This window comes from Coptis chinensis, chromosome 7 (assembly GCF_015680905.1).
Source record: "Coptis chinensis isolate HL-2020 chromosome 7, ASM1568090v1, whole genome shotgun sequence".
NCBI lineage: Eukaryota > Viridiplantae > Streptophyta > Magnoliopsida > Ranunculales > Ranunculaceae > Coptis > Coptis chinensis.
This window is the reverse complement of record NC_141462.1, coordinates 72,129,093-72,180,811: the sequence shown is the minus strand read 5'-3', so window position 1 is coordinate 72,180,811 and position 51,719 is coordinate 72,129,093. Positions and strand designations below refer to the sequence as shown.

At 35.5% G+C, this 51,719-nt stretch overlaps 3 protein-coding genes and 1 pseudogene across 11 annotated transcripts; 1 reads left to right on the top strand and 3 right to left on the bottom strand.

The window, feature by feature from the left end:
* Positions 1-12,873: 12,873 nt before the first annotated feature.
* On the top strand, positions 12,874-14,776 carry LOC147488718 (ubiquitin-conjugating enzyme E2 22-like). Of its 2 annotated transcripts, none has more exons than XM_086571611.1 (3): positions 12,874-13,246; positions 13,574-13,623; positions 14,236-14,776. In XM_086571611.1, exons 1-3 carry the CDS (start codon positions 12,968-12,970, stop codon positions 14,579-14,581), a joined length of 675 nt encoding a protein of 224 aa, XP_086427737.1. In that variant the 5' UTR covers positions 12,874-12,967; the 3' UTR covers positions 14,582-14,776. The 2 variants fall into 2 exon arrangements, with proteins under 2 accessions (XP_086427737.1, XP_086427738.1); XM_086571612.1 differs by having other exon boundaries at positions 12,883-13,246; positions 13,384-13,623.
* Positions 14,777-16,465: 1,689 nt separating this feature from the next.
* On the bottom strand, positions 16,466-25,550 carry LOC147488717 (glycine-rich RNA-binding protein 4, mitochondrial-like). 7 transcript variants are annotated; one of them, XM_086571109.1, is made up of 6 exons: positions 25,424-25,550; positions 23,276-23,404; positions 20,519-20,587; positions 20,317-20,441; positions 20,156-20,227; positions 16,466-16,996 (listed from the first exon to the last, which is right to left on the bottom strand). In XM_086571109.1, exons 2-6 carry the CDS (start codon positions 23,367-23,369, stop codon positions 16,988-16,990), a joined length of 369 nt encoding a protein of 122 aa, XP_086427235.1. In that variant the 5' UTR covers positions 23,370-23,404; positions 25,424-25,550; the 3' UTR covers positions 16,466-16,987. The 7 variants fall into 7 exon arrangements, with proteins under 7 accessions (XP_086427235.1, XP_086427240.1, XP_086427237.1 ...); XM_086571114.1 differs by having other exon boundaries at positions 20,317-20,423; XM_086571111.1 differs by having other exon boundaries at positions 20,317-20,450; positions 20,534-20,587.
* Positions 25,551-25,825: 275 nt separating this feature from the next.
* On the bottom strand, positions 25,826-26,691 carry LOC147488716 (putative histone H2A.1). Its single transcript, XM_086570404.1, has 2 exons — positions 26,314-26,691; positions 25,826-26,229 (listed from the first exon to the last, which is right to left on the bottom strand). The coding sequence occupies exons 1-2, from the start codon at positions 26,539-26,541 to the stop codon at positions 25,981-25,983; spliced, it is 477 nt and encodes a 158-aa protein (XP_086426530.1). The 5' UTR covers positions 26,542-26,691; the 3' UTR covers positions 25,826-25,980.
* A 10,966-nt stretch (positions 26,692-37,657) lies between these two features.
* On the bottom strand, positions 37,658-40,500 carry LOC147488715 (glucan endo-1,3-beta-glucosidase 4-like; annotated as a pseudogene). Its single transcript, XR_015200956.1, has 3 exons — positions 39,983-40,500; positions 39,211-39,627; positions 37,658-38,895 (listed from the first exon to the last, which is right to left on the bottom strand). The product of XR_015200956.1 is annotated as a glucan endo-1,3-beta-glucosidase 4-like (transcript).
* Between the last annotated feature and the right edge of the window lie 11,219 nt (positions 40,501-51,719).

Below are 51,719 nucleotides of genomic sequence, written 5' to 3'. Positions count from 1 at the left end.
GGACGTGTGATATCTCTATCCGGATTTTACTTCTCCCTTGTGTCATTTCTCAAATGTTTCGCTCATATAAGGCTTTAGGCTATATTCTCACAGGATTTATAGAATAAGTACTATAGCCTAGATTTCATAAACTTACTTCTAACAATCATCGATACTCATGTAATATATTTATAGATAGATGCAAAGATTATTACCTACATATTAACCTAAGTTTCTAAAAATTATTCTGATGCAAAAGCTACGTGAGACTTCTAGATTGTTAAGAGCATAGAGAAAGAAAACAATACCACTATTCCTAAGTGTATAGCATAACTTATTTATTTATATTTTTGAATTTTTGAAATTTTAACTAGAAAACAAATGCATATTATACATATCTATATCCTAACAGATGCCTTAATTACACGTGTTTCTATGCCCCCAAACAAGAAGCATGCTTTGTCCTCAAAGCATATAAATAAAGAGGGTAGGAAAATTATCATTGAAGCGCGTGAAATTCAGGAACATCTGCAAAACAAAGTTAGAACGTACTAATATAGGAAATAAAAACTGACTCAACTCTATAAGAGTTCTACCCATTATGGGGTTAACAAGAATGAAATTGCTTGGGACATAAGCAAACACTAAATAGAATGAAAACTTACCTTATCTCCCGCATTACTCATCATCTTCCTCATCCTCTTCTTCCATAAAGAAGTGAGGTTCCTTCGCGTCCTGCCATACCATGATAATTTGTCAGGCTTCCCGCCATTTATCATCTATTATTGCTAACCTATTAAGAGCCACTTGGTCTGACGGGGTGTAGGGTGCAACCTGATGAGGTTGTATCCTCCACCCTTGCCAAGTCATTGCACGGAAAGATCGAATAATACTATTGGTGGGTCGCATGCGATTAATCGCATCGTAATCCAATCCATGAAACGTGTACAAAAAACAGGAAAGAAACATAGCATAATACGGGAAATTAGAACAGGCATAAGAAGGTACTTATGCCTCATGCTATGGGATCGAGCTCAACTAGACATCAAGGTTCGAGGAAGGTCATGACACATACATCCCGTGGCTAAAGCAAGGAAGACGCTGCAAGTGGCATCATTCACAGAAGAAAAATGTCATTCCCCTAAAATGTTTAGCATGATCCAAAACATAACAGTTCCTATGTTCATGGACAGGCTACCAAAGGCGACGTTATATTCCCCTTAGTCCTCGATACGGAAAATGCCGGTGCCATACGACTCATGGAAAAACTCGTAAGTGTAGATATACATATTATCTACCCAATAGCACCATGGGTCTTGTATTTCAGCGGGCATAGCAAGTCCAAGCACAAATGCTAGCAAGAACCTGGTAATTTCTATTAGTTCATTATCGATGTTGATAGAGAACACTTGTTCTCCATCTGGTCTCTCAAAGAAAATGCAGTTATCGTAAAAATAAGATGCTAGTGTTGGAGAATAAAGTGCATCAGGTCTTACCATAAGTGGTTCCCAGCCTACATATGTGATCGCTTCGCGAAACCAAGCACCGTAAGTAGTGCTTTGGAACAAATTTTCGAAAGACTGTTCCGGTATCAATGTTGGAGATGTCATCTCAAAATTACGCTCTAGAATAGCTGCGAATGATCCGGAAACTACCCGTAGAAAACTGGAATTTTTCAGGTCCACGGAAGTCGGGCCGAAAGGCTCTCTTAGAAGCCTGAAGTCGCTCTGAAGATTTGGAATTCCAGTGTTTGAGCTGGTCGCGCTCACCTTGAAGCCAAGCGCTCTCTAACAAAAAATCTGAAAAAAAAAAAAAAGCAGAGCCTTGAGCGCGCTTCGGAGTTCTTGAAACTTCGGAAAATGAGACGAAAACGTGGGAATCGTGGGAGTGAAAGGTGAGTGATGGAGGTTAGGTGTAGTGTGAGTTGTGAGTGTAGAATGTATGAAGTTTATATAGGTTTTAAGTTGCTAAACCGGATCGAAGTTGCCAAAAGGTTTTACGGCAGCTTCCTCGAAATACCAAATTTTCCAAACCCGAAAACGGAAACAACTCATTTTCTTGATTCTAAAACAAACGTAGTATCTTTTAGGTTGAATTTATGATAGAATCTACCTATTTAATCGAGATTTCATCCTACCATGATACTTATTCATAGATATGCCTAAACGGCCATATTTTTACCTTGACTCCGCAATAAATTCTAAGACGAGGGTCATATAAAAATCATGCTGGAATAGATAAAACCACCCCCAAACAATTTGGGAAGGTGAGATCAATATTAAACAACCACGCATAATGAAAATAACCGCATTATATTAAAATTTTCATTCGAAGTACATTTCACTACAAAATTCAAATTACGGAAATATAACTTACATTAAAATAAATGGCAATAATGAAACTACAAATAAAAATAGAAACATCAAACGATACTATCCCTAATCACTCCGGTACTGGTAGCGGAGGGCACACGGTCCGGGGATGGCTCCTAAGCTCCCGATGGGCCAGCACCATTCGTCTTTCGGCGACGACGCTCGTGCCTCGATGGTGTGTCCTCGGAAGGAGAATCCCGCGTGAGGTGGGAATCGTCGCAAGCATGTCGGCCCGAATCGACGCCGAGCTTCTAGCTCGCCCTCATCCGTTCCCACCTCTCATCCTCTCGGGTATGGATCTCGGTTATGATGGATAGTTGCCTGTCGAGTCCGGAGGTCTTCGCAGATAGTGTTGAGCTTAACGCGTGCCACGATGAATTACGGCCATGCGTTATCCGACCAACACCTCTCCGGGGCATCCGCGATCAAAACAAGTCAAGTCCTCCTCATCCTCCGAGGCATTCTCATTTCCACCATCCTCCTCGGCGTTCTCGTTTCCCCCATCCTCCTCGTCCTCTACCCTATCCTCAGGCAACCTCCAAACTCGTTGGACACACTCCTTATAGATGCGAGGATTTCGTGTAGGGTGATGTAAGACCTATTAGGCGCTGAAGCGCTCTCAACTTCAAAGATGATCTTGGTTATCAACACAGGGGAGAGGTGCAAATGACTTCCCTACTCCCCTAATCATGCTAAGCAAAAACTCCAAGATACAGAACTCGTACTTCTGCTCCTGGAGTATCCATAAAATGTGGAGGCATTCAGACCAATGTCGCTGACCTTCTCCTTCCCCAGGCGTTCGCCCGATCAATCCATCGAAAGGCAGCCACCGGTTGGTTCTTAGGGATGCTGGCGAACACAATGCGATCTCGCATTGTAGTTCCTTCGGTAACTGTCACGCTCATCACTGGCTCTACCCCATTATATTGGGACTCCTGCAACGCGTGACATCCAGATGGATTCTAGGCGGAATGCCTAGAATCTCCGCCAACAACCCAGTAGTTACTTCCTTTCTCCTCTTCGCCACCATTACAAAAATTCTAGTCCCCTCCACCTCCTTCGTGTTGTAAAACCGTCGGACTAAGTCTTCGTGGTAAAAGGCTTCAGTCGAAAATTACAAGCTATTCCAAATCTCTATCGATCATTTTGTCACCGTGAAAACGGTAGCGAAGTGGTCGCCAAGAAAAGCTTGCTCGCAAAATTCGACGTTGTTGAGCCATTTTAGTGTTTGGAATGTAGTGGGGGTTTAAATGGGATGTGGTGGTGGAATTTGAATCGACCGACTGAAGCAAACCGTGGTGGTGGCGCGACGGTGGCGCGACAGTTTAAAAAAAAAAATTAATTTTTGTGGGTTTTGGTGATGTAAGTTGGTGGATTTGGTGGGCGTTTGGTTTTTGAGAAGATTGGAAGTGGATTTGAACTGTGGGCATGGGTTAATTTGGTTTCTTTTTATTTTATTATTTTTTTTTTTTAGGTTTTTGGAGCTTGGTGGGCGTTAATGGCGGTTTGGAAGATGAAGTACTGTTGGGGCAAAGGTAAGGGCGCGGGTGCGCTGCCGGTGGGCGCGGGTTGGGCCCAAGCCCAATTTGAAATTTTTCGATTTTTCGCGAAACTTCAAATCAAAATTGCCACTTTGTTACCAGTCCGATTTTTGTGAATGAGATATGGAACTGATCAGGAGAGAATTTCCAATCTAATGATCCATAAAACACTCTATTCCGACTGTGGATGACATATAAGATAGTGGAAAATGCCTCGAAGTGCGTGCATGACGTACGTTATGCGAACAATTGAACTCTAAATTCATGGATTATGTCAACCCGAATCGTAATACAATTCAACGGCCTAAGTAACTCTAATGGGACATAAAACATTCTAGTATGCGAAACATCAACACCTTTACCCCAAAACAAATTTTTTACAACAAAGCTTAGAAAATTTGTTTTTTAGCAGTGGGTCTTTTAAAGTCAGATTTCCGAGACTTCCTAGAAACAAGAAAGACATAATTCACCCCATAGAGAAACATGACTCAAAAATCCGAGAAAACATGCAAGAGTGGAAAACGTGAATTATGTCAAACGTGGACTTAAGATCCGGTACTTACAGCCACACACTCCGTAGGGAGGGCCCGGTTACCTTAATGGTGCATTCACCAATATCGGGAAATGAAAGGAATGCACCAAACACAAAAAATTGAGTCATTTATAGTCAGATACTCGAGACTTTATCTAAACATATGTATGAGCATGCAGTTTATCATATATCAACAACCGAAATAGTTGTGGATCATTCCATAAATAAATATCACAGAAAACATATCCAAACACAATCAAGCACCAAGATTTCCTATGACGCAACCTAGTGAAATGAAAGCGAAGTTGGATAACCCTATTACGTAACCTAGCATGCACCTTCTTTTTCATTTTTGAACGAGTGGGTGTTCTAGTAAATAAGTGTGGAAAAGTGAATGGTTGTGGAGAATATGGTGGATATGGATAAGCTGTAAAAGGAAAGATGTAAACAATGAGGATGTGGGTTTAGCACAAAAACTCATTCATGGTGTGTGTAGGACTGTTTCAAGTCTGAAAATGAAGGTGTCAAATGCTTTTGTCTTCTGAATTATTTGTTTACTAGGTGGATTTAAAAAATTATGAAGCACAGAAGAAACAAAAGGATCAAGTGCAAACTCGAGATTCCTTTGAAAGGGTGGAAGGAGGGAAGTCGAGGTGTATGTTGTGCAAAGTAGTTCTTGATAGGGTGATTCATCACCTGCTCTAAGAAACTCATCGAATTCCTCATCCAGATTGGTCAAATCCTCGTTACTATGATAGTCCTCTACATCTTTGAGAAAGTCATCTATCTCATCCTCATCCGTAATATGTGTATCGACTAGTGTAGGAATGGAAATGTTGGAGTGTGAACTTCCAAAGGAAAGAAATTTGGGCATATGATTATCATGGAACGTGTTGTTGAAATAATCTTGAGCAAAGCTCTCGATCATGCTAACCTCTCCATCCATAGACGAATCGGGTAACTGTGTCTTTGTTTTAAAAACATTGACTTCAAATGTTAAAGATGGCCAAAAGACATGGACATTGAACCATCGCGCAATTAATGAGCACATTGGCGGTTGCCGGAAAGGACGCCTAAGATGATCGGACGAGTCGTTAACGACTTCTCGTATCGAGGATGACAAAATCAGCCGGATAGTAAAAATCCCCAACTTTTACCGTAACATTTTTGACGACACCCTTAGGATACTTAATAGACCGATCGGCTAATTGCAATGTCATTTTAGTGGGTTGCATCTCGCCTAGACCTATTTGTTTATACAAATAAAACGGAGAAGTTAACACTAGCCCCAAGTCTAATAACGCGGTCGTCGATAAGAATCTCCTAAGGTGCATTGTATGCGATGGGGCTGACCGGGTCCTTGTACTTAACAATTCCATTATGTTCGATAGAGTTGGGAATTGTTCTATTAAAAGGCGCCTTTTGGTATATTGGTCTTACGCTAGTAGTACACAACTCCTTAAGAAACTTAGCATGGTGTGGTAGCTTTTAATAGCTTCGAGGAAAGAAAGGTTTATAGTTAGATTCTTGAAAACGTCCCTAATCTCCTCATAATTAGTATCCCTAGTTAACACGGCTAATTTTTGTGGAAACGGTGGTTTCTTTCTATATTTAGCAATAGTATCACCGGATGTTTAACCGTGGCTTTTCTGTTTCTTAGGTTGTGTTATGCGGGTACCTCTACGGTGGTAGGCTCTTGGTTTCTATTTCGGTATCTAGTAAAATAGCGGTGTGTAGGGGCTCGGTGGGGTACCTATAGGCATAGTTACTTTGTTATTAACCACTCTGCGAGCGGAGAGTGGTGATGGCCTTTAGCTCACCTACATTTTCATATTCATTACTAGTATTATCGGTTACCTCAAAGGTCAGTACTTGTTGTTTTAGGATTAGGTATTTCGCGACTGAAACACACCTTTGGGTTGGGCTTTATCTTGAGCCAACTGTTGGGTTAAATTATTAACGGATTATAGAAGTTGTTGGTTAGATTGAGCCATGGTTTGGAAAACTTTTGGCTCACTTGTATGAAGGTGTCAAGACGATCCGGTTGTGTGGGTGTAGTAGTCACGGGTGGTGTGGACTGAACTATTTCACACGGAATTATTTATGGGTGGATTTTGATAGTTATTATTTACCTGAACGATACTTCTATTAGCATTATAATTATTATAACTACCTTGACTTTGTGCTTGACCTTGCCGAGGTTGCACTTGGTTGTTATAATTATTAAAATTACCCTGACCCTGTCCGTGTCGTGGTGGAGCTTGGTTAAAACTTTGTGTTGGCCTAACATATTGATTATTGTACCCTGGAGGTGTGACGTGTTGGTTATTTCTCCAACCGAAGTTGGGATTTTGTCTCGAAGGGGCATTAGGTTCACTATTAATGGAACAAGCCTGTTCATAGGCTATAGGACAGTGGAAGTCGGGATGCTCAGGGATCCAACAGAAACTACATGGATTTGAATTTACATTCATGACGGGGATAGGCTTTTGTTGAACCGAAATGGCCTCTACCTTTTTAGTGAGTGATTCAATTAGAGTTTTAAGCTCGGGATCGTGTTTAATTTCAAACATACCGGGCCTTTTAATCAGTATTAGAAGAACTAGCGGGCGGTGGATATCGTCACTACCCCGTTGTTATTTAGTTTGATCCTCTAAAAATTTATAAGCCTCCGAGGCTCCTTTGCTTAAGAAACTACCCCCATTCATTATGTCTAGGACTTCTTTATGGTGGTGTAGAAGTCCTTTGAAAAGGCACGAACTAACGTGTCTTTAAGCTAAGTTATGATGTGGACACTCTATAAGGAGATCGGTGAAACGATTCCAAGCCTCAAAATGATTCATGAGGATTTTGTCGAAAAGAATGAATCTTGGAAAACATCTCATCCGTCTTTAAGGGTAGGTAAAAATGTTCCATAAACAATTTGAACAAGTTTAGCCCACGAGTCCACAATTAGGCCAAGGCGTTAACAAGACGCCTTTATCGGCTAAGGTGAAAGGGAATACCCTTAGTTTAATTTGTTCCGCACCAACCGTAGGATGGTGGAATGTTGTTAGGACTTGTTCAATCCTACACATGTGCTGATAAGGTTTTTCATGGTCTAATCCATGAAAAACGGGTAACAAATTAAAAATATTTGGGGATTCGAAATCCCCACTAGGGTCCGCTAGAACGATGCAAGATTTGGGGCTATCGCTCAAGGCTTTGTAGAAGTCAGAGAGAGGAGTCTCTTCTTCGTCGGGCATTGTGTCAGGTGATGTGTGTGAAATAGTAGCTAGAGGTGTAGTGGGTGGTATACTAGATAGACTTGTTTGTTGACGTTGTTGTGTAATTACGTTCGGTATTTTTGTTCAGCCAGACCTTAATCTCATACAAGGCTAAAACCAAACTTAGCTAAACACATCAACACTCCAAACAATTCTGATATACTAGTATAAACCTCTAACATGAGATGCGAGGTGTGGAAGAAAGGAATACCTGATTGCATCCTTGCTTTGCTTATGAATAGCGTCTTGTTTACGCGTGTTCAGTGTATATAACAAGTTAGAACACTGAAAAACTTGAAAAATCAAAGTTCGAATCAAAACTGTAGAAATCCGGAAAAATCTAGCTTAGGGCGTGGGTGCGCTCGCATAGGGCGCGGTCGTGCTCCATGTAACTTCAAGTTACAGTGATTTAGGGCGGGTCGCGCTCAGTGTTCCAAGCTTATGGGCTGCGCTCCGTCTGAGCGCGGGTGCGCTCAGTGTAATTTCTCGCGGGACTTTTCAACGATGAAACGGAAAACCACAGTATGAATCAAACAAGGGTGGGTGGGTTTAATGGGACTTTAAGAAAAGTACTTACACTACAAAAATAATGCGAAAGTGAAACTAAGATGGCAGCGGCGCCATTTGATAAAACATAAAATTAATAGTTTACCTACGAAATGAACGATGAACTCAAAACGTAAGTAAACTAAAACTTTCTTATGAGCCTATATTTTATCAAAGAATTCTACTCTCAATCCTATGAGATATAGTGGAGTAGAGTGATTCGTTCCACTCCTAGTCCTTCCGCATGATGTGTTCTCTACGTATAAGTACTCTTAACTCTAAAGTCTAATGAGAGATTTACGAAGTGGCAACTAGACTACGATGCAACTACCCACAAGATGCAACTAGTTGATTATCAGAACAACTATGGGAATGCTACGTTGATTCTATAATAAGGAGTTAGAGGGGGATTGATTCCACCTTAACTCGACTTAATCCTACTAACGACGAATCGTCGTAATCCGAATTGAGCTGCTTCGCAGGACAATATGGTTACTCCTAATCCCTAATTACACATGGCATTTCTACCAATTCATAACTAGTATGTGAACGATTAAACCCATTCTCATGGTGAACTAATCATTTCTAGAGTGGAAAGGAAATTACGATGACTCTACGATAATCAGAATCAAGCTTTCATCAAGGTTTCTCAACCCCCTCAATGGAGGTTTAGCCGAGAATCATCACTCTATCATTCCCAATGGAATTCAAACAAGACATGATATAAAGATTGAAACTTTGCTTGTTTAAACCCAATTCAAAACTACTAATACAATAATTTGAATTAAACTAATAATGACAATTACTTAAATCTGCGAATTGAAATTAAACAATTAATGGAAATGAAACTAACTTATGGAGAACACTGTTTTATTAATCTAATGAATAATAAAACAATGATTCAAATACTAAATTAATAATCTAACTAATCTAAGTCTAGCTATCTACGTAATAAGGGAAATTAGATCTACACAATTGTAAATAACAAGAATCGAAATCGACAAACTAGCTATTTCATTAATCAAACTAATTAAGAATAATGATTCTAAGAGTTTAATCTAAAACAAGAATTGAAATAGAACTAAACTTAATTAAACTACTGAAAACTAGATCTAGAATTCTATAAATTTTTAGGTCTAACTAGCTACCATTAACTATCTACCATTAACAAAGAGTTAAGCTTTGGTTTTTATACTTTCAGATCCAAAAATCGTGCATGGGCTTGGAGCCATGTTTTGGGCCAGAGAATCAGGCCCAAAACCCAATTCTTTCAGTCCAAAAAGGCCTCTTCAGCTGCAGTTGGCTTCAACAGACTTTTCGTCCACTTATGCTTCTCTTATTGGATCAAGGCTTAGACCATTGGAAAGCTCTTTCCGAGCCGGTCGTTTTGACATAAGGTAGGCCCCATTCCGAGGTCTGAGTCCAAAGATACAACCTTTGGAAGTTCTGTCTTTGTTTTTCACCAAGGCCGACTTTTCAACTTTTGATCGGGCTTTAGAAAGGCTTTGTCTTCTTGAATCTTGGCCTTTAGTCACGGAACTCCTTAAGAACTTGACCTTTGCTCCTTTATCTCACTAAAGTGGCACATTTCTCGCACATAATGGACTTTGAAGCCTGAAATGCATAAAAACACGTGTCGATGTTAACTCTTAATTATTACTCACATAATTGGTCTAAAAAGTATGATTCACATATTAAAAAACTACAGTTTTGGGCTCTTATCAAATAACATATTTAGCCAACTCCCCAGGCAAAACTAGGCAATGGGGACTAACCAAACCTATGATTAGTTATAAAAAGCATGCAGGCCCTAGTCATTTGTTGTTTGTGGACGACATCATCATGTTCAGTAGTAGGCACATACATGGTCTTAGAATAACAACAGACTTATTAATGAGATACCGAGAAGCTACCGGTCAGTTTGTCAGCAAACAGAATAGCATATTGATTATGGGAGGAATTACTTTAGCAAGGAGGAGAGCAATTACACAATAGTTGGGCATTGAGGGAGGCTCCCTACCTAAGAAGTACCTTGGGGTACCCCTTTTCAAAGGTCGAGTTACCCGAGCAGGGGTGTACTGCTTAATTGACAAAATCAGAGGTAAAATGACAAATTGGAGGGGTAGATTCTTGTCCTTTCAAGGAAGAAGTGTACTCATTAAAGTTGTCTTATCCAGTATTCATATACACAATATGGCAGTTTACAAGTGGCCAGCAAGTCTCATTAAAGAAGCCGAAATGGCTATTAGAAGAAATTTTCTATGGTCTGGAGATCTAAACGAAAGGAAGTCTGTCACTGTTAGTTGGGAAAAAGTGTACAAACCTATTGAGGAAGGTGGTATGGGACTGCGAAGGCCCAAAGAAATTAATCTTGCTATGCAAATGAAGTTGGCATGGAAGGCTAAAGCCTGCTACAACGACTTTGCTGAATTCATGAGACATAAGTACCTGACGAAGGAGAGTGCAATCATTACATACTACAAATCTTCTTCAATTTGGTCAGGAATTAAGAGTGCACTTTCGAAGATTAATAATCAATGTCATTGGGTAATAGGTTCGGGTAACAAGATGGATCTGTGGAGGGACAATTGGTTGGTTAGCGTTGAACCTATCTGATCAACAACTGAAAGGGTGCAATGCTAAAGTGATGCAAATGATTATTGGTAATACTTAAGTGTGTCCTATGGTGCTTCAAAACTTAATGCAGCATGTTGGTATAACTGAGAATGGGGCTCTAAGAGGTAAGAAGGATCAGTTGATGTGGTGTCTAGATACAAAGGTGGTTTTCTCGGTTGGGTCCACCTTTGAGGAGATTAGAAAGAAAAGAAACAAGATCAGCTGGCATAAATGGATATGGAACTCTTCTATCCACCCGAGGTCTGCTGATATTGCTTGGAAGCTTGTATGTGGTGTTGCTGCTATAGATGATGCGGTACAAAAGAGAGGGGTTAAAATGGCATCGAGATTCTATGTATGTAGAGAAATGAATGAAGATTTAAAGCATATATTGTGGGAGTGCAACTTTGCTAAGAACACTTAGAATTGGCTTGCGGGTCTTTTCAAATTCAGGTATGACTTTGGGTCCTTTAAAGAGGCAATAAAGCATACAGTTGGGCAAAGTTCTATTATTCAATAGTTGTGGAATGCAGCAGTGGTTGGGGGAATGATTGCCTTATGGACTCATAGGAATTCGATTTACTTCGACAACATGAAAGCATCAACCCAGTATTGCAACTGTGTGATCAAGCAACATGTTGCCATTGTAGCCCATCTATCGAAGGGATACATGCACAATAACACTTCAGACATGGATATTCTCCAATCAAACATGGAGAGTATCAATGAGATCGAGACCTACCCCTTGTCTACGGCAATGTATATGGCTTCCCCCAGCTCATGGTCAAGTCAAGATTAATGTTGACGGCACAACGAAAGGGAACCTGGGACCTTCTGCCTATGGACTGTCTTTTAGAGATAATGAAGGCAACTTCATGCTGATAGTTGGCAAAGCTCTAGGGATTGCAGACAACTATTGGGTTGAGTGTTGCGCATTTATTGAAGCTGCAAAAATAGCAATTAACAAAGGATGGCTTAACATGTGGACTGAGTCCAATTCGACAGCAGTAGTCACAGCGTATAGGAATGGCTCCATGTCGTGGAAACTAAAAGGAAGATGGGAGTGTTGTTTGAGGAGAACTCAATCCATTTTTGTGTCACACATATGGAGAGACTAATCTTGTATCAGACGTAGTAGCTAAGAAAGCATCAAGTATGCCTATAGATTGGATATTTTGAACACATGCATGGTCAAGCGGTTCAAGCCCTATGGTGTATAAATGGGAGGTTCCATATCATGTTTTTCATAGGCTTTCTTGATGTGGGAATGAATTCTTGCATTCTCTTTTCCAGTGTTCTAAAAATCAATCTGGGCAGCCTCTAGGTGCTAGGCGGTGCCCAACCGACTCGCCTGGGCCCAAGTCATTTTAAAAATCGGTGGACCAATTAGGTGGGTCTAGGTGGACCGATTAGGCAGGCTAGGTGGACTAATCGGCTTCTAAGCGATCCAGTCAAGCTTTTTTTTTTTTTTTCGAATGATTAAATGTTAAAAATTAAAGACCCATGTAGGCTTAAGATTTGAATGAGTTTAAAAGACTAAAGTTCAATATAAATTATATGTCACTATAATAAAGAGTATGTTTTTATATTAAGTTGATCTTCTTCAACTATTACGCATTTTTGTAATAAGTATCTTTGTTTGTATTTATTTTTTGAGTTATGGTAAATGATTTTATTCTACAAGAAATGAATAAAATCACTTATATAATGAATAGTAATTCTCTAAAAAGTAACTACTTAAGTTAACTTAAAATAAATACGTAGATAAAACTTCACCTAGAAAATAAATTCAACCCCAATGTTTTGTGGATATGATATACTCACTATAAATATCATCTCCATAAAATTTCAGTTCATTTGGCTATATTGCCACCCTTATCTCACACCCCTCCTGGTCCGTCAGATCTGTTCCTGAGATCATCAGATCTAATTCGAAATAAAAATCGCGAAATTTCAAATTTTCAAAACCGAAAATTAGAAAAAACGCAAAATTTTTGTCAAACTCATCTCGGTCTTCTTCTTCTCCACTCCAGCCATAACCGAAACAGCCTATTTCGAAACCGTTGGATTACTCTTATATCAAAGGCCAAGATTTGTCTAAACAAAACACAGCAAATGAGAGCAGGGAAGATTGGTAGTTTTCATTTTTTCTCTCCCAAACAAATCGAATTTCTCTCATTAACAAACCTCAACGCCTCCACCAACCTTTTCACTCAGCCCACCAAAGAATTTGAGCTTGTACTCCTCCAAATTCGCAATAAAACGTCAATTTTTCATACATTCTTCATCAAAATCAGCCCACCAAAGAAAAAACCCGAATTTTTCTACTCCAACTTGTTGAAAAACATATCTGAACTCCAACTCGATTTTCTTTCTGATTATCAAGCAATTAAGGTATTTTTTAGGGGTTTTGCTAATTAAGGTATTTCTTATTGTATATCACTCGTTATCAAACAACTTGGGGTTTTTGCTTTTTTGAGAAATGATCGCATCCTTTAAGGTCTTTAATTATTAAATGTTTGAACAATCAGATGAAACATCCCACTCTGTCATCCATATACAATACCCTGAATGGACTGATCATGGAGTGCCTGGGGACACAATTGCTGTTCGCGAAATCTTAGAGATGATTTATCATGTTCCACCCACCCTCGGCCCCATAGTTGTTCATTGCGGGTTGCGCTCATGACTGTTGCTTTACTCTGTGCCTTGAATGAACAGGCTGGCAAGATGTTGCTTGAAAATTATGAAGAATATGCTAGATATGCCAGGTGAGCAATGCCTGTCTTATTGTTTGCATTATGTGTAATGTGTTATTTTGCTTAAAATGTGTGAATAATTGCTTGGGTTTACATTGAAAGGTAAAAATAATTTGTTTACGTTAAAACTGGCATCAAAGACTAAAACTGGCAATGTTAAGATCTAGTGGTTTATACACCCTTTTAGAATTGTTGAGTGAGGTAGAACACTGATCCGCATTCCATATTGCGTGAGTAAATATTGTATAATTGTACTTCTACCGATGTTCACCGTGGTAGTGCTGGATGGTACCAACTACAAATAGATTCATGACCATAGTGGATTGTAGTGCTTGATGTCTCATTCATGGTTAAATGGGTAGGTCATTTACGTTAAATTGTAAGAAACGTGATATTTGGATATATGCAAATGGTAATCGTGGTAGTTGAACAGTACTAACTGTTTCTTGACCTTGGTGATCATGTGAGAGTGATCATACTTTTTGTTTGGACTTTTATGGTTAGAAATGGGTAGGAGATCACTTTCGTGATTTTTGAGGACTTAAGTGTATATTTACTGCCTAGGCATACAGTTTAGAATGAAATACGTATACTGAAAGTGGGGACTTTCTGGCTTCTATACAGACTTTATACGGGAATCCATGCACTCAAATCGAAACCAAAGTTCAAAACTGGAGCTATCTCTGAGTCCACGGCCCTAAATATTGATTCAACAAAGAATGTTTCTCAAGGGGATACAAAGACATCTTCCAATGCGGTTCCAGTAGCATCTCCTTTGGCCGCTTCGGCAGAGCAAGCACCAAACAAAGGAGGAACAAGTGCTCATGATCAATCTGCAGTGGGTGGTCTGACAACTGAGCCTGCAGTTACTGGTTCAATACCACTGCAGAAGGCAGTAGGAGGAGCAACCAAAGCTCAGGCAGATAAAAAGAAGATTGATGCCAGGAAGAAAAGCTTGAAAAGATTATGAAGTGGAAGGAAGAAACTCTCATCTAAAGAAGCACCACTTTGATAATCACAATAGAATGACAAAGGTGGAGAGATGTTTTCCTTGTATGTGCACTGAATAATCTCAATGTAATAGAGATCGAATATGGAGTAATTTAACAATTGATCTTTGGATTTGCAATAGACTGTTACAATAAATCATCTGTCATTTGTTTTAGGGTGAACTAGTGTTAAACACCCAACCCCCCTTTCCACTAGATGGGAAATTAGGGTCTCCCTCCTAAACACACGGTCAACTTGGTTTGACCGTTAACTTTCAAGTCAAACAACTGAAAATGACATAAATGCCCCCACCTAATTAAAATTGAACATTTTTTTTTTAAAACAATGAGGACATTTGTGTAATTTTCAATTGTTTGACTTGAAAGTTAACTGTCAAACTAAATTGACCGTGTGTTTAGGGGAAATCCTAATTGGCTCATCTAGTGGGGGGTAATACTAGTTAACCCTTTGTTTTATTATTCTTCGATCTTTTGTTTGCTCAAATTTAGGTAGAGAGAAAGAGGCTGATGCGATGATAATCATTTGAACGGTACTGATAAATTCCTATATTTATTTTATATTTGGTTTGAGTTTGGAAAGTGTTTAATACTGATTATTGATTATAATTTCCATTCCGTTTGTTTCAGAGTCTTCACTCGACTATATTCCATTCTGTTTGCAAATGACAAATAGTTGCAAGTGACATGTGATTGTATTGCATCTGATTGCATCCAACTTATTTGTGTTTGGTAAACCCAAGGCAAAAGGATGTAAAGTTGGTTACATTATTTCACTACTTTTTTTCACATCTTATAAAGTTAGTTATATTATCCCACTACTTTTTTTCACATCTTAAATAAGAGAGCACCTCTATTGTGTTGCATCTATTTACACAACTTTTTTGGCTGCAAGTGGATGTCATGGAAACTGCTTGTATAGTGCATATAATTACAACTTGTTGCATCAACCGCCTATTTGCATTTTGCTACCAAACACTGTTTTGAATTAGGTGCAATTGTATATAAATACATCGAACCAAACAGAGCATAACATCTTTCATTCTTTCCTCCTGATCATTACTGCCTTGTCTTGGGTTCTCTTCTGCCTTCTAGGTGATAAATAAAAAAAAAAAAAATAGAAGCTATCATAAATCCATAATCCAAAGCACAGAAACTGGTTAGGTTCCGACTGATGACTTCCCATAAGTACGCATCTCATAGTAAAACAACTAAACAACTATGTTCCATCAAAAACTGAGATACAGCCCTATTTGGTAGCCAACATGCTAAGAAGAGTGCTGATTCACTATCGATCTTAGTTGTAATTTTGTTTATCCAAAATATCAGAAGTAATTTTGGGAATTTTGTTTTCTTATATATTCAATCTACACTTTCAAACAACCTACGCTCGTCAGTATCTGACTGCACATCCCTCTTAGTCAGTGGTAACAATTGCATTATGAACAATCAAAATTGCCCATTCAGAGCAGTCCAAGGTGGGAAAGGAAGGAAATGGTAACAATTCAAAGTTCAAACCAGTACAAGCAAATTACAAATCCAAAAGTAAATGCAAGAGCAATCACACAAACATTATAACATAGACTGGGATAATTTAACTAACCACCTGACTAAATACCCTTTCCACAAGTAATTCATAATTACGAGTTCCTAGGAGGGACCAAAAAGAAAGAATTTTCATAATACTTTCTGCTCTCTTTCTTAGAACACTGCTCGACTACTGCCTAGTGTTCTAAAGAACACTGCTCTTTTCCTTGTAATTTCTTTTTTTCATTCTCTTTAACACAATTTTTAACTTACCAAGCAAAAAAAAAATCAGTTAGAAGTAAACACTGAAAGCTCAGTACTTTGAATAATCTCGCTGATTACAAATTAATAGCAATTACATTTCTACATTACTGAAACTAATTTCCAGCCAATGGTTCAGTTAATGTAACTACAGGGATCATTACAACAAAATGACAAAAACCAACCACTTATGAAGAATTATGAAGTATCTAGCGTTTAAATTTTACTTAAACAGTCTTACAAAAGGTTGTATTTATGTATGCCCTACAAACGTTTTGTATTTCTGTATAACTTTTTGACTTTCTTTTCGAAGCAAGATTTGTTTCAATCTGTTCTATTTTAGCTGTATCTTCAAATCCACTTCATCCCATCTATTTTTAAAGAGCATCCGCAGCAACTGGAATAGCCTCTTTTGCTGCATGTAACTGACAACTGACTTCATATTCGAGAAATAACATATCAGTTAGCTTGTCATGTGCAAAAGACTTTGTCGTTAAAGGAAGAAGGAAGGACCAGTGAAAACTTTATCTTTGTGGTTTCCTCCTTACGAAGACTAAGGGTGGCCAGTGAGAACTTTATCTTCATGGAATCTGCACAGAGAAAAAGAATATCATCACTCCTGAGTCCTGACTGGCATTATTGGTGGATTAAATATTGGAGATGGAGCGGCCAATAATCACAGCTTCAAAGTAGAATATATAGGCCTCTCTAGTACATATCTCCTAAGTTGAGTATACTATTTTGTTTGGAGTTGAAATCATTTCTCAACCAAGACTAAGGGTGGCTAGCAATGGCTAATGAAGGATCCATCCTCATAAATTGGTTAAAAGAGATAATGGAGTTTGATAAATCGGAAGCCAGAGTTAAAGGGCTTGTAGACTCGGAGTTGTCAAAATTCCAAAACATTTCATTCATTCTTCAGAGAACTGAGAACGAGAACCTGCCAAAGGAGTCAGATAGCAATGGAAAGTGCCTCAAGATCACAGCTATAGATCTTGAAGGCATTCATGGTGATAGAAGGAAGGAAATTGTCGAGGAGTTCAGAGAGCATGAGACATGTTGATTTATTCAAAAATGTGTAATCATGGGATCCTGGTTTGTGTGTTTGAGGTGATTTTGAAGGCTTGAGACGATTTCATGAGCAACCAACAGATGAAAAAAGGAAGATATATGCATACGACTGCTCAAGAAAAGTAGGGTTCCTTGGCAATGGGGACCATTATGAATCTGAAGCTGCAAACTGGAAAGACACACTATTTTGATTTCCGTGAAGATCAACTAGACAAAGAAGAACTTACAAATGAAATAGTAATGCAAGGGCATACTACCTATATCTTCTTTTAAATGAAATTATTGATTTACAACGAAATGGTAATCCAAGGGCTCAATATATAAGGACTGTGCAGAATGGATAGCCACTACAAAATCAAATGACTGAGAAAGGGCCACTGATAGAAATTTTTCTATCAAATTGCAAATAGTAGTATGAATCGTTTGGAGGCTGTGAACGAAAGGGAAGCTTGTGAGGGATAATCAACAACCCAGGAGGAGCACCTAGTAGATTTTATGTCAAGCCTTTTGGGCTAAAAGGTCAATCTATAACCGTCATATGGTTTAACTTAACCAAGCAGTGATAAAAGCAAGGAAGAATTGTTCAAAAAGATAGTGACAGTGGAATGAAGGAGGCTTTGGGAACATTACAACTGAGGCAACAAAATATTCAATTGATTAGATTTTCTACACAGTTCTAACGTTATTGAAATAGACATGATAAAAATGTTCGCCGAATTTAATCAGTTTGAAGAACAACATTTTCTTCTAGACTCGTACAACAGAAAACAAACAAACAAACAAGCAAGCAAACAAACAAACAAGCAAACAAACAAACAAACAAACAAAAAAACCAATCACTTTCATTTTCCCAATCATTGAGAATTTGAGGTCTGATTTTCTTTTTCTTATTTAAATGGATAGACACAACACACAAGTACCATTTTTAACCAAGAGGATCAATTCTGCGCTAACAAAAGTAGGCAGATAAGAATGAGGAAGTGAATGAATCAATGATCACGATGCAGATTTGTCAATGATACAGTTCTGCAGAAATGAATCATAGCCGACTTAGTTGACCAAAATTGCAACAAAATGGATGTAAGAACATGAGCTGGGCTAGCCTGGGAAGGCTATTCTAGCTTATTGCATTTTCACAAAGAAATGATAGAAACACCATAGACTTGCTAATCCATCCATATTCAATATAAAAATGTCTATTGAGCCTCTAGGATCAATTCCGAGGACCATATTCTCCGTCTTCAAACCATCCAGCGGTTTACAATTTCGTCCCCTCCACAAAAATGGATATAATAATCTAACAGTACCAAATGGGGAACCCAAAGACCCCTTTTTTTCTATTTATTTTCCAAGGAAACGAAAATAACATTTGGCCCACCAAAATATGACATAGTGCACTTGGTGGCACCATCACATTCCTCGGTGGAGACAGGAGAGAATGAGGGAGAGAGAGAGAGAGGAGGAGAAAAGACACTAGAGGAACCCTTATGGCGTGCACTCATGCACTATTGCTCATCCATTACTTTTCAATTTTTTTTATCTTCACCGCATTCCTAGAGTACGGATATTTATAATTTTTTGGCGCTTTTTAAAGGGTCGTTCATATTTTCAATTCCAGAAAATTGGGTTCAAAACGAATTCCGACGTCTAAAACTGGGTGCATTTTTTGGACTTGCAGTTTGACTCGTAATCTCTTAAAAGAAAAATTAAAATTCGCTTATTTCTCTCTAAATATAGATCTACGCACGATATAAATCATATTCATTAACAATCAACAAATACAGTTTCACACTAGTAATCAAAATAGCGAAGAATATTCCTTACCACATCAATTTCTAGACTATTTTGATGAGAGTAGACACTTTCAACTATATATGGAATGTATTGGCAAAGTAAGAGAGTTGAGAGAAAAAAGGTGCATAACGCGTGCGTGGTAGAATAAGATAACGAACTAGTGTTAGAAGATAAAACCTCTAAATGCCGTGAATGTCACCGCATGAATGTAGAACTCGTTAGCCCCCATCTTTTTTCAAAAAGATACAGGAATACAGGAGGCACCAAGTGCCACACGAGATGGCATCCAAGTTGAGGAGCAAGTTGAAATGGGCAAATGGCCAGCAATTAATGTAGGACTCCTGGGACGCCATCTAACTTAGCGTGTCAAATGGGGGAGCAAATTGAGTTGGTGAGCGGCAATGCATCAAAGTAACTCAATCCCACTAAGCTGTGGGGAAGTTGTCAAGAACAATTTAGATTTCTTTGTGGACTTAAAGGGCGGAGTTCAATCAATCGGTCTCTTGAATGCAAACAATGTTTTTTCGGAGATAGCATTTTGACACTTCTACGGTTGGAGATGGTCTTAGATTTGTATCTAGACCGGTAGTTTTATAGAATTGACTCAGCAAATTTTTTCTTGTATGTTAAAGTTATCCAATCCCTTTCCATTCGACATGGCTTTTCCACTGCAGGAGAAAATGATATAAGTGCATCTTTTAAACATGCAGGTAAACGTACTACGTGGAAATGTTTTCTTAGAAGGTGTCCAGTGGCCTATTGGTCATGACTTCGGAGGTTGGTCTCAAGATATTGGGTTCAATTTGACCTTCACCAGGGAAAAAGACGATTTAACTATTCAAAATGACTAGGGAATAAAAAATCTTTCCCAAAAAAAATGTTACCTCTCTAGGAAAGAGCTGTTTGACATCATCCTTCTTTGCATAGTCTACCCGAATGTTCCTACCATCCAATAACTGAGACAACAAATAAATCTATGTTAAACAAAGTACACTTGTAATTAGTCATAGTCAAAATTCCATATTCAGATAAAAAAAAATATTACCTGACCATCCATTTCTTGTAGAGCTTTACCAGCTGAACTTTCTGTGGTAAACTGCACAAACCCAAAGCCTTTCGATTTCCCACTCTTACGATCACATATAACTTTTACTGCCGGACAGAAAATTGCTGAACTTCCTTTAGGCCATTTTAGGAGCATTCAGAAGCCAAAACAAATAAAAATTGATTGAATCCCACAACAGTACCTTCTATGAGCTCACCATGTCGTCCAAAAGCATCCTTTAGAACACTTTCGTTGGTGTCATATGATAGACCTGCAACCCATGCAAAGTTAGTTCACAAATTAACCTGAAATTACAAGATGTTAAAGGCTTAGACCATCGCTGGCAGACGATAAAATATAAAGTCTGTCGGTCTTGAGTACTCTCAACAATGGCATGACATGTCAGACTATCCCTCTACTCGGATACCAAGGCTCTTTCTGAACAAGTGAAGACTACTTGCACATAAGATGCGTAAAAGCTCATTAGTAATATATATGTCACAAACTACCAAAGGAACACAGTTAAAATTTCTATTGGACATATCGATAGCATCAGAATTTTGATCTTTTACCCATTACAAAATATAGACTACAAAACACACTAATATATACATTCAGATGTGGTCGAGTATCAGAGATAGATGACAGACACTGAAGTTTCTTCCCTTTGGTGAAGTTTCTGCTCTGTTAAATAGCTACCAACTGTTCCGTACAGTTCTCCTGTGGATTGTACAGAATTCAATTTAATATATAACATTCAAAATTCAAAGTTCATTGGTTACTTCGAAACTGAATGCCTTATTCTATATTTCCTGATACAAATATATGAACTTGAAACTATCAAAAACTTGGCTTTTGGAACATGAAGAGTTCCTGTGTCAACTCGGTTAAGAATTACCATTCTAGATACTTGATGCCATTTTGAGTCTATATAGTATATATATGTCACCAAATTTCATGTGTGAGAAGAAGATAGAAGTTTTTCTTAAGAAATTCCAGACAAAATTCATGTTATGACATTTGCAACATGAAACTATCAAAACCTTGATATACCACATCCACCATATAATAATTGCTAGGGTCAACATTAGTCACATGTTCAACCATTTTCAGTCTGCATCATCATACTCATAGATACCTTTATGATTCCCTGTATCTAATCCACACAAAACAGGTGGTCCGGAAAATGTTCGAGCTGGTCCTACTGGATAATGGTAAAATATGTAAAATTATTTCAAATGCCATTAAATTGCTGAACGCCTGAACCATCACCCAGTTCCAAAAGTGGTATGACCTACAGGCTACAAGTGATGGAAAATTATGGCAACACCTGAATTCCAATTTAAAGTACAAAATCACTTACCATTTAGATCGAACTTAGAATTGAAACCCAATTTCCCAAGTAAATCAGATTTAAGAAAAAACACCATAGATAATATTGTTTGAGCTCTGTTCAAATTATATATGTCGTTTTAATGTATCTGAAAACGTATGTCTCAAAATTCTTCACCTAATTAACCTATTACTGAAATCTCAAAAACATCACATACAAGCTAACCAAATCCGACATGTTCTGTAGCCAACTAAAATCTTTGTGATCAAATTATGATCACAATGGATATTCTGCATTGATGGAATCATTGTGATCAAGTACGCATAACCAGTGTGAACCTCAAAGAAAGGCTTCACACTATAAGGGACTTCTTTAGAAGTTCCCCTAAAATTTCACTTAACTATAGTTATATACATCTTATTACAGTCCAAGAAAGCTAGAAAATAAATCATTGGTGCTGAACGCCATTCACATGTACGAGGTACGATAGAAGTATGCATCTCCACTATGAAGACTTTCTTCATATTAATAGGAAATAAATCAACGTATTTTTTGAGTTTTTATTTTCCTTTTCTTGATAAGCAAAAGTAATTTCTTTTCATTGGGAAAAATAAATTTTACAAATCAAAAAGATTGAGTAACTTAATAGTCTAGTATAAAGATGGTCATGGCAGGGAGAATGCAAAGAGAAACAAAAAGTGAGAGCTAATTCTCTCCAAACCAAACTAGTACCACACACCTGTCTAGGTATAAAATGTTGGAATGGGTAATTTTATCTTTGAAGACTTTAGACCATGGAAAAAGTAAAACTGTAGACATAATAACCTCCTTGTTGTCTCTAGACTCCTTCAAAATAAATTTGATTCCACTAAAGGCAAATGCCACACAAGATCGCAATGGGTAGTAATTTCCATACCCCGACACCTGAGGAGTGAGGATGTAGCAGGACCTAGACCCTAATAAGTATGTGAATTCAGCACCCGACTAGAACAAATACAGGTAAACTGAGTAGCTCAAAGGCTTATCAATTGCTCCTAGTGGAATGAAACTATGACAGCATGTGGTTCACAGACTTGCCCCTACCCAGAAGACGAGTCACAAAAGTTGACAAGAAACAGTTTCCGCTTTTTGTTGTTATCAACATAAATATATGTTCCAAAGAAGTGCGCCAAGCAAAAGAAGTCAATCTTGGATTACCAGATGATAGATACAGGAAAATCAAGAATGGGGAGGGTGCGCAACTATTTGGAGTAGCCAAAGTAGTAAATATAAATATATAGTGAAATTTGTGAAAGACAATCCTCTCATTTGATAAAATATGTTTATATATAAATACAAAATGACTCTCGTCTAAGGATATTTATAAGATCCTAAATGCTCCAAGAGGCAATACCAATATAGACTTTCATATGCATTTCTAGTTATTATTTTATTCCAAACGTAGTAGGAAGCATTTAAATCAAGAAATTGCACCAGCCATGCTTCAATACACAGTCCCACCATACCCTATATGCGTATTCGTAACCATAGTCTTTTTATGCAAATCATAGCATGCACATGTGTGCAATAAATTTATCCACACAACAAAGAGTAAATAAGGGCATGCCTTAAAGAGATGATAACTACCTCCCACAAACAGTTTGCTGCAAGATCCTCGCCCAGTAACCCATCTAGCTGGAAGGACCGCCTTAGATATGCTTCTGACCCCCACAAAGTGCATTTCTCTAGCTGTCGCCACTTAAGCCAGTCACTCACCTTAAATAAAACAAATAAATAAATAAAATGTATGAACATCTAAGGAATATAAGGGTTTAGCATTGTTGGCTCGCCTGTACTAGCTACCCAGTTTGATATATGTAGTTGCTGACTTGCGGTCTTTGCAATAAGCACGACTATACACCACATATATATATAACTTGCAGAAAGAGTAAATGATGCAGACCCATTTTAATTTAATTTAAAAAAATTCATGTACTGCAGACACATTGATTACTCTAATAAGTATGCATACCAAGTTCTTTCATGAAGTCCACGGATAATCAGAATGAAAGTGAAAGAAACGAGAAGAGCTGATAATGAACAAGTACGATTACGCAACTCATATTTTTTTGATAAATTTATAGGCACGAATGTTCAAATCCTTTTAGCAATATTATGGAGTATTATGCAGTATTATGTGTTCACAAACCTTAAAAAAAATAGTATCTACATAGAATTTCAACTAGTTTCAGTTCTGTTAACAATTCACTTACAAAGTGGAACATAGTGTGCTAAAAACGATGATTCTCTTACGTGGTGAACAACGAAGTTGCTGGGAAAAGCTCAAAATGTCATTTGAAAGTTGAGAATAAAGGTCAAAGATAAACCTATAGGCTATAGCATTTCTTCTAGGAATAACAATCTTAAAACTTGGTCACATATTGGTTAAATTCCATAGGGGTGGGAAAGTGAAAGTGAAAGTGAGTGAAACATATTTTGGAAATACGGAAAGAATGATGGTGATAGGTACAACTCAGTAAGACCAAAAACAAAGTAGATTGTTTCGAGTTTTCACATATATACTATGACAAAGTGAAAACCTCAAAACTTAACTTCTATGGATTCTGACAATCTTTCCTGAACCTAGTTAATTGGAGCTATGAGAATTTACCCTCCCATGAATCAATAAAAGATTAAAAACACTAGACTCACTAGTGCTCTGACCTGAAAGAAGTTGTGAACGCTCATACATTGGGATTATCCCGCTATCAGCCACTACATTTCCATAAAGGATATAAAATCATAAAACTGTTTGAAAGAACAGACTCTCAATGACTCATAAAGAGTTACCACTCTCGCATATCTGACTACCCTCACACACTCTGCCTGTGCATGCAGCAGGTGTTTGACCTCAGGAAGTTCCAATTTCCCTATGAACCTTGCAAACAATGGGCCATGCTTTGCCATTTTCAGTCTCTTGTGTGCAATATGCTTCTCTACCACATTTTTCTTTTCAATATACTTTGACGATTCCCTCGCAATGCCGAACTATCTAACTAGTAAATGTAATTATTCATCTGCATATATGTTGGCAGTATTTTCTTGGAATACCGTTCACTATATCAGGCGATTGATTTTCATCCATGTACAACACCAATTAGATCTACTCTCATAAATTTACAGTAAAGAGTATCGTCACTACATAAAAACGTTATACAGAACCACACAGAACTGTGATCTGTACTAAAAGGGGTGAAAGATAACGGACATATATACTCGAGATCAAAAGCTGTACAAAAGCTAGTTCTTGAAATATTTCATTCACCTGAGTCCTAATAATATATCTAACTTTCTTTACAGAGTAATGTGAGCTATAGATTCACACATACAACTGAGCTACGACATTCCAAGATAGCATACAGCCTAACCGCATGAGGCGACACTTAGACTATAATTCGAAAGACCTTCAATCAACAAACATCTTAAACTTTCAACTGCAAAGTCAGTGTGTGCGTGTGTGTGTTTGTGCATGCAAGTGAGTATAATGCAGTCTGATATGTTAAATTCAAGAAGAAGAATTTTCATTATTCTCAATTCTCAAAGCTCTTTATATACCGATAAAATTAGCGATGTGGCCTGTGAACAGAATACTAGTAAGATTTTCTGTCCAGCATTTCATTAGAGAGTTGTCATGCACTCAAATATCAAGACGAGACTCCGAATCTAAATTCATATGTAATCATGAATCATAAGTATTATAGGTACAACAAAAATAGAAATGATGGGAAAACTTACAAGTAAAAATAGTCAATAAGATTAGCCGCAATGCTTATCAATTTGAGGGGAGTCAAAGTAAGTGATAGACAATGTTTTTGAAGGGGTCAAAATGTCAAATGGGCCATACGGCCATATGGGCCTTTATAAAGGCAACAATTAACATAACTTGGTGTTCAGCACCAATTCTTACTAGTATTGGCCTGATAAATGGAAATAAGTCCAGCAGACATTGAAATTCCCATTTAAGATTAATCTCGTTCTTTGTTGGCAGTACATTCAAATTGAAGGTCTGTAAATCCGTTCAAATGCTAACCACTTTTATTATGATAAAGTCAAATTTAGTGTGCCAAATTATAGTCTTACTATATCAAAAACCACAAATTTGTAAGATTCAAATACACAATACAAGAAACAAATCCATAGAAGAAACAAGACGTTTTCATTCATTTCAATTCCACATCACCTAAACAACAACACTACCACTACTACTTACTATATTAAACTCTTCTTTCACATTCAGAAATCTAAAAACACCCCAACATTACATACAAACTAAACTTCCACCGTCACAAACATCAGGCTTTCTTGGGTGACCTAGTTCCTTTGCTAGGAGACTTAGGAGCCTTTTCAACCTTGTCAGCCTTGTCATTCTTCTTTGGTAACAAAATAGGATTAATATTAGGCAAAACACCACCATGAGCAATAGTTACACCAGCAAGTAACTTCCCCAATTCCTCATCATTCCTTATTGCCAACAAAACATGCCTTGGTATTATCCTATTCTTCTTATTATCTCTAGCAGCATTTCCAGCCAACTCCAACACCTACAAAAATAAGAAACCACAAATTAGAAAAAGTAATAATATATAATAATAATAATGAAATATAGAAATGATAGGGTGGTATACCTCAGCAGCGAGATATTCTAAAACAGCAGCGAGGTAAACAGGTGCACCAGAACCAACACGTTGAGCATAACGGCCTTTTTTCAGATAACGACCGAGACGGCCGACTGGGAATTGAAGACCAGCTTTCACAGATCTTGAAACGGACTTCTTCTTGGGCCCACCTCCTCCGAATTTCCTTCCTCCTGCTCCTTTCTTTCCTTTCCCTACTCCTCCTGCTGTTGCTTCCATCTCAATTACTTGCAAATACTTAAAATGAGAGTAAGAGAAATTTTTGTGTGTTGATTGTGTGGTTTTTAGTGGGTGGGGAGGTGTGTTTATATAGTGGAGGGTGTGGAAGTTGTATTGGGTTGTAATCCGTGTGGACACTGAATGGACCAATGGGAAAACAGGATTTGTTTTGGTACAAGTTTATTGGGGTTGTAATCTGTGTAGTGGAGAGGGGACCAATAGGAAATGAGGATTTGCTTTGGTGGGGTATAGTGTGATGCCGTAAGTTTTTGGGGTTGGTTTTGGTTTTGAAAATTTTGAAATGTCATCTTTTCATTTTGGCTCCAACTTTTTGAGAGAGGCGAAATTTGGTTTGGGTGAAAATGCAAGTGGGCAACCCATTTTGTGCGTTGCACACATGCTACCTGACCAATTAACACACCTTTTGTGCGGTTTTATTTATGTTTGGGTATTTTCGAAATTTTAAGTAAACTGCTGGAATTTCTAGACAAATATGGTTTTGGTGAGGTTGCATCCCAGTATCTCACCGATGAGTGCCTGCCCGAGTATTTATCTTCGAGATGATCAATAATTTAAGGAACATTCACCAAATGCACCAAGTAGCAATTATGTTAAATTGTTAGGGGCATCTCCAATGGGGGTGTAAATTACACCTCCACATAGACGCTACCTAGGTGCTATTAGGATTTTACAATTCCAATTGTAAATTATTGTAGAGTCCATAAATATCCACTCTCTATTATTCCCAATGAAAAAGTGTAAAAAAGTTCAATTTTAAACTCGGATAACACTTCAAATGACGTCCCTCTTTAAATTAAAGTGAGACGTCACTTCAAATGTCGTCCGAGTTTAAAATTTTCAAATTGTGACTTTAGAAATAGATAGAGACGACACTCCAAGTGACGTCCGAATGTTTTTTTACTCAGACGTCTGTTTCAGTGTCGCCCGGGCTTTTTATTAGCTGATAACGAGATGGGGAATTTCCTACCCTCTCTATCAACTAATATGTTACGGTATAACACCCCCATTGAAAAGAGTTTTTTTACATTTAGGGTGTAAAATTCTCACTTTATACGGTTTACACCCCCCATTAGAGATGCCCTAAATAACCAAAATTGGTAGGAAAATACCGAAAGAAAAATGTCTCGGCAAGTTAAGAAATCTCGTGATATATTGGCAATCTATATAAATCGACTAAGCATGTGGAAAAAATTGCGGAAGGTCATCAAAAGGGACAAGGACAGCCATATGTTACCATATCATAGTGCAAAATATCGCAATAAATATTGATATTTTAGCAAACGATATATAAATATCGTGATAAGCTTGGTGATATATATAACTGTAAATATCAGTGATATTTTAATGATATTTATAATATTTTTGATATATTGTGATATTTGGAGATATTTGACGATATTTTGTTTAGATAACAAATTTATTTTATATTTACAATTATATTTCAAATAAATATAAATTATATATCAACGATATTTGCATATCAAATAATGTAAAATATTCCCCAATAGAAAAATATATCCACGATACATATTAATAAATTAAATATCGATAAACACCCATATCATGATATTTTGTACTATGTACCAGATTATCAGGCCTTTGTTGGGTTTTTCTGCCCATTAACTCAATAGTACGTGAACATATAACTACTCCTGGAATCATTTCTCTTAATCATATACGAAAAAACAAAGTAAGTAACCATATCAATACTTGGTCTCACCAAATAGAATGTCAATACTTATAGTAGGCTAATGAACAGTATAAATTACATAATTATGCATAGCTATGAGATATGAATATTATATTGGTTATTCATTCAAATTTTTTTGTAATGTGAAAACCTCACTCTCCATAAAAAGAAATAACTCGCTCTCAATAAAAACCCTTTGACTTCTTTATGTTTAATAATATAATTTTGATTGAAGTTTTGAGAGAATGCCCAATGCAGCGAAAATCATATTGAAACTATATAAATAATAAGGTATTTCCAATCATACGTAAAAAGATATAATAAACACCATTTTAAATGCAAAAACTATACTTGTCTAGACATTCTCACTACTATACATATAATACAACAAAAGCTTTGAGGTTAGTTAAATGCAGTTGCATTCAGTTTTCAATTTTCCGTTAACTATTTTTCTCTAAGGTTATTTCAATGCATTTGCATCCAGTTTTCAATTTTTCATTAATTATTATTTGAAGTTAGTTCAATGCATTTTACAGTTTCTGATTCCCATTAATTATTTTTAATTTGATACTAGTTCAATGCATTTGCATCCAATTTTCGATTCACCGTTAGTTATTCTTTAAGAATAGTTCAATGTATTGTCATCCAGTTTCCGATTTCCCGTTAATTATTTTTTGATGTTAGTTCAATGCATTTGCATATAGTTTTTCGATTTTATGTTAATTATTATTTGAGGTTAGCTTAATGTATTTCCATATAGTTTTTGATTTTATATTAATTATTATTCGAGGTTAGTTCAATGAATTTGCGTCCATTTTCGGATTTACCGTTAATTATTCTTCGAGGTTAGTTAAATGCATTTGCAACCAATTTATGATTTTTTGTTAATTATCCATTGAATTTAGTTTTATACATTTGAATCCAGTTTCCGATTTCATACTAATTATTATTCATTGAGGATTTCCTATCAGTTATTATTCATTGAGGTTAGTTCAATGTAGTTCCATCCATTTTCCGATTCCCCGTTAGTTATTAGTTTAATGCATTTATATCTAGTTTATGATTTCCTGTTAATTATTATTTTTTGAGGCTAGTTCAATGCATTTGTATCTAGTTTCCGATTTCCCATTAATTATTATTCTTTGATCGAGGTTAGTTCAATCCAATTTGAATGAGTGAACAACCATTTGTCGACAATTAGGTAACAAACATACCATGACATGTTCTGGTGTTGTTTCCCATTGGCCCATGCAATATTTTGAGAGTAACAAATGATAGGCAATGACTGCAATTCCAGTGACCAATAATCCTACCATGCATGTGGATCATTATATTAAGGGTGTGAAAATTTGAGATTTTTGGTACGGAGTGATTGGTGTTTGGTTTATTTCCAATGTTAGCCAAACATGATTGTTGAGATGCTTATGAGGTATGGTTTAATGGTTTATATTAGATGGACTTGCTAATTAACTAATTCATGAGTTGAAGGCTGGTTCATAGCGATAAAAATTGCTCTAGTTTGTTTCGTCACTCTAATCAATAATTTAGCTGGAGCTCGCACCAATATATTAAATTGATAATCAGACTATCTAATCATAATAACCAAGATTCATATTTATGATATATCGAGAGTTTGAGATCTTGATACCTTTTTAAAATTCCTTATAATCACTGCCAATATATAAATTAGATGTCTTTCATAAGAAATATAATTTTTAAATATACTAGCAAGATGCACGTGATGTCAAACAAAACTTATCGAATAGTGTAAACATAATTTGGGTGAGCACACTTACAATTGACATTATGCCTGAGCAGACACACTGGCAGCCATTTAAAATTTGAATTGAATGGAACTCCATTCCTCTTTGATTTCCAGACATACATAAGCAATAAACTTTTAAGTATATATCCAAATCGCATGTACTTTAAGCTTCTCATCCTAGCAAGTGCACGTTACAAACAACAAATATAAAAGGTTAGTGCATCAAAAGCATCTATGTGACTTTATTCACTGAAATCAGTATCCAAACTTTAGGTAAATAAGTAATATGCAACCGTAGGTATTGAATTGGAAGAATGGGACATACCCTCCATAGCTGAGTCATTTGGTTTGTTAATCAATCATCCAAAATGGAGTTACAATGGCATATACGGCACAATGGCATACTCAGTCTACATAGGATATTACATAAATATAAGAATTAAAGTACACCGCTAACAAAAAGAAGTAGGTCGCTCTAACTTGTCCTCCACTATAATAGCTGATATGTTGTAACCAGCTACTCGCATGTAGCAGGAGATGGATGGGGAATCGATGGAAGTACGTTCTTCTTATGAGTGTTCATGCGTTGGGCGTTGGCTTGAAACTGGGTCCCAGATACGACCATAAACTAATTATCAATAGTCAAAGGGAATGATTCTCGTATAGTAACTGCATTATGAAATGGAATGCATCGTACTCACATATATGCAAGAAGTCATCAAGAATACAACCCATCGAATCATATCCATTGATACTCCAATATTAACCAAGTATCTTTGGGATGAACTTAATTCAATTATAAAAGATTTCTTTACTCATTTAAAGAGATTAAATTTCAGATTGTTATAGTTATCTAGAATTATAATTGGATGGCCTTTTTATAATTCATTGAATTAGATATTTGCTATTCTAACATGGATATTTTAGGCGTTCGATTTATCGCCAACTTTCTCCATTAAGCACCACCAAATATAGTAATATACCATAATTGTTTTTTTTTATTGTACATTATTCACGAAGATTATAGATGAAGATTAGTTAAAGGATGTGAAAAATGATATATACAAAAGAGTTAATTAAACGATATATATATACAGCTCGACTCCTAAAATGACCTTAAATAAGTACCAAATCTAAAACACCCACAACTTCACCTACAAAATGATTTAACTATAAAGTGGCAAAAAATGATCTTTATGATCTGCTAACTATAAAATGATTTTGTGCATATGATCTGCTAACTATAAAGAACATCTCTACAAAAATTCAACTCATTTGACAATTTTTAACACTGGCAAAAAATGAATGCAAAAACTAGACATTTCTGGACCTTTATATATATATATATATATATATATATATATATATATATATATATATATATAAAAAAAGTGGAAAACAATTTTATCTAAGTTAGAGGATATCAAACGAGTTTAATTTTTGTAGAGATGTTCTTTATGGTTAGTAGATCATATGCACAAAAGATTAGGGTTTAAATTATTTTGTAGGTGAAGTTGTGCGTGTTTTAGATTTGGTACTTATTTAAGGTCCTTTTAGAAACCGGGTTGTATATATATATATATAACAAAACAGTAGTGTGTAAAGAACACATAAATTTACTCAAAAAATTTATAAGTTTCTTTGAGAAATATTATTGACATAATCATACTGCTATACAGACATCATTCATGACCTTTTCCCCAAGGCATATTTTACCAACTACCAACTTGGTTTATAACTGATTTAGTATTTATTCTCATTCCAAATGAACTAAAGAAGTAAAATATCAGAAAATTGAAACCGCCTAAGCAGTTCTAGAATGACCCCTATAATTCCATAAAGGATGGACTCTCACAGGGTTAAACCCTTTCCTTGCTTTACCAAAAAAAAAAAAAATCCTTTGCTTGCCATTAAGTCTCTTAGCTTGGATCCACTTTCTTTCACGTATATTGCAATCTTTACTTCAGTAAAAAGGTTAACAACAACCCCTGCCATGAGGAAAAACAAATTTTGGGCTAAACTTGGGGATTGATAACTTATTTACAAAATTTGCACCTAATTAGTGGAAGTTCTCATTCATTGATCTTGGTTCGAATAAACTCAATGGTCCCCTTCCTGATAGTCTCTCCTCTTGTCTAGCACTGAGAGCTATTAATTTTGCTAGGAATAATCTCAACAATCAAATTCTCGAAAGCTTCAAGAATTTGCAATCCCTCTCTTACCCATCGCTTTCTAACACCAGCATTCATAATATTTCAGCTGCTCTTGCTGGTTTACAGCAATGCGAGAACTTAAAAACCCTTGTGCTCACCCAGAACTTCCAATCTGAAGTGATGCCAGCGGAAAGTTTGAGAACCTTACAGGTCTTGTAATTGCATATTGTGGCCTAACCGGATCTATTCCACAGCGCGTGGCTGAGAAATTCCACCAAATAGCAGTCGTTGGATATATCGTTGAATCACTTTAGTGGAACCATTCCAAATTGGTTAGGCGGGATGCAATATCTATTTTACTTGGATTTGTCGAACAATTTTCTTTCTAGAGAAATCCCAAATAGCTTGACCAAATTGGAAAGCCTCATTGACTGTAACATCTCGTTGGAAGAACCATCTCCTGACATCCCATTTTTCCTTAGACAAAACTAGAGCAGTGTTAGAGTATGCGATAATGTGAGCTCGCATTCAAAGATTTCTTTAAATTTCTAACAACCCGAACTGAGTACACTACACCTAAAGTTTGCCAAAAATCAAATATAAAGAACACAGAATTTTGCCTTTCCAGTTATTAAAGACACAACAACAAATCAACAATTTCAAGTGTTGAGTGCAAGGTGCAAGTGTTGAGGATCTCTTAGTTTCACCTCCATACCAATCAAAACAGTTAATAACTTAATATTTTAAGACATTATAGACATCACCTTTGATGCTTAACATAAAGCAAATAACATGAAAACTCTTCAAGGTTTTTGAAGGACCCCAGTCGTTGCCTTTCTAAAAGATTTCTAATAAGCATGCACATTATGACGGAGAATGTTTTTTGGGACAATCTAACCAGAATTACAGCCTGGGCAACATCTTCGTTTCTTCCTGTTTTTTCAAAAGACTGAGACATGGCAGCCCGTGTAACTAAATCAACACATCTGTCATGATACATAATTTAAAGATCAAGAACTATACATATTCCCGCTTTTCATAATAGATTCTAACGGATGCTAGCCTAATGTGCAACACCAGTGCTGAGTCTGGGGAGGGTAGGATGTACGCAGCCTAACCCCTGTAGTTGGAGATATTGTTACCAGAACTCAATCCTATGTCCTGGCCACAACGGGGATTGGTTTTTAGATTATAATTATTAGCAACCATAGTGAACTTGCTGCTCCAAAAACCACATACTCAACTTCCACTTTTGTCTTTTCTTCCTTATTTCTACATCTTACTAAAGCGAGAAACATCTCTATGTTTTTTCTAGTCTTAACGTGGTATTAGATAACTAACATGAGGGTGTCAAACACACACATACTTGGGACTTGGGAGCCAACGAACCTTTGAGATCTTTCGGGATTCCATATGTTTGAGATCCTCCTCACACAAAAGTAAAAGTAAAATAACAATAACATAAACAATAATACTAATTACTCATCCATCCACTTTAAAAATGTATGCTACACTTCAAAGGTAAAATCTTTGAGTATTTCGCCACTGAGACGTCAGACGTCTCACATAACACCAGAGTCCAACACTAAAAATAATACTCTTATTCACTATGTTACATGAACACGCCATATTTTAATATGTGTTGGATACGTATCCATGTGTCTGTGTCGGACACTTCGTCTCTGCGTCGGATATGGACACACGCATCCGTGTCGATGTAACTTAGCCGATTAGCTAAATAAATACTGAATTAATATAAAAGTGCAACTTACTGGGATCAACATCGGTGAACATTGCGGTACCACCAAAGTCACATGTCCCACCAACACTCTGCATTTCATGGTAATAATCATTGTAAGCAAAATAAGCATGATTAGGAAGAGTGTCAGTGTCACACCCCGAATTTCGACAGAATTCGGAAAAACATTATTTGTTCCCGACTCTTCGATCTCCGAGGTGTGACGCACTCTCAACTCCCAAAAACCCATAAACAGTTTAAATATGCGGATAATAAAAACCAATAAAATTTTTAACTTAAACAAAAGTCTTCTTCATGACAAAGATTCACAAATAAGATTAGGTTACAACTCTCCTTTCAATAACTCTTTAATAAAATTTACAAATGAAAAATACAAAAACATTGTCTAGACTGAAATTCTATATCACCTCAAGGGAAAACAAAACAAATCCTGAGATACAACGCTAACGCAAACCACAAGCAGCAACCACTCTTCTTCAACACTAAACCTGTCAAAACTTATCAACTATGTTCATTGAATGAACACACCCGATAAGCAAACATGCAAATCGGGTCAGCATTATAAAAATGCTGGTGTGAGTAGCTCTAAAAACAACATATACTTATACAAATATATACATAATCCATACGGCAGTTAGTTCCTCCACCGAGGCGCCTTAACTTTCAACGACCAATATAACATACTCAAGTACAATAATTAAGGCAGGTAGATCCTCCACTGAGGCGCCTTAACTTCCCACTAACCACACAACAAACTATACGCATAATAAATAAGGCATGTAGTTCCTCCATCGAGGCGCCTTAAGTTCAACTAAACAAATAACCAACATATTACCATAATTAGATTATTTCAGGCGTTCTTTGCGTGTCCCTAAAATCACGTCGTATCTATGTTTTACCTAGTTTTCCTGGCTACCACAATCGCTACCCAACGCCGAACATGTACATCCACATACCTCCCCTTACATAATGAACCACTCCGTGCGTAACCACCCTGAGCGGGATGCCGCACACCAGGTAAATCCTCACACGGAAGCCAAATATATGTAAATCATCGCCACTATTCGCATAAAATATTGCGATCTCGTTCTATATTGCGAACGGAATAATCAAGCCACTATTCGCTCACGCCCGGAGGGCCATTCAAATTTTATTGAACGCCGGAGGGCCAATCACATTACTTACGCCCGAAGGCCATTCAAATTAATTGAAACGCCAGAAGGGCCAATCACATTACTTACGCCCGAAGGCCATTCAGATTAACTGAAACGCCAGAAGGGCCAATCACATGAGTTGTGGTAGCTAGGTTCTAGGATTTTCGTTACGTAATTTATTCAGGTGTCATACATTAATGACTCATAATAAAATTCCACTATATCACGTGCAAGTCAATTACCTTATTGCACTAAGCCACCATATTTAGACATATCTCAATTATTTCACATAACCACTTTTATTATTTCACGTGCCAATATATTATTGCACTTCACCACACTCCCGTGGGCAAATATTAATCAATACTATACTACCTCATAGTAGCATCTCACATATATAATAATGGAGCGTTTATATACATTTCTCAAAGATATTGCATTAATATATATACTCCAACATATTATATCATGTCACACTTACTTCAACGTATCGCATACATTTTTAGTATAGCGTATTAGGAATATAACGTCTCCTAACATCTCAATATCGTCACGTGTCAAAAATACACAACATCAATGTCCAAACTTTCTTAGATACTGACAACCAAATTTATACAAGCTTCCACAACATTTTATTACTACATGTGTCCATATAATATACAACATAAAACGTAGCACAATTAGACAGTCCACAGTCCACAATCAAAGCCCAATATATATATGCTTTACATACTACTCACGTCAAATCTAAATTAGATAATGACCAACCAAGTTATATAATATCCGACAACGTTTTATTATTACATTTATCCATAAAAACAAATATGTGAAAAACTGGAAAAGTCAACATTCCACAGTCAACGGTCAACGGTCAAAGTCGACACGTCATGGTCAACGTCAAAGTCAAAGGTCAAAATCAAAATCAACATGTCATGGTCAAAGTCAACATATCATGGTCAAAGTCAACACCTCATGGTCAAAGTCAAAGTCAACCCATCATGGTCAAGGTCAACACATCATTGTTTAAGTCAAAATCAACACGTCATGGTCGAAGTCAACACATCATGGTCAAAGTCAACCCATCATGGTCAAAGTCAAAGTCAACCCATCATGGTCAAGGTCAACACATCATGGTCAAAGTCAAAATCAACACGTCATAGTCGAAGTCAAACTGTCATTGTCAAAATCAAACTGGTTTCCATGTTCGACAAGTTCGGGTCATAGCCATGGTTCATGGCTAAGGTCAAAGTCATGGCTCGTGGGCTCATGACCATTAGGTAATGGATTCGGACCGGTGGCCAAGCCCAAACCTTATAACCCGAAAGTCTAAACATTTAACGACCCAATTAGATCTATTTTAAGTCCCATAGACCGCCCCAAACAATATTAAACGGGCCCAAAACTTATCTTGAATCGCCCAAAACTAATTGGATTCGCCCAAAACTTTAAATTGAACTGGTCCACAAATTTAAAACAAAACCGGGCCCAACATCAACTCGAATCGCCCATAGGCTAAAACCAAATTAGTCCGCCCCCAAACAAACAAAGCTAGGGCCCAAGAACTTAAAACATTTCAATGACCCAACTAACCAACCAAGCCCAAGAGAAATCGACCCAGCCCCAAGCCCAGCCGGTCATCTCCTTCCTCCAGCAGCCACCAATCTCCGGCCACCACCATCTCCCATTTCAACCAACCGAAATCACTCCCCAACACCAACCCTACAACTTTACTAAAAGCCAAAACTCAATTCTTAAGTTTAAAATCCTTAACTAAAACGGATCTCGAAACCTTCATTGCGCCATTAATGGTCGCGACAAGCTTCCAATAGCATTCACGCCTCCTCACTACCCCCATTCATCAAACAATCAACCCACAACAACCCAACATTCAAAGACACGACCAAAAACAGTTCAAACTACCAAAAATCGCCCCCACCCTAGAATCACAAGAATGGCGTTCGGCCCATTAAAGCCATCTCAAGCTTTGGCGGCCTTTACCATCACCCAAACAAAACAACAATAACCCTCCAAACCAACAATCCATCCCCAACAACCGGTTCAAACCAAAACCCAAGCAACAAGTTTAATTTAAATCGGCGATTTCGTCCGCCATTAATGGAGCTTCGACTCCCATCTATCGCCCTCACACACCCTACACGACGACCCCATCACTACAAACCATTCAAGTGACAACTTACAAAAAAAAGTGATAGGCGACGCCATTACGCTGTTCGTGCTTGAACAGAGCTTCCACAGTTTAATTACAAAAAACGCGAAATTCAACAAAGTTAAATAATACAAATGACACGAAGTCCAATACAACAGATAATGAAGCGACATACAAAACATAAACATTAGACAGTATACACCGATACCCGAAAACCATAAATCCGGTGAAATAGCAAAATAGCTACTCACCTTTACGTAACAGCTCGACGAATCATCCTAGTCCGAATCGTCGCGCTCCAACGCTCGAGCAAACAAGCTTCAAGCTCTGCCTCCATTTTCATTATTTTTTATTATTTTTAAAACCCTATTCTCTAGAAAAATGTGTTTATATACTTGGGTCCGAAACCCAAGCCCAAAACAGACTCGGGCCCAAAAACCAAGCCCACATGTCCCGAGTCCAATCCAACCAATTTTTTTAAAATAAATTATTTAATTAATAAATAAATAAATAAAAACGTATTTTAAAAATACGGGCGTTACAGTCAGGCTCATAGCAAGGACTCCCCTTTTGAATGGCATCACAATTAGCTTTCCCAGACCCATATGCCCAGTCCAAACTAGCTTCCAAGGAACTTGGATCTGCATCTTCTTTTGTAGTGCAGAACACACCCTTCGATGAGTTCCCATAAATTATATCCGAATAATTCAAACGAAAAGGGTACACTGCAGTTCCATTTGTATACAACATGCCCCAGTTCTTCTTAGATACGGGACATGGCCGACTATCTTCATTGAACATCTCATAAATGTAAGTGCTGACAAGTACTGATGGCTGGCTAGGGGGGCCTGAATTATTGAGCACCCATCGGATCAGATTATTGTTGTAGGCTTCTGCATTCTCTATAGTGGCAGCAGGCTCATTGGTTCCACCAAGCCAAGCCCATAAAAATTGAGTGCTACCATGGAGTAATAAGCGACATCAACCATCGCATCAAACATGTTGGAGTAACGGAAGACAATGTTGGGATCGACGATCTGTTTGATCGAAGAAAGTGGCTAGAAAAGAGCATACTCAATCGGAAAAATATCATCTCTGTCAGTGTAACCATAATATGGATACGCATTTAACATGTAAAAGGATCTTGTTTTCTTCAAAAACTGGAGGAATTGGTATATGGTAGAGTTCCATGTGGAATTGAAGATGGCTGTTGAGGGAGGAAAAGGCCTATCAATCATGGACTGGGGACTAGATACTTTGACCTGGAAACTTAGATTTGAAGCCACAAGAGCATGATGAAGGCGATTCATTGCCGGAACCAGCATGAAAGCAGCATGCAGAATTGTAGTTAAGACCTCAGTGCCAACATCAATTGCTGTGATATTAGTTGCCGGCAGGTAAGCAACAATATTATTATTTATCCAAGCTGCTGCTACTAATGGGGACTGTCAAATCCCTAAAACATCTTCGTTGGTAACCCCCACCATTACTTCAACCCCAGTGTTTGCCAGAGCAATCAACATGCGACGATCTGCATCAAAGAGTCGAACATTAGTGATCTGTCGAGCTTTAAGGATTGACACCACATCCACAGGAACTGTCAAGTTTCTTGATTCAGTGCCTATGTTTATTCCAACGAATGCACCTGGGAGTTTTGAAGAATATGGATTAGTATAAGAACATAGAACACTAAAACCATTTTAATACGACAGCCTAGTTCTTTGTTACGATCAATATATTTTTGGCAATATAAGTCAATAGGTCACGACACATGGTAAATTTGCTAGTGTGTCCATATACAAAAGAGATAAAGTGTTCGTAACCATTTTACCCGTTACCTTAACATCTTAGCACTTTCTCCCAGCTTAATCATACATTTTTATTAGGAATATAACATCTAAACACTTCAATTAATGTAACCTTTAATTTAACAATGTAAAAAAGGAAAGGAGATGCATACCTTGACACCTAGGCATATCAACTTGAAAATACATGGAGCGATAGTCTTAGAATCTCAACATAACTGTGTAAGTTAAGTGTTGATCACCATCATACATTATCATAGTCCTACAAAAGAAAATTATGAATTGCAATTATATGAAGCAATTATCAAAGCCAAAAAACTGATGTGAAACGAAAGGCGTAAACTGTGCTGTTACAAGGTGACAGAATAGATTCCTCACTTGTCAGCAGTACTTAACATTACTTGGATAGTCTGCAGTTCGCAACGGTGGAACACAAAAGATAACATAGGGAAACTTATTAAATGACTCACTTCTTTTCAATGATGGACTTACCCAACCTTAATCAATTCTTCATGATGATTTGTAGTCACAATATGGCCAGAAATTTGGCAGCCTGGATGTTCCTTTAACCACTAAAAAAAAAATCAGTCCAAATTATTCATTTAAAGCTTAAAATTCTCAAAAAAGCTAATAAAATTAAATGCAAAAGTAATTGTTGATATGTTATCATTGTCCTTTAGTATTACGCGCGCTGCGCCTGCAATGAGTCTAAATGTTTGAATAAAAAACTTGTTATACTTTAAAATACTGGTTGGTCGACAAACTTCAACTGTGAGAATCGTAGGAATGGTCGCTCATTCTAAAAGATGCAAATATATGGGCTCTTGACATAGTGATCCTGACATATCTGTGGAAATCATTGCCATTTGCTCTACCGTGTTCAACAATTTTACTAAACAACTAATATCCGACTTACATACATATAACCTGCTCATTGTTTTTGGAATGGGCATCAAAACACTGAAGTGTCACTCATCACTCAATTTCTTCTTATGTCGGTTCAGCATCATCTTCTCCTCGAGTTCGTTCTTCCAAGAAAATGTGGGTATGGCCACTCCACCATCCCCCAACGGACAACACAAGACTTAATCAATCAGAAATATAGTTTATAAACACCAACTTATGTGCAAATATTAATAAATTTTTTACCTATGAACCTTTTGGTTGGAAACCCGAGAAAAAGATGGATACTATTAGAACATAGTTATTTGTTTTGTGGCATAAACAAAGGAGACATTTCATCAAAACATTGTTATTTGAACATAGCTACTGGACGGAAACTTTAGATGGGATTTTTTGCACCATCAAAAGTCATTTTTTTTTCAATTTGATACAGTAAAATCAAGGTAGACTATCCAAGTAAATTTTGATAGCAATTTTGAGTTAATGCATTTTAGCATGACCCATATTCTAACATTTAAACTAAAATACTTAATATTGACTTCTAATTTTTCTTGGTAGGACAGGTTCCTTGGGTGAAATAAAAACCCAAACTTAAAAAATGGAAATCTAACCTTTTCTTTTTGACAATCAAAACTCATACAACAAAGCAATCGGCTTGCTAGAGACATCGATTCCATATTTAATGTCACTGGTTTTTATAAAGAGAGAGATGAACACAGAATTATAAGATCAAAAACTTACTTTTGATAAGATCAAAAGGTAGATAGGAGATAAAGAGAGTGGTCTTCCTCCAAGGCACTTTCTTCTCTGAGCTCTTCTTTAATGGTTTTACACTCAACTTTTTTTTTTTTTTTTTTTTTTTTTTGGGTCTTACGGGGAGAAACCCAAAATTAAAAGAATGAGAGTAGTAGTTTCATTGTAATGAGGGGAAAAAAAATATGAGAAACAAAAGAGATGGGAGACGAAGGGAAAATAATCGCTTCTTATTCTTTCGTTAGACTTTCCATTTTCTTAACGTCTTATTAAATAACCCAATTATTACTAATTAAATGCCATTTATAGTAACTTATAGTAAGGCGTACAATTCAAAATGGTGAGAAATTGGTGTTTTAATGTACCACCCACATGAAAAGACTGATTGATCCTATTCAAAGGTGTTAAACAATATGTTAATTTAAGGACAGTATCGGTACTGAAAATTTATAAATGCATAAAAAGACAAAGTAGTCCTCATTAATTAATATTTAGGCATTTGATTTAATTATTCATCCAGAGGTATTATGCATAAAAAAAATACCCGGATGAATTTAAGAGGCCACGATCATTATAGGATATGCTACTAGTAGATATAATGTACCTCGGGATTGAGTATTACAGTTGATAGGTTGTTAATGATTTTGTATTATGAATAGAACTGCTACACATAACGACGTCATTATGTGTATTTGCACATTTACGGTATTTGCATACTTATGGCACATTAATCCAGCTTATTGTCATAATCATTTATCTATTAGTACTTTGGGACTTCTTAGAGAGAGAGAGTGAGTTTGGTTTCTTTGGTCTCTGAGTAACTGAGTCAAACTATCTATGTTGAACTTTTGGTAACGAATCTCGTTTGAAATTCCATATGTATATTTTTTTAGAGGCATCTGCCATTAGAAGAAAGTCTTGATACAATTGACAATTGTGCTAAAATTGTGTCATAATTAGCACCTCATAGGTGTACAATTCAAACAATAATGTTCTTCAATAAACATGCTAAAATTATGAGAAAACAAATGCATTAGTGGTATAGTCTGCTCCAAAACTTCAAATGGACAATGTGTATTTTAATGTTGATATCCTTGAATATTAGGCTAATGGCTTGGTTAACATTAATCTTAGGTTAAACCCAAAATAATTTACTCATCAATTTTAAATTTTTTTTTTTATTTGGACTTCTCATAATACTTATTAGATGCCCAACAGATAGTATATATACAGTCCCACTCTGCAACCGCTCTGCAAGGTTCATAGCAAACAATGCATAATGAATATCGTTTAAGGTAACAGGTTGAGTTAACATATCGTTATCTAAGATATATCAGTAACAGTGCAATCAATAAAGGGAATGTGATCGGGATACAAGATTTGGAAGTAGCAGACAAATTAGAAAATAAGTCTTTCCTAGTACTAAGCCAATTATCATTTTCATCTCCTCACATTAAAATCTTATTATGATGTCATGTAGAGTTAGTAACATTATGAAAAAATATGGTGTTATTATCTCCTAAAGAAAGCTTTAAGTATCAAGATTTATCAGCCCAATTTTCTTTAAATTCGTAATTAAAATTTTGTTAGCATTTTATTTAATGCGTCAAAAGTCAAATCCACTCAATATACACTAATCCATACTTCTCATCCACTCAAACCAAGAGTTGAGGATGTATTACACAAAAAACCGTTTTTTGAGTGAATTTTTTTACACAAACCCAAATCTAAATGAAAAAGATGCCAAATCAAAAGCAACAAATTGTGCTTATTAAGTCTACTCAACCTGATGCTTATTAAAGAAATTAGAGTGTACTTGGGCGAAATTATTCCTTGGGCTGTAATCCTTACTCTTAAATAGACGGAGTTGGAACATAACTTTATAAGGAGCGTGTCAACACCAAGCAAGTACAACACAACTTATAATAATTGTTTATAGAGGGGTATTTGTGGAAATAAAAAGTGCAACTACTTTCTTGTCCGTTTCTAAAGTTTATTGACTGATTTGGTCTAGTTTTTAGTAAGTAACTAGATTTTGGACCTGGGCATACGCCCGGGATCTATTAAATATTTTATGTTCTAAAAAGGCTTTGCAAAATGTCTCACACAAATTTTCGAATCAGAATATATTTTTATTGAAAATAAACCGAAATACATTAATGAGCAACGATTATTATGCTTAAGTACTTGGAAACTAAGGAATCAAATTGAGATAGTCTCTTCACTTTGTGGTTTATGATATTAATCTATAATTTTCAAATAGAATTATCTTAAACTCGATCTAGCTTGTATAATAGTTTTCTTAGATTTATGGTGATTTAGCGGCAAATTTTCGAATTAGAATATATTTTTATTACAAATAAACTGAAATACGTTAATGAGCAGCGATTATGGTGCATAAGTACTTGGAAACTAATAAATCAAATTGAGATAGCCTATTCACTTTGTGGTTTAGGATATTAATCCGTAATTTTCAAATATAATTATCTTAAACTCGATCTAGCTTGTATAATAGTTTTCTTAGATTTATGGTGATTTGGCGGCAAATTTTCAAATCAGAATATATTTTTATTGAAAATAAACCGAAATACGTTAATGAACAGTGATTATGGCGCATAAGTACTTGGAAACGAAGGGATCAAATTGAGATAACATATTCATTTTGTGGTTTATGATATTAATCCGTAATTTTCAAATGGAATTATCTTAAACTTGATCTAGCTTGTATAATAGTTTTATTAGATTTATGGTGATTTAGAGGTAAATCATCACCGCTTGCCTTATGAACTAATATGTAGAAATCACTAAAACAAAATGAATTTTTCCATATCCCCAAAGAATACACTACTTTCACACTTGAAAAGATTTATCACATGAATGTGTCCTACGAACGGGTGTCGTTATATTAAATTATTCTAAAAAATATTAGCAACTATGCATATCTATGAGATATGAAAATTATATTAATTACTCATTTAAATTTCTTGCACCACTCTCTATAACAAAGAAACATCAAATCTTAATAAAACTCATCGACTTCTTTTTATTGTTAGGTTTAACAATAGAAGTTTGATTGAAGTTTTGTGAGAATGTCCAATGTGGCGAAGATAATATTGAAGCTACTTGAATAGCAATACATCTCCAATCACAATAAAAGAATTATGATAAACGCTACTTAAAATGAAAAACTATATTTGTCGAGACATTTATTCCCCCTACATATAATACAAATATGTTTTAGGGTTTTTAGTTCAATGCATTTGCATCAAGTTTCTGATTTTAAATTAATTATTCTTTGAGAATGTAGTATGTTACATCCAGTTTCCAAATTCTCATTAGTTATTCTTTGAGGTTAGTTCAATGCAGTTGCATCAAGTTTTCGATTTTCCGTTAATTATTATTTGAGGTTAGTTCAGTGCAATTGTATCCACTTTATGATTTCCCGTTAGTTATTCATTAATGTTAATTTAGTATAGTTGCATCCAGTTTTCGATGTTTCGTTAATTAGTATTTGAGATTAGTTCATTGCATTTGCATCCAGGTTCTAATCTCCCGTTAATTACTCTTTGAGGTTAGTTCTATACATCTGCATCCAGTTTTTGATTTCCCGTTAATTGTTTTTCTAGGTTAGTTCGATAGTTTACAATTTCTATACAGTTTGCATACATGTAAGAGTCTGTTTTTATAAACTCACTTTCATTTTGGGTTCCTAATTATTTATGTGAGAAGGCTAAAAAAGCGGACATTTATGCTTTGAGGTCAGTGCGATGCAATTACATCCGACTTCTGATTTCCAACTAATTATTTTTTGAGGATATTTCAATGCATTTGCATCCAATTTCTGATTTTCCGATAGTTAATATCTGATTTTAGTTTAATGCAGTTGCATCCAGTTTTTGGTTTTCCGTTAATTATTCTTTGAGGTTAGTTCAATGCAGTTGCATCCAATTCCCGATTTTTATGTTAATTGTTCTTGATGGTTAGTTCAATGCATTTGCATCAAGTTTCCGATTTCCCGTTAATTATTTTTTGATGTTAGTTCAATGCAGTTACATCAAATTTATAATTTCCCGTTAATTATTCATTTAGGTTAGTTCAGTGCAGTTTCATCAATTTTTCAATGTTTCGTTAATTAGTCTTTGAGATTAGTTCATTGTATTTGGATCTAGTTTCCAATTTCTCGTTAACAACTCTTTAAGGTTAGTTCAATACATTTGTATATAATTTATGATTATTTATGCTTTGAGGTTAGTTCGATGCAATTATATCCGGTTTGATTTTCCGTTAATTATTCTTTGAGATTATTTCAATGCATTTGCATTTAGTTTTCGATTTCGATTTCCCACCAATTATTCTATGAGGTTAGTTCAATGCAGTTGCATTCGGTTTTTGATTTTCTGTTCGTTATTTTTTGAGTTTAGTTCAATACATTTGCATCCAGTTTCCGGTTTCCCATTAATTATTATCTTAGGTTTGTTTGATGTATTTGCAAACCATTTCCGATTTTCCATTAAATATTTTGCAAGGATTTGCATCCAATTTCTAATTTCATGTTAGTTATTATCTGACGTTAGTTTAATACAATTGCATCCAGTTTCCAATTTTTAGTTAATTACTTTATGAGTTTAGTTTATTGCATTTGCATAAAGTTTCCAATTTCCCGTTAATTAATCTTTGAGCTCAGTTATGTATTTAAATCCAGTTTCCGATTTCCTTTTAATTATCCAATGTGGTGTGTAATACCAACCTCTACTGATCCATCTGTAGTGTTCTTGCAAACATGACATAAAAAGTAAATTATGCTTGATTTACTATGTGGGATCATCGAAGATTATCCAGTTCCTGATTTCCCATTAATTATTCTTTAAATTATGCATGACTCACTATGTGGAATCTTCTAAGATTATCTACGAACGGGTGTTGTTATATTGATTATTCTGAAAAATATTTGCAAATATGCAGAATTATTATATATTAATATTATATTGATCACTCAACCAAATTTCTTATAACGTGAAAACTTCACTCTCCATTAAAAAAAAAACTCACCTTTGATAAAACTCTTCAACTTTATTTTGTTGTTTAATAATAGAAGTTTGATTGAAGTTTTGTGAGATTGCCTAATAAGGTAAAGTTCATATATATTTAAGCTACTTGAATAGCAAGGAGTTCCTAATCATATGGAAAGAGATAAGATAAACACTATTTTAAATGCAAAACTATACTTATCGAGACATTCCCACAACATATAACCAAACTATGTTTTGAGGTTAGTTCAATGCATTTGCATCCAGTTTATGATTTTCCATTATTTATATTTTGAGGTTAGTTCAGTGAAGTTGCATCCAATTTCCAATTCCCGTTATTTATTTTTTAAGATCAGTTTAATGCAGTTGCATCCAGTTTCTGATTTCTCATTAACTATTCTTTTCGGTTAGTTCAATATATTTGCATCCAATTTCCAATTTTCAATTTACTGTTAATTGTTCTTTGAGGTCAGTTCAATGCATTTGCATCCAATTTTTGATTTATCGTTAATTATTCTGTGAGATTAGTTTAATGCATTTGCATCAAGTTTCCGATTTCTCGTTTATTATTTGATAAAGTTGCATTTGCATCTAGTTTCCGATTTTCCGTTAATTATTGTTTGAGTTTAGTTCAATAAATTTGCATCCAGTTTCTGATTTCCCATTAATTATTTATTGAGGTTAGTTCAATGCATTTGCATCCAGTTTATTTTTTGAGATTAGTTCATTGCAGTTGCATCCGGTTTCCGATTTTCCTTTAATTATTTTTTAAGATTAGTTCCACGCATTTGCATCATGTTTCCAATTTATAATTAATTTTTCTTTGAGGTTAGTTCATTGTAGTTGCATTCAGTTTCTGATTTCCTGTTAATTTAATCTTTGAGGGTTAGCTCAATGCATTTGCATCTAGTTTCTGATTTTTTGACAATTATTTTTTTATATTAGTTTGATGTATTTGCATCCAAGTTTTGATTTTTCGTTAATTATTCTCTGAGATTAGTTTAATGCAGTTGTATCCATATTTTTAATTTTATATTAATTACTTTTTAATATTAATTTAATGCTTGCATTTGCATCCCGTTTTATATATATTTTGTGATGTTATTTTTTGTATAATTGTTTTTAACTATGTTTTGAGGCCGTGTTAAGGATATATTTGAAATAAGTCAGTGCTTTATCATAGGCACTAAAATTGTATGATTTGTAATAGGGAATTAGTTTCTACAAAGGGCCGCGGTATTGACACCCCGATAAATGGGACTAGCACCCCTTTGACCAATTCAACAGTACTAGCATCCCTCCATTAAATATACAAAAAACACTAACGACAAGCACCTGCCGCGGGATCGCACAATCCACGACATCGGGTTGCCGCGAGATCCCATATCCCGAGGAAGGTGGCTTCCGTGGGTATTTTTTTTTTAATAGCCACCATAAAAAAAAAAATAGTTGTCGCGAGATAATTTTGTTTACTAAAATGGAGTCTTTGTTTGTGTTAATTATCAAAACTCTTATTCATTAATTTGATCACAAAATTTTCTTATAGCATATAAAAATATTTGTCGCGAGATAGCAAAATTATAGCTCGATTGTATATTTTTTTTGTCATGGTTTTGGTGTTGTTCTTGGAGTGTATAAATAAACTTTAAAGAAAAAAATGAGGTATCCATATGTCGTGTGTGTGTTCAATAATAAAAATTTGAAGTGAAAAAAAAAAAAACAAAAAAAAATGTCTTTGCGGCAACCGCCGCCGTGGGATATCGCGATCTCGCGGCAACCTCGATCTTTGTGGATTGTGCAATCTTGAAGGATATGAGATCTCAAATAATCGCTTGTCGTAGAACTATGGGCATGTGGGGTGTAAAAGGACATATAAATAATAACCATTATTGTTTTACTTTTTGTCAAAGGGGTGCTAGTCCGATTTATCGGGGTGCCAATACCGCACCTCTTCTACAAATCACCTATTTTTTTAGCATTTTTTTTAGTTGATCAAATATATAAGAATTGGAACACTAAAAATGTTTGATTCGTAATAGGAAATTACTTTTTACAAATCACCTATTTTTTTATCAATTTTTTCATATTACAAATATATATAAGAATTGGAAATACACTCAAACTCTCAAAATATAAGAATTATAAATACACTTAAATTCTCCAAAAAGATTCCATATATATGGGATTGTAGGCTATTAGAAAAGACTATATTTCATATTAGAGTGCCACATAGGAGATTTCCATTTTATTAACTCTCATATTAAAAGTGCCTAAATAGTCCGAAAATATTCCATTAAAATTAGAGTTAAAAGTCCAATAGCTCTCATTATTCCTCTTAAAAGTAGAGCTAAAGTAAAGTCAATCATTATTTTAAAATTAGATCATTAATTTTTTTTAGTCAATCAAAAAAGATTTTACTGTCTATTCTCATTTTACTTTCTATATATACAGAGTAAAATACAAATGATAGAGAGTAAAATCCTTTGTATATATACAGAGTAAAATGAGAATAGAGAATAAAATTTGTTGACTTTAGCTTTACTTTTAAGGAGATAGGGAGTCATTGGACTCATCCTTATAGATCTCTACTTTAGTATATAGATAGTAGATACGGAGAAATGAATAACGTTAAAATTGGAAATACAAAATTCTCCAAGGAATCACCTCGTTTTGTAAGATTCTTAAAACAAATTCCAAATATCGCGTAGTAATAAAAAAACACCACCACGTAAGCAGAGATTACACACGAAAAATATCATTCACGGAAGCGGTTCATATTATTCCCACCTATATCTATTATAATAAAACGATTGCGTGGGGATCTGAAGTTAAATGTGCAAAAGGATTTGTATAAACCTTTTCAATGGACTGTATTAATTTATAATGGTTAATTAATTTATTATTTAATTTTCATACTAAAAGCAAACTAATAAATAGTATGGTTTTAAAGAGTTGTATTAAATTTTCTACATACATGGTATTGCTTTATAATAATTCTAATGGTTGGGTTTGATGGTCATGGTGAGTCTTAGGGATTAAGCCCACTTTTAAATCTCAACTATTTAAAACAGTAATTAATGTGGGGGACACGCGGTTGGGATCGTTTTGAATGAATTAAATGTTATGGATTAAATGGTTTCTTTATTTTCACACTTAATGACTTGAGAGGTTTCATTTGAAACAATTACATTTTATTTATTTATTATTATGAGGCTTTTTTTTTCTTTGTGCAAAAAAAATGTGTAAACATCCACAACTCCTCTCTCCCAAATCCCAATCATCCCCTTATTTGTTTAATTAAATTTGTAACAACTATGAATTACTCAATTTATGAATACTTCATTTTTTTTTTTTTTTTTTGAAATTGCAAGGAAGACTCCATCTTCTTCGAATTATATGTCTTCCGCTTTTCATTTAGGGTTCTAAGAATATTCTATAGGTTACTAATCTCTTAAATACTCCATAAGAATACTCCCTCATGATATATTTTCTCCCTCGGGTTTGCTTCATAGACAATTGTTTGCTAGATTTGCATCATTGCCAATTGGTTTAGAAGATTCTTACCTACAATCTTATATAAGCTCTTTTCATTTCCATTACATTGAAAATATTATAAATAAGAAATTATGTGTGATCAAACATTGAACTGAATTAGGCGGTTGGTATTATAGTTTCTAATAAAGAAGAGGTTTTTGATGTTATGTTATTTATACGGATGGTATTCATGTGAATAACTCTTTCTTTGAATGATAAGAGAAAAGGTTTATTCTTTGCATTTGAGAATCCGACAATTTCAGGAGTGTTATGGTATATATAGTTTTTCAATTTAGAATTGTTTTTTTTTTGTTATTCATAGTGGAATCTTACTTTTGGATCAAGTAGTTTCATATTCCATCAGATTTTTCTAGCATTATTATGTAGATTTAATATTGTGTTTCCCCTTTTACTAGATTTTTGGGTGGTCTTTGGTGTCATCCAAAATCGTCGGTGTTCTTACCGCCTTCCAATTGGCATGGCACCTTTGCTTTGCTTGATAAGCGTCATTTGATTTATATATTTAATAATTTTTTGTATTTGGGTTTTCTATCTTTTCACTGACAAAACCATGTTAGGGATTCTTTTCTATTTTTCTAGCATTATTATGTAGATTTAATATTGTTTCCCCCTTTTAATGGATTTTTGGTGGTCTTTGGTGCTATCCAAGTCCGTCAGTGTTTGTCGCCTTCCAGTGGCATGGCACTGCCTTTGCTTGATAGCGTCATTTGATTTATATATTTAATAATTTTTGTTTTTGGGTTTTCTATCTTTTCACTGACAAAACCATGTTAGAGATTCTTTTCTATTTTTCTAGCATTATTATGTAGATTTAATATTGTTTCCCCCTTTTAATGTATTTTTGGTGGTCTTTGGTGCTATCCAAGTTAAATGGAGTGTTTGCAGCTTTCCAATTGGCATGGCAATTTTAATAAGCGTCATTTGATTTATATATTTAATAATTTTTTTTGTTTTGGGTTTTCTATCTTTTCACGGACAAAAAACCATGTTAGGGATTCTTTTCTATTTTTATTATTGTTAGATATTTTCTTTTCATTATGTATTATATAATAACTATTGTTTCTTGAATCAGATGATTGGTCGAGTATTGGGGTTCTTATACATTTCAAGGTACAAAGTTATCAATTTAAGCATCGAGGTTTTCAGTGCGACTTTGGAACCCCTCATTTCTCAATCATGAATATATTTTTTTCTATTAATTCTTTATTTGAAATATCAAATGGATGAGAACTTAGGCTATTATTGGAATGTGGTTATGTCCATTTTGGATATTGGATGGTATGTAAATCTCGAAATTTTGTTGGTTGTTTCATCTTTAATTGTTGGTTATACACATTAAACAAATTTTGGTGTTATTAAGTGCCTTAAGTATGATCAGAATAGGGGATTGTAATATTTTTATTTACTATTTTGGGTTGTAATATAAGCATTGCATATATTATTGGCTTAACATGGTGAGCTGCAATATCTTATTGTCAATTATGGTTAGAGAATGGGTGGCTAAACTTTCAACATGATATTGAAATTTTCAATGAAAACTTTTTAAAATGGTTGTTGTTGGAAATTCATGGAGAATGGCTACTATTGTCAATGTCAATTTGAGCTCCAGTAAGGTTATAAACTTTTTGAGTTTAATAGACTGACATAAAAGTATAAAACCTCTTTGAAAACCATTTCCTGATATGGCAATGTCATCATCTGGCTTTTAACTTTAGAATGCCATCTCATGCCTTGGTTGGGATATCACCAAATTGACGACATCAACTGAGCAATGATTGCGTTGCTAGGCTATGCTAAATCTCCCTCACTTCTCATTTTTTTTTCCTTTATATATTCTGAAGAAGAGATTTGCCAAATGTGTGTCACTATTATTTGTTTACTTGCTAATTTATATGAAATTAGACGACTAATTTATATGAAATACCGACGAAAAATTTCTTTTTTCAGGGAATAGTTTCTAATCAAATTGGATTTTGAGGCTTTCAACCTCATGAAGCATGTCTTAATGATTACAACCTTTAAATTCTAGCGGTGGTAGATAATTAAACTCTATTAGTAGTCTAGTATGGATTAATTAAACTCTATTATAATAAAACAAAATGGCAATACAAAGAGTGATGGGGATTTCATGGGGATCTAAGTTAGATATGTGTGGGGATTTGTATAGAGAGAGTTTTTAAATACAAATTCAATGCATACATTGGATGCCTAACATAATCAATATTTTAATTAATTAAAAAGAATTTGTGTTCAATGCATACATTGGTTATACATTGGATGCCTAAGTAATTAATATTTTAATTAATCAAAATTTAGTAGGCTAAAAATAAAAAAAAAACGTAATTAATTTGTGTTCATTGCATACATACATTGGACGTTTTTGTGTTCTAATTAATTTGTTTTATGTCCATGCAAATCCAGAGATC

Excerpts from the sequence above, each read along its gene's own strand:
- LOC147488718 (XM_086571611.1), top strand. The coding sequence starts at position 12,968 with ATGAGAGCAGGGAAGATTGGTAGTTTTCATTTTTTCTCTCCCAAACAA. Across the intron at positions 13,247-13,573 it reads CTGATTATCAAGCAATTAAG|GCTGGCAAGATGTTGCTTGA; the intron begins GTATTTTTTAGG and ends TTGAATGAACAG. Across the intron at positions 13,624-14,235 it reads GAATATGCTAGATATGCCAG|ACTTTATACGGGAATCCATG; the intron begins GTGAGCAATGCC and ends GCTTCTATACAG.
- LOC147488717 (XM_086571109.1), bottom strand. The coding sequence starts at position 23,369 with ATGCACTTTGTGGGGGTCAGAAGCATATCTAAGGCGGTCCTTCCAGCT. Across the intron at positions 20,588-23,275 it reads CAGCAAACTGTTTGTGGGAG|GTCTATCATATGACACCAAC; the intron begins GTAGTTATCATC and ends CATGGGTTGCAG. Across the intron at positions 20,442-20,518 it reads ACATGGTGAGCTCATAGAAG|CAATTTTCTGTCCGGCAGTA; the intron begins GTACTGTTGTGG and ends AAGGAAGTTCAG.
- LOC147488716 (XM_086570404.1), bottom strand. The coding sequence starts at position 26,541 with ATGGAAGCAACAGCAGGAGGAGTAGGGAAAGGAAAGAAAGGAGCAGGA. Across the intron at positions 26,230-26,313 it reads TAGAATATCTCGCTGCTGAG|GTGTTGGAGTTGGCTGGAAA; the intron begins GTATACCACCCT and ends TTATTTTTGTAG.